Here is a 60,948-nt window from a genome sequence, read left to right as displayed (position 1 = left end):
CACGGTGGAGTCGGTGGCTATATTTGGAGGGGTCTCAGCGCGTCGCGTCGCGCTGCACGGCCTCCTCCCGTCCCGTCCTCCGCCTGCGACGGTGGCGGTGGCGCGCGCCAAGCGGTTGCCCCCTGGGAAAAGGGCGGGTATTTTTGGTCTGTTTGTTTGCAGCCGTTGGATCCGGCCCCTTTCAGATCCTGCGGCGGTATGTGAGACTGAATCTGTGATCTTTTGACCCGTGACGCATGACTCTAGTTGACCACCGTGTGACGCTTTTGCATGGATTTTGCTTCTAGTCAGAATTCGTTTATGTTAAAAAATGTAGAGCTGATGCTTGTCCCTTCGTGTTTGTGCTTTGTTCTTGCTTCTGAATTGAAGTGCAGGTATCATCAAGTAGTTTAAAACGCGGCAGTGCTATGTTGGAAGAAATAACTCTGTACCTCTAACTAATGATGGTGATTTATGAGCTAAGTTTTGTGCAGGTAACATCAATCTATGAGCATATTGTGTGGATTCTTTTAGTCAAGTCTTCACCCTACATAGATCATAGGTACATGAACTTCTGGACTTGAAAAGTAACAAATCAAATCTGTACATGTGCACCCGTAGAAAAATGAATAATTGTCCATTGTGATTGGGCAGAAAAAAAAGAGAGATATCGCATATACAAGATTTTGCATATGGGTATGATTTTTCATGAACTCAAGATGTACATGCCCTCATTTTCGGATAACATTTTCTGAAGTACGGGCATGTTTGGTTGCTAGCCACCATTTGCCACACCTAACCTGTGGTAAGTATGGCAAGCCACAAAAAATGTGAGAAATAAATTTGAAGCCACACTTGATCATGGCAAAGAGAATCTTGCCACACTTTTTATCTATATAACATATGAAGCCCAAAGAATCTTACCAAAGGTTAGGTGTCCAACCAAACACTTGCCAACTTAATCAAACTTACCTAAGTTTAGATGTGGCAAACTGTGGCAGGAACCAAACACCCCTAACAGTTCATCCAACATTTCCTGGGAGTAGATATCCATGTCTGAAATTCTCAATATGCAGTACTGGTTCTAGTGGGCCTTACGACAGACTCCAAGCCCACGACACGTTACGGCCTATTTAAAGCCCATTACCACCGAATTTCCCCACGAACATTCGCATACCTTCTCCTCACCGGTCACTGACACCAGGGCCCAAGGCGCCCACGCTGACCATGCAAGTGCCTGTTCGAATCTAGTCCGTCGTTTGTGCATCGGACAGCCAGCGTCACACGGCAGCACCTGATCTAAATCCCTGATATGCTCTCGCTATCTCGCCCGAGCCTCCGAGAACAACCCCAGCTCCGTTCCCCGCCTCCGCCCACCCGGATCCGGAAAACCCTAACCCTAGAGCTCGCCCGGCCGCCGCCATGGATCCCGACGGCGACCCGGCGTTCCACCGCAGCGAGGCCATCTCCGCCGTCCAGGACGTCGACCAGTACTACGGCGACGACGACGACTTCGACGACCTCTACAACGACGTCAACGTCGGGGACGGCTTCCTCCACGCCTCCCACCAGCCGCCGCCGCCACCACCGCCGACCCAGCAGGCCCCGCCGCCGCAACAGAACCAGCACCAGCCGCAGCAGCAGCTGCCTCCACCGCCCCAGCCGCAGCCGCAGCAGCATCCACCGGCCCACACCCTCCCGCCGCCGCCTTCGCAGGCCCCACCGCCGCCGCAGCAGGTACGCATCCCCGGGGTGCCCGTTCCTGCACCGGGCATACCTCCCGCCCAGCCTAACCTCCCCCCGCCACCTCAGCCGCCGGCCGCGCCCGCGCCGCCGCTGCCTCAGCACCACCAGATTCAGCAAGGCGACGGGATCAACCGCCCTGGAGGAAACTTCGGCGGCGGCCCCATCGTGGTGGGGAACGGCGGCCCCGCTGGCGGGGGCGACGGCCCTGGCGGCACGACGTTGTTCGTGGGGGAGCTCCACTGGTGGACGACGGACGCGGATCTGGAGTCTGAGCTCAGCAAGTACGGGCCGGTTAAGGAGGTGAGGTTCTTCGACGAGAAGGCCAGCGGCAAGTCCAAGGGCTACTGCCAGGTCGACTTCTATGACCCTGGTGCAGCCGCTGCCTGCAAGGAGGGCATGAACGGGCACCTGTTCAATGGCCGTCCATGTGTCGTGGCATTCGCCACACCGAATACCGTGCGGCGGATGGGCGAGGCGCAGGTGAAGAACCAGCAGGCCATGGCTGCACAGACTTCTGCTATGCAGCCGAAGGGTGGCCGAGGGGGCGGTGGTTCTGCAGGGCCACAGGTAGGTGGTAATTATGGCGGTGGCCGTGGAGGAGCTGCTGGACCTGGTGCCGGTGGTGGAGGAGGCGGAGGTGGTGGAAATTGGGGAAGAGGTGGTGGAGGCATGGGGAGTAGAGGTCCTGTTGGTAATATGAGGAACAGGATGGGCCCAGCTGGTGGTGGCCGTGGGATCATGGGGAATGGTGGAATGGTTGCACCGCCACCACCAATGATGCCGCCGGGTGGAATGCTGGGGCAGGGTTTTGATCCTACTGGCTACGGCGCTATGGGAAGAATGGGTGGTGGATTTGGCGGTTTCCCTGGTGGACCAGGAGCTATGCCATTCCCTGGGCTGATGCAGCCATTCCCCCCGGTTGTTGCTCCACATGTTAACCCAGCTTTCTTTGGTCGGGGCGGGATGGGGGCTGGCGGAATGTGGCCTGATCCCAACATGGGTGCTTGGGGTGGGGAGGAACAATCAAGTTATGGAGATGATGCGGCATCTGATCAGCAACATGGGGAAGGGGGGAGCCATGGGAAAGAGAGGCCACCAGAGAGGGAGTGGTCTGGTGCACCAGAGAGGAGGCGTGAGAGGGAGAGGGATGTGCCCCCAGCACAGGAGTGGCCAGAGAGGAGGCACCGGGATGAGCGTGACATGGACCGGGAGAGGAATCATGACTATGACAGAGGTAGAGAAAGAGATCGTGACAGGGAGAGAGATCGAGACCGAGACAGGGAGAGGGACAGAGATAGGGAGAGGGAGAGGGACAGGCATAGGGATGACAGAGATCGCTATGGTGATTATCACAGGCACAGAGATCGTGATTCAGAACGCAATGAGGACTGGGACAGGGGGAGGTCATCTGGGGTACGCAGCAGGTCGAGGGAGGCCGACCACTCCAAGCGTAGGCGGATGACACCTCAGTAATGTAGCTTGGTGAGCTACTAATGTAGAGGCAACAATGATCCAGGGCAGCGTCTTATTTGCACACAAGCATGGTTCAGTAACAACTAGCATCTTCTTAGTGCTTGTGGCTGTGGTGTTCTTGTGTCTCCGGCGATGTGTTGTAGCAAGAATTCGAGATGTAAGTGAAGCTTAATCTGATTCCTTTTTTGTTTCCAACTGTAACCCTCTAATTTTAATTGTACTTTTTGGTAGTCGCATGCTGGTAACACCATGTAAGATGTCTTTTTTGTACCGGGACTTCTCTTGTAACTTGTCATGTACACAAAATTGTTTCTTTTTCCTGTTGTGATCTGTTCTTTTGTAGCTACATGGCATTGTCTAAGGCAACAACTGTACATAGCGTATTTGTCTAGGACAATGGAATGTAAATTTTGTTGCTATAGCTATTGTTCTCTCCTTGTAATCATTTTGATTGTCAATATGTATTTAGGAAAAAAGGAATTTGTAAAGGCTATTTTGTTGTACATTGGGTTTGTAACACATTATTGATTGGAAGCAGGAGCACTACATTTAATATTTACTTGTAGAGAGGATGCTATGATAAATTGACAATTTATTTTGATCTCAGTTGGACTGTGTGGACTGAGCCTGTTCTTGTACAAATATGCACCTTACACGCTAGATAGAGTATCATCTGTATGAATCATTAACATGGTTTTGAAATAAATATGAATTACTCAAGCACCTGTTAAGCTAAGCATAGTAGCATTACAAAGAATGATTCTTGAAAATTGGAGTTCAAAGATATGATTAATGATTTAGTTGAAATATTTGCTATGGTTTTTGTGAACTGTAGGACTATGGCCGCGGAAAACATAGAATTGTAGAACATTCATATTTTGATTGGTTCCATTAGAACACAGAATTGTAGAACATTCATATTTGTTTCTGCCAACATCCTAGCTGCTTTAGAATGTTTGTCTTTACCACTATTGATAATTAATTGATGAATATTTTCGTCCAAGTAGGGGAAACGTTTTTATGCTTCCTTTGGTAATATACTTGGCAGGGAAAACAAATAGCTAGGTAGAATAGGAGAAGCATAGGTACCTTATTCAGTCTGACCAGTAACTTGTCCTTGTGGACTTCTGCTAGTACTGGCAGAGCATGCTATGTTTGTATTTTCGGAAAAAGGGCCTTTGGACATGCTTGAGTGGTATTTTGTTAAAAAAATTACTTACCATTAGTTCATTGCATACGTTCCGTGACTTGAAGCTAAGCTGTATTTTGCTACACTCTACTCCACATGGCTCTTGGTCATCTGCGAATATGTGCTCATGGACTAGTTTGTATTTTTTAATCTGATACATGTCCAATATTTGGTGTTCTTCTGTGCAAAGATGGTAGAACAGTTGTAGTCCCACATTTACTTGAGCTGCTGACCTTTGAAGCTTCTAGATGTAAATGTAAAATTTATATAGTATGCTATCTACCCAGTATTCTGACTGTTTTGCCATTCTGTATCAGGAATAGGGTGCATTAAAGTTTCAGATAATTATAAAAACAATATGGTTAGGGAGGCAATGCCATATTCCTTGTTATGTTTTAGATAATATCTGGAGGGTGCTTGCTATGATCATTTCTTGTATTTCCCATTGGGAGCTCCTTCCATCATGTGAAGCTGCAGTATGTTTGCTTTGATTTGTACCTGGTCTTTAAGTAGTCATACTGCATAATATGCTTTAACACGGCTCTTGCCAGACTGCCCAATGCTATGCGGCACGGCATGTTGTGGTTTCATTTCACGCACTGTTTTGTATTTCTTTTAGCTTTTTAAGGTCGCTCATGCCTTTCTTCTCATTATGCAGGAATGCGTGGTTGGAACCCTGTTGCGCTGTGCGAAGGCCTACTTCCTGGATATTAGTTGCTGCCTCATATTGTATGCAATATTAATGTCTGAGTTTCCTGAAGACTTAATGATCTATTTGTGTAATTCGGGACCAATGCTTTGCATTGTTGTTATTGAAGAACTGAGACTGTATTTCTGTCGTAGCCTTGTAGGATGATCAAATGGTTTATGTTATGGTTGTCCTTCGTTCACCTTCCTCTGCAGCTAGTGGACAAATTATATTGAGTTTTTGACATTCCTGTGGTTCATCCTTCCTCTGAGATAACATAGCTTCTAGTTGCTTCGTGGTTAGATTTTTGAGGTTGGGAAGGTGAGAAACCAGGTGGAAGGATGGTGGTTGTATCTTGCAAGTTATACTCATGATCCCTTTTTTCGTTCATTTCTTTTATATTGTCCGTATTTCCACAAGCACGTGGTTTTAGCAAGATAGTATTTGTGTATTATCTTGCGGTGCGGTAGTCAGGAACTGAGCAATGGGCATAAATTGTTTTTCACTGTGGTATGCCATGTATTAGTTCCTTTTTAACTGGGAGCTGCTCAGGCCGTTGCATCAGCTGCAACAACAATTTCTGTCCGGTGGAGCTTCTGCGCCAGTCCCAGAATAGGTTTTATCTTTAGCAACACGATGCCAAAACTCATCACGGGCATAGAGAATCAGCGAACGGTAAAGAAAGAAAAATAAATAAAGAGAATCAGCGATACGATACGCCGCCAATCCGCTTCCGCTGCCATCGCGAGCCTGCTTGGGTGCGCGGAGGAGTCTCGTCCGGCGCGTTCACCCTTCCTCCTCATCTATTTTTTCTTGCCCCGTTCCCTCCTCTCTTTCTTCTCTGTTGGTCTTCCTTTCCTGGCGGCGACAACAGGAGGGGCGAGGGGCCGCGCCATTCTCCACGTCTTCGCGGGACCCTTTGCCGGCGACCAGGTATGCCTCCCCTTCTCCTCTCTTCCTGCTGCGCGAAACGGATCACCCAAACCCTAATGTAAAGCTATTTTTATTCGGATCTAACCCAGTTACAATATAAGTACCTACTACTAAGTACTAACCTCGATTTTGTTTGCAAAAATTGTCGGGTATACATGCGACGAATTGAAAATTAGTAGTGCAATTGTCCATATTCCCACTTAATAGATGTCTCCAGGTTCCAGAATAAGCAGAGAAAATGTATAATTTCTTGAGTTTTTAAAAGCCTTGGCCCCTTCCATGTCTTGATTCATACATAGGGATGCCACGAAATATGCAAGCTTTGGACTTCTATTGTACAATGTTGCAAATATTTACATGGTACAACTGAATTGCAGAGTAACTTTGAGCAATGGGCACGTCTGTGGATGCTCCAGCGGTTGTGGCTGAGGAGGTACCTTGCATTACTTGGAGCTATTGATCACCTGGATATTTGATAATTCACTTACTGCAGCAAAGGCGTAGGTTCATTGAGAATGTTAAGACCTTAACTTTTCAACATCAAAATACAATTCAAATTTATCAACCCTTCAGTTCAACAGCCGGTCCTTTTTGAGTTTTTTTTTTGTTCACAAACCCGCATATAGTTCAGTTGGGTTTAGCGGAAACCCACCTAAAAATGGCATGGCATACATGTGGGTCCGCAGACAAACTCACCTCCATTCCTACTACTACCTTTTTGCCCTTTAATCTTGCATATTTATGCCTAAATTTCAGAATTAATTAGTTTCTTAGATGTATCACTTGCTTTCCTGTCTGGTTCATGACCTGAGAAATTAAAGGTTAAAACCCTCTTCCATGTCATCAACATAGTTCAAACTTCAAACTCTTGACTTACAGCATATATTTCCTACATGTTTTTTTAAGGAAATGTCCTTACCTCATTGAAATTATGCTATTTGCAAGTTTTGGTTCATCTTACAAAGGTGCTCTACCTGCAGGTCACTGATAACGTGTTGGGTGGCAAGAAAGTTACTGTTGTATTTGTGCTAGGTATGTGCTCTATGCCTCTATATTCACTTGTTGCATTTTCTTATTGCATATCCTACCGTATGGAAGAAAACAAGCTTATAACAGCTATGAAAATATAAATTAGCTAATTAAATATATGGGACACCAAGCTTCTCATGGTGGACCATTTAGAGCATTGAATTCCGGGAGTGATGGAAACTCCCGTCCGACCCGGGTTCAAAGCATGCCACCTTCTTAGGACAAAGCCTGGGTGGAGTCTCCCCCTGTGGTCAAGTTTTTTTCTAAATAAATATATAATTCTACAATCTACATATATCATATATTCACTCAAAGGATATGATTTCACTTTGTATCTGACCAAGAGTTGACACATAGGTGGTCCTGGAAGTGGAAAAGGCACACAGTGTACCAACATTGTGGAACACTTTGGATTCACCCATCTTAGTGCTGGAGATCTTTTGCGTGCAGAGATAAAATCCGGCTCTGAGAATGGGTATCTTCTTTCTCTTTTTTTTTTGTTCTCAAGAAAGATTAGATTAGTCATGTTGACATAATGTTTAACAGAACCATGATTGAGACCATGATAAAGGAGGGAAAAATTGTTCCATCAGAAGTAACTATAAAGCTGCTGCAGGAGGCCATGATAAAAAGTGAAAATGACAAATTTCTGATAGATGGATTTCCAAGGAACGAAGAGAATCGTGCTGCATTCGAGAATGTTGTAAGGCCCTCCTATTTTTGTACCCAGTTCTCATGATAGATCAAGAGATTTTTTCCCATTCTTTTATGTATGTTTAAATGAATTTGCTAGAATATTAATTGTTTCTCATTGTTGCAGACAAAAATTTCTCCAGCATTTGTGCTATTCTTTGATTGTACTGAGGAAGAGATGGAAAAACGTCTTCTGGGGCGCAATCAGGTTTTCTTTGTCATTAATCACCACAGCATTTTTTAAGTAGCAAATTCATTCTTTCTGATATTTCTTATTCTCTATGCAGGGAAGAGTTGATGATAATATTGAAACTATCAGGAAAAGATTCAAAGTTTTTGTTGAATCAAGTTTGCCTGTCATTGAGTATTATAGTTCAAAGGACAAGGTCAAAAAGGTATTAATGCATCTTTGTAAAAAAATTGTTTTTGTAATACAGTAGAAACACAGATAGGAAAAAAGATGCACGCCGACATAAATATACGAGGTTAGGAGGAGGATGTTCAGATGGCTAGATAATCAGATGGAGTAGTGTTCCTTTGTTAACGATCATCATTTATGTTTTTCTCACGTCAATTAATTGCTGGGCCATCTTTTGGAATTTTCACTTTGGTGCCTATGCTAACTTGTTATTTGATCAGATTGATGCTGCAAAACCAATTCCTGAGGTGTTTGAAGACGTCACGGCCATTTTTGCCCCATATGCTCCAAAGGTGACTTATTGGTTTCAGATGTTTGTTTTTTGATCTATTCTTCTGCACACAGCATTTCTGGATGAATCTGACTCCTGTTTGCATGCTGAATGTATGTCTACCAACATTTAGTTAGCCTTTTTTCCATTATGTTAACATATGGCAAGAATACAGTGCGCTTATGTATACTGACAATCTGTTTGATCATCGCATTTTATTCTTGACTTCTTTTCTATCAGGTTTAAATAGAGTGATACAAGGAACGCTGTCGAGGTGATAGAATGTGCCATAACTATATACCCTTGGCCTAAAAATTTTCTTCTGGTTCTTGTTGCCATGAGATACTCATATAATCTTCATTATCTTTTCCAGGCACCGAACAAGTGTGACTACGTATCTATGATTATAAACCTTTTAATATAGAAGAGAAGTTTTAGTTCCTATGAGCTACTCCCTCCGTCCCAAATTACTATTCATTTTGGTTTTTCTAAATATATACTTATGTCTAGATACATAGCAAAAATGATGTATTTAGGAAAGCCAAAACGAATAGTAATATGGGACGGAGGGAGTACCAGCATATCAGTAGGCAATTCATTTTGTTACCAGCAATAAGTAGATCTAACTCCCAGTATTCCTGCTAGAGTAACATTTTACCAATGGCGTTGGTGTCTCCTTTGATATTGTTGTTCTAATCTGTAATTTTAGTATTTTACTGCATGGCAAAATTGATGTCATATTTTTATAAGCAATTGTTTGTGCTTCTGGCCCTTCAGATATACACCATTCTACCCAACTATGTTTAATTACCTTGCCCCCTCCCGGCAGCACATAATTACTCTTCGTAGGCCTATGTATGTGCTGCTTATTTGACTGGGAGCAATAACGTACGACATCATTCTTGCAGTCCTTGTTCAAAATATTGCAGGTTGTATGACAGTATAGGTCGGTAGGAGTATATAACTCTGTACCTTTTCCGTGAGGTCAATACTCAATACAATGTTCTGATTTGTGAAGGTATTTTTCTGAACTCGTGAAATATTGCGAACCATTATGGATGCAGCTTTTTGTCAGAAAAATTGCATAATTACGTAAGAAGCCCAAACCTTAATTTTATAGTGATGAAAATACCTCAAAGCTGTTGAGCCAGCCGTTTGCTCTCGAGTAAAACAGCCAACGGCCACTAGTGGACATCAAAAGATGAAAAATTAGGGTTGTCATAACGATCATACTATCGTATACCCCCTAATGCATGCTATGTACCATTTAAGGAATCAGTGTGCCTGTACAAGAAGCCCAAACCTATAATTAAGCCTATCAGACATGCTATCAACTATATTCTGACAAAGGCTGCAAAGTGGCGGTCACACTCACACCAAGATTATAAGGATGCATCACTTTCTGGTTCGCCTCAAAGCACTAACATCTAGCAATTACTCTCCCTAAACCTATTCCAACACTAATCACTCACTAATCTTGTCCTAATTGACTTCGATGATCATCTTTGGTATTTTGGTGGCTTGGTAGTTTTTTTAGTAAATGTTATCATCTATGGACTCTAGCGCCTACAAATGCCTCGGTGGGGTTGTATCTATAGGCTTAACCACTAAAAACTAGCCGTTTCTCCAACGGCTCAATTTTGTAGTAAACACCGAATGAACTTCTTACAATGCAAGGAGACCTTCAAAAAAATTGGTCTGTTGTTGCATGGAGCAAAAAAGAAGTTTTCCCCCAATAGAAATATGGCTAGATAACCTGTTGTAATTCCTCTACCCCTCTGCTGTCTTTTGTACATAGTTTTTTTATTTTATTTTTAATATATAAACAGTAGGGTCCGCGCTCCTCCTGTTTCATAAAAAATCTTCTTGCAACGCCTCAACGTAACTCTGGTAAAATTCTGGGTAAAATTTCGGCGCGCGCAACTTCTGAGCACCGGACCTTTTGAGTGTGCAGCTTCTGCCACTCCAAAAGTAGTCGTCGTTACACCGTTTGACTTCACGCATTTCACCTTTTTTCTTTTTTTGCGGGTAAACAGAGAGTTTTATTAACTAGACAGAAGGGTTACAATCAATGGTGATCAGGTTCTTGACGCACGCAGGCGCATCCCCCAACCAGACTGGCTAATTGAGCTAATTCATTTGCAACTGAATTTCCCTCTCTCTTTACTTGAGCAGTTTTCCAATAACAGCAGCAACCAATCCGGCCCAGTAAAGGAGAACTGTGCCTCGTCCGGCAACAGCCCATACTTGCGCATCGCCATACGCATTTCACCTTGGCTATCCGGCGTATCCAACTAATTTGTCTCCTCTCTCTATGTGGGAAGTGTAGCTGGCTACAATCAACATGAATTCCGGTTTTCTATGGACTAATTTGTATGATTTATTGGAGCCCTTGGTGCCAAAGAGATTGTTGAATGCTTCTTGTTCCATACATTTATTTACAACTGCTGACTTTTGGAGTTTCTGCAAACGCAATTCATTAGACTGTGTGCTTCCATTTCTTTTTTGTGGTGTACCTTTCAGGTTCTGGTGACTGATTATGAGGCGGCATTGTACTTTCTGCTACTTAATTTCATTTAGATGATCTCTAATGGAGTATGTTTTAAGATCAAACTGCTACACTGCATCCTCTGGTTTCATTTGGGCAATTTTTGCATTTTTAGGTTCAAAAACTAATTACCACTGCACCGATTTTGTAGTTCTATACGCTAGCCTTTTCTGTTTTCCTTTTATAGCCACTCATAGCTCCTTTTTTTCACATTTGAACATGCTCGGCTGCACGGAGATCGCGCTTTCCTTGGATCGGATGATAGCTGTCCCTTTGTTTCTCTTTCTTATCATCAACGTCTAGAACAGAAACAAAAGAAATCTATCCGCTAGTTTGAGACTGGTATGTGAGAGTGAGACTACTATTTGTGTATGCCTCGATGCCCGTATGCTAGGATAAAATACTGGCATGCATCCTGATCCACTGGTTGGTTGTGGACACCAGGGACACAGGACATGTGAGTTCAGCGCCGTAGCGTTCCTGCGCTTCACACTTGCACAATTAGAGCTCTACTGCCCAGTTCGGCAAACTTGCAGGCACTGCAGCTAGCATGTCCCGGTGCCCTCGTCCGTTCTTGTGCTTGTGCTTGTCTACCGGTACGGTCGTGACAGGGGTTTAGCGACCGACCGGCCCACAAGCACAGGTGACCAACGCCCATAGCGACTAATCATGCCACGCGACTACGGGAGTTCGAAGTTTGAACAACACAAATCCATGGCTGTCGAGCGTCAACCCGTCGTACTCGCCGCGGTTCTGTTTCTCCAGCAAGCGTTGGGTGGGTCGCTGGGATACGTGGCGGTGACTAGATCTTGCTTGGAGGGACGCGGTGACATGGCTACCAGTTCTCGACAGCTCTGCTCCCGTACCAGGTTAGGTTCGATGATCCAATCGCCGATCGACACCTCACGAAATGTCGTACCATCAGCACGCCCGTCGCCATCGTACAACGAACCACTCCGCCGGCACGCACGACGCCGCAACCCACCGAATCCGCCCGTCAGATGATGAGCAGGCGCTGGCCGCTGCCGACAGCACGCACGCACGCGCCCGCGCGACACCCGCCACGATTCACGCAGGCGCCGACGCGACGCGACGCGTCGCGGTTGCGGAGCCGCGAGCGATGGGCAGCGGCCGCGCGCGCCCGAGCGGGGAAGGGAGAGCGAACGGGGTGGCGATCTGATCTGCTCTGATTTGACCCCCGACGCTCCCCACCGGTCGAGGGCACGGCTCACGGGCCGCGCCCTTGCCCAGTTGCCGCCCCTTCCTTGGTTGACCGATCGATGGATGCATCGGCTCGGCACCCGCCATTTAAGCCGCGGACCGCGACGTCCAACCGAAACCGGGCGCACGGCGCCGCCGCCGCCGCCGCCCGCGTCGAGGAGGCGCTGGTCCTCCGCGTCCGCGCAACGCTGCCCTGCCCCCGATCACCTGCCCTGCCCGAGCGGCCGGCGCTGCTGGTTGCACTTGCCATCAAGTGGTTGAGCTCGGCGTCGGTGCCAACCGCAACCAGGCGCCGTCCAGCTCCTCCTCCAGTCCTCCTCCTGCTGCTGCTGCTGCTACACGCAATTATTCCCGGGACCGCGCGCGCACTGCCCAGGCCAGGCGTCCTGCCGGCCGGTCACGCGGGGCGGCCACGGGTGGTGGCGAATGATGCCGACTGCTGGCGACTGCACAAGGATGCGCTGCGCGCGTGACGCCAAGAGCCGCCGCGGGGAATCGGATGCCTTGCCGTGGCGTCCGGGCGGACGAGATGTCCCCCACCGCGCGCTCGGAATCATGGCGCGCGCGGCTCGAACCGTCGAATCGCTGGAGCAACGGAGGGCATCGATGCTGGAGAATCTTCAGGGGTCGTTGCTGCTTCGACGGCCCGAATTTATCCACCACCGAATCATGCCACCTTCGACGTGCCAGCAGCCACCACCAACTCCTCCATCTCGGGCTAAGTTACTAACCAACCCCTAACATTGCAGATGAACACCTACCATGATCTTGCCAGAGTGTACAGAAGAAAATCATCCACACGTCTCACGCAGGCGCCGGCCGATCGATGAGAAACACGACATCAACAAGGGAGACGAGGAATCAAGAAGACCCACACATACCAGGAATCAAGAAGCCTTTCGCCATGAAAAGAAGTTTTGCATAGCCATTGAAGAAGAAGCTTAAGCAAAGCTCAGTCTATAGACAGATGAAACACCACCCCCAAAGCTGTAGAGTTAGCCATCTGATGAGTAAAACACCCAGCGGCCACTAGTTGACCCCAAAAAAACAAAGCTAAAATCAAGGTCGTCGTCTTCGTCGTCGTCACGACCATATCATCATATACCCCCAAAGCATGTTATCATGTACCACTAATTAAACTGCAAGAAGAGGAGCGTTAATCAGGTCGGTCGCCAAAACCCACACCTGACTCAAAGCAGCCGGCGCCGGCGCGCAGAACGGCACGAAGCACGTCGCGGCGCGCGCGGCCTGCCGTCGCCGCGTGTCTCCGTCACGGGAGGTTGAGGAACAGGCCGGCGGGGTCCGGATCGGCAAACCCGGCGCTGCCCCAGCACGCGCCGCCCAGGTCGAACGCCGCCGGCCACTCGAACGAGTCCGGCTCCAAGTCCAGCGCCTTCCCCGCGGCCGGGAAGTCGGAGGTGCCGAGCCCCAGCGCCACGTCCGGCTGCAGCAGGTGGGCGAGGGAGTCCTCCTCCTCCGCCGCGGGGACCACGAGCTCGGTGGTGATCTCGCTCGCCGCGTCGGTCGTCGTCGGTGTCGCCGTCGTGGCCGTCGTCTCGTTCGTCGTCGTGGTCGTTGTCTCGTTCGTCGTCGTCTTGGCGGAGTCGGCAGCCGGGGCAGCGACGAGGGTAGGGGCGGCGACAGGGGCGGCGACGGGGTCCTGGGGCGCGACGACGACGACGCGGCGCTTCTTCTTGGAGGGCTTCTTGGGCTTGTTGGCGTTGGCGGCGGCTGCGTAGGACGATGGCGGCGACGATGAGGGCTTCTTGCGGGTGCCGCCGCCGACGGGTACGTTGCGGAGCGTGCCGCCCTTGGTCCAGTAGCGCCGGCAGCCCTTGCAGAAGTGGCGCGGCTGGGAGGTGTTGTAGTTGTTGTAGTAGCAGAACTTGGTATCCCGCGACTCGCACCGCGGGCACGGGTCCCCCTCCGCGGGCGCCGGCACCGCGTACCCCTTGGGCCGGCGGAGGTCGACCCCCGCGAACTGCTGCTGCGCCAGCCGGCGGCCCGGCTCGGCCGCTGCTCCCTGCATGCGCGACGGCGCCGTGGGTGCTCGCCTGCGTTAGAGGAGGAGGGAGTGGGAACTGAACACGCGCGAACGCGAGGGCTGGGGGCGGTTGCCGCCGGGGCTCGCTACCCTTCTTCTCTTATGGTCGCGGTCGCGGTTATGGCGATGGCGACGTGCTCACGCCATCCCTGCGAGTACCAGTAGACCGAGAGGGAACCCACCCCCGCCCCGCTCCACGACGGGGCCCCACGGGGCAGAGAAGCCATGCCGCGTGACGTGAGGGGCGGCGCGCCGTGAAGTTGACGCGACCCCGTGGGCCCGGCGCGTCAGCGTGGGGCGACCGGGGCTATAGACCCGTACAGGAAGGCAGGCAGGCGCGTGGTGTACCGCGAGGGACCCAACGGGCTGCCGCGCCGTACGCGCGCGTGGACTGTTTTGCGCGGCCAAGGCGACAGCCGCCGGCTCGTGGGTGGCCACGGCCAGGCTCGTGGGTGACGGCGCCGCATGACGTGTCGGCGCGCGATCCGTCGCGGCCACCGCCGCGTGGGAGTTACCGTGGGTGGGGTTGGGGTTCGGCGGCACGGAACTATGCGGCGTGTCGGCCACCGCCGGCTCGCTCGGGTGGTCCGGAGCGCGCCACGTCGGGGCAGGGACAGCTAGGTTCCGCGAGGCGCTAGGCTGAGGTGGGGCTGGGAGTACCAGTTCCTGCGGGGCCCACCAGAGAAGACGCCTGCCTGCCTGCCTCCTGCGCTGTGGGACCGGACCACCTGCTCCTGGAAGCCTCTACTCTCTACTACTCTGTTGTGCTGGTGCCTGGTGCCACCAGTGACCGTCGTTTGTTTCGGCGCCTGCCGGGTGACCGATCACAAGTTGGGTGCTGATTTGACCGGATTTGCCGCCGAAGCATCGACGGCGGCGAGGCTCCGTCGGTCGTCATCAGCTGGCCGTTTACCTACGTTTTTGTTAGGAGCAAATTCTCATACGCCATTGCAAATTTAACACATCCCTTGCGTGATTTTGATGGCATGTAAATAGCATACCGGAATTTTCTCTTTTATTAAAGGGAAAATAATCATCAGTGCTCTTCCGTAACTAGCCGTCCGATGCTCGATCGACGGCTGGGATCCTGCAGCACCACCCCTCGCGGCCTCTGGACCATAGTCGCCACACAAGTAACCCCACGCGATCCAATGCTCTCTTTCGAGAAATGCCTTTGTGTTGTCCGTATTCCTGGACGGCTCAATCCTAACTGCCCATCTTGCATTGGTCTGTACGATATCTTGTCTTATTCAATTGTACGAGCTTAAGAAAGGAATCTGACATTGATGTGCCATAGAGTAATATCAGGTACCGGTGCAAAGGATAAAAATACTCCTTTGCATGCATGTGTCCAGATTTTTTTAAAGCAAGTGGCAACTTTTTAACCCCACACCTTGTACCTATCCGCCACCTATTTTGAAAAGTAACCATTGCACATAACATATAATAATATTTACATGAGTTATCCTTTTTAACCCATTTACTGTCCCATTGAAACTCCGTTGAAACTCCATTCATATACAAGGTTACGCACGTACATGGTGTGTGCTGCACGTGCTCTAACCATATTGTTTAGAGTACACCAGCTGTGCCACAAAGCTTTCACCTATGTACACCAAATGTACATTATTTTTTGCACATTTAACTACATTGTAAAACAAATGAAAGCTTTAATCCTTATGGAACATTTGATGGACAGTAGAAGAACACATTTGATGAACAATAAATGAAAATGAACAGCAGACAAATACGATGGACGCATGAACATAAGAATAGAGGTACTGCTACACCGTCATTGCCCCAGATCTCTTGAATCTGTACAGTACAAAGGGAAAAAAGAACACGCAAGATCCAGATCGGAAAAAAAATGAGAAACAAGAAGCGGCAAAAGGCTAGAAAAGAGAGAAAAAAAAACATAAAACAGCAATCGGCCACATTAAAAAGGACAAACCAGCAGTGCCAGCAAAAAAAGAAAAGAAAAAAAAGAAAACTAAGAGCCGCCCCGTGTCGCGGCATGCCTCTGGTCGCCGCACGTGCTTGATGGTTGCGCTCGTCGAGGTCCCCCCGCGCCGGGCAGGTCACCCAGGGCCGCGTGCTGCCATGCGAGGCAGGGGCACCGGTGGCTGCACCCCTCGCGTGATGCGTCGCATGCGATATGGCCTCGCGTTGCGGCGACCGACCTGCGCCATGCCCGACTTGACGCGGCTTGGCTCCGGCACACCCTAGCGGCGGGGGACCTTCGCCATGTCGAACTTTGGCCGTCGCGCCAGGGTGCCCCTGGTGCCGGCCCAGTCCAGGCTTGCCACGACCCTCGCCGCGCCGCTCGCCTCGGCCGGTGACTGGAGCATGGTCCTGCGCGGGCAAAACAACGCGTGGGGAAGGGAGCCAAGGGGCTCGCCGTGGATGCGTGGCCGTGCTGGAGCGTGACGACGGCCGCCCGACCGGGGCGCAAGAATCCGCGGGCACAAGCGCTGGAGCTGCTGCTCGCAAGTCCACGCCTGGATCCTGGCCGCGCCGGCGCCAGGAAGTGTCGCCGCCGTCGTGCGCTGCCGGATCAAGGCCCCTCGCACCCACTGCCGCAGGATCCGATCACTGGTGGTCTCTGCGCCGCTAGGTGCCATCCCGGCAACGCGCTGCTACCGTTGTAGGTGGCACGGGAAGGCGGCGGTGCGGGGAAGTTCCTGAGGCGCTCGCTGCCCCGTCACACCCCGTCCTGCGGCTGCGCGTCAGTCCCCTTTGGCCCCCAAGCCACGTGCGCGACGCCGATGCCGCACCTCATCGGCGACCGGCCTCCCCAGATCCGACGACCCAACACCGCGCCGTGGCGGCCGGCGGCGGCCCGCGCCCCACTGGCTCCGCACCGTGCCGCCCTGGATATGGCAGCGGCGGACACGGCCTGCCCGCGCCCTGCACCACCGCCAGTGCTCCTCGGTCCGGCGATTGTGCGCCTGATATCCAGATCTAAGAGGAGAGAGAGGGATGGAGGAGAGAGCTCTTGTTTTTCAAATGAATTTAAAACAGGGTAGATTGATATTTACTGTGAAGGAGAGAGATTCTGTACATGTTCTATACGACAATCCTGCTCCCGCTCCCCCTCATGCGTACAGATTGAAATGCTAGAAGTACAGGATACGATGTGATATAAAATGGTCACATGGATGAAACATAATCCGTGCCCATCTGAACACGCTGCGCATCTCGAAATTAGGTTGAGATCACAATCCTAAGGTTTGTCCCTGAATGCCCTCCAAGCGTAATCTTTTCTCCTCTCCTTCCCTGCCTGACCCATCACGCGCGTCAGAGACTCTAAAACATGCGACGAATCCCGAGTCCCGAGTCCCGACCAAGCCCCACCCACAGCACAGCGGCCCCCGCCTGCTCTGCCAGGTGCCAGCCGAAGGCCGAACTCACCTATTCGGTTCGGGTACGGGGGCCGCCGTACGCCCCCTTGTTTGTCTCCGGGCCCCGGCGAGCGCACATGGCGTGGCATGGACGGTGGTCTCGGTCGCCGCGTGGGTGGGGCCGACGCGAGGGCGCATCACGCAAGGAATCGCGTCGCCCACGCGCGCAGCGCACACACCCCCTGCCGCCACCCGCTAGCGGCCGGCGCTCCCCCATCCGCCCGTGCCGTGATGCCGCGTCGGCGTCGCCCCTCACCCCGGAGGAATTCGGGTCGGCGTCGCATCGCGTCCACGGCGCCGCCACGCGCACATGGCCCCCAGGCCCCAGCACACACCCCGCCCGCGCCGGCACAGCAGCGGGGCTCGCTTGCCTTGCGCCCTTGCCTTGCCTTTGCCGTCCCGCCAGCCATCCGCGCGCGTCAGCTGGCGGGTCTCGCCGGCCGCCGCGTGTGTGTGCGCGCGGGCCGCCGGCGCACGATCGATGGTGGAGGGCGCGTGGGATCCGCCGAGAACGACCCCGCTCGATCGGATCGCACTGGATTCCGTCCCGTCCACTTCGTCGTGCGGCTGCTGGGTCCGGTCCGGTCCACGTCCATCCACCCACCGATCGATCGGGAATCGGGCCCTCGTCGCGCTCCCTCATCCGCTCCGACGCGCTATCTTTGACATGATGATGAACGTGACGTTCTTCTCACCTCTCACTAATCCTTTGCACGAGTAAAGCTCCAAAGTTCCATCATTCCATGTCACCGCGACACGCTGCCTCGTCGATCGTTGGCATCATCATCATGAGTCCGAGTCCACTCGCGATGGATCCAAGGGCAAATTTTGGGCTGGCTGGTTTATTCGATAGCTTGACGTGCCATGTGCCATCATCGCTTATCATTCGATCGCCTTCATTATTCCATCGCGCGCCAGCCGTGCTCCGCTTGGCGCTGGCGACCGCCATTGTTCGCTCGCCGCCGCATGCCGGCATCGTGGGGAAAGGGGGCCGACGTACGTGGCGCGACGTTCTCCACGGCACGGACGACATGGGTGGCGACAGCGGCTGAGCCCCGAGTCGCCGAATCCGTCCGCCGACGATGCACGCAACCACCCTCCTCCAACGTGACCTGTTCCATTCCATTGGCACGTCGCGGAGCCGGGAACCCTCCGCGGGGACGGAGACGGGGGGCGCCAGTCGGGCCGGGAGACCCCGTCTTGTCCCCGTCGCCGGCGGATTCGTCTAGTCACGGATCAGATCAGGTCCCGGAGCCCCCGTCAAAGCCCATGGCCCATGGGTGGATTCGTTCAGGCTCAGGCTCACGTCGTGGTCAGAGGATCAGATCGGGGGTTTCGGGTGGAGCAGCACCTGTCACCGCGGACGCGCCGCCGCCGCCGGGGTCCTCTAGCCCCTCTACGACTAGGAGGAGTGGGCGCGCACTCGGGGCCGCCAGGGCGTGGAGGATCACGGCAGGATCGGGCTCGGGGACAGGCGCCGCGCTGGGGGGTCTCTCGCACGCGCTCTCCGTCCCCCAGCTTTGCGTCTCCTTTCGCGTCGTACTTTCGATCAAGAAGATCCTCGCGATCATGATGCCAGTATGACCAGGAGGGATCGAGTTCTAGCAGGTCTCTCCACTAATCATACAAGATCTTTTTCGGCCGTGAAAGGAAATTGTCAAGTTCGTGGAGTCCACTCGCCAGGCAGGCATCAGTGCCCACCAGAAAAATGTTAGCTACAGCCTACTGGCAGGCCTGCGAACCACGTTGGCCGCCGAAGGCCGAATTAGCTGATCTCGCGTTAGTGCTGCACACGGCAGACGCCACTCACGTAATTGGCCGCAGAAGAATCCGTAGCAGGGCTGAATGCAAAAATGCTGCAATGGAGGAGCAGGGTGAGAGCATCTCGTGCACGGCAGTGAAGAGCATCTCAAGTCACAGGAGGGTCAGAGGGGACAGAGGCACGCTGCGCACAAGGTTACAACACATTGATGTTTCACTTTGAAGCAGCTGCACAGCGATGACGGAACTGAGCATCAAATTATGTTACAAGAGGGTGGGTCCGTCAGAATGGGGACGAACCGAATGAACTTCTCATATGAATGGAAGCCTACTATGAACAAAAGCAGCTTCACAATCTGCGATGGAAGCTTTCGGGAAGCAAGCAGCCCAAGGCTAGAGCAGCGACGCGATCGAATGAAAGAATGCAGCAGGCAGCAGCATAGTCCTGTGTCTAGACGGTACGGGAAGCGTAGTGTACAGGCTGCATGGAGGCTCCCCTTGTGTGTTAGGGGTGAGCGCAAAAAATGGATCCAATTATCCGGGCTTCTGCAAATGAGCATCCCCAGCGGCTGTTATCTGTCTGATTTATGCCGCTTCGTTGCCTGCGTATGTTCTCTAGCGCCATCCCCTGACCTTAGCTGGTGCCCGATCTCTTGATCACGAGACGCTTGGTTGATGAGATCCTGTGATGCAAAGGATTTTTCGTAAGACTTTTTTCATAAGGAAAGGCAGTGCAGACTGCAACAGTGTTTTGACACTGAGAACAAACATGTCATCGACATGGCTATATCGACAGGAAATGGAAGCTTGATAATATGACTGGAGCATCTTGAGTTTAGCACATTGTAGTATGAATCCTACCTTCGAGGTTGAGTTTGACACGGGAGCAGATCTCTTGGTAGCCCGCTTACCAAGATTGATCTGCACCGAGATGCTAGCTTGGGACAAATCTATACCCGAGTTTTGCAGGGCAAGATTCAACGTAGTAAGCAACCTGTTATAAGGAAAAAGATACAATTTAAACGTTTCACTTAGAAATTAGACAGGTTTCAAGCACTGCAAATACAAAAAACAGCTTGTGAAAATGGAAGCATAAAAAATACAGAAAATCGATTGTTAGTACATACCCTTGGGAATATTGGCTCGACAAGCTGATGGTCCCTTCATCTATTGCCAATTCTGGGTTGTTTAACATTCCGTTGGGTACTGCACTGTCGTCTGATGGTGATGAATTTGTCAATTGCGCTTGTTGCTGGGATGCAACAGTGTCTGCACATGAATAAAACATCTTGCATGAGCTACAGAAATAATTAATAGTTCCATGGAAGGAGTACATGAACTACAGCAGATTGTAAAATGTTAATTGGATCAAGCAAAGCATACTTGTAACATTATTGGGAGTTTCAGCCTGCTTGAAAGGCACACAACCCTTTAGTTCTGCCAGTTCCTGTGCGCCCGGGGCAGTTTCAAATGCACCTGCATTGTTATGGTCCTCAGGCTTTGCAGCAAAAGGGAAACGTGGGGAGGAGCCATTTTTTGTAACTTGTGTTGGATCGGAGGAGACCATATCTCCATTAATCTCGTCCTTGTTCTGCAGCACAAGGATAAGATTCAAACAAGGGGCTCGTTAGAATCTCAGCCTCAGGAGCCTCATTGTGCAGAACATAAAGTTGTGTTGAAGTTTACCTGTGAATTTTTCCAGGAAGATCGAAAGTAGATGTTAGACCATGGCATGATCTTTGCATTTTCTTGGTTCCACTCTGGATGTGAAACCTCGTACTTTTGTACTTTTTCTTGCAAAAACCGTATGTATTCAATAACCTGCATTAAAGCAGTTGTTGATGGATTAGTAAAATATAAGATGGGAACAGATTATGCCCACACAATTGCTGTAATAACTTCGTCTGAAAAGAATAAAATGCTGCGATGTCTTACCTCTAAGAGAAATGATGCTTTGTCTCGCTTTTGATCATTTTGCGGCAAAATTTCTCTAAGTATCTGAAATCTGTAAAACGATTAGGAGTAGAAACGTTAGGTCCAATGCATGACTATGCTAACTGTTTAATGGCATACTAATAAAATCTTCTCAGCAAAAAAAGAAGCCAAAAAAATGAATACCCATTTCGTTTCAAGATACATATTTCTCGAGGAACTCTGGTAGGCAATAGTTGACTTGAACATTGCCATTTAAAAATAGGATAAAGGTTTCCAGGCAATATCCAACTTGACCATTGCCATTTAAAAATAGGGTTAAGGTTTACATCCTGGCACTCCAAGCTTTATGACAGTGCATGTGGAGCTAAAGCTTCACTTGTTCTAGCATCTTCAGGGTAAGCACATGATTTCTTAACACTCAGTGCCACTACGCCCATAAATATTTACATCTCAATCTCAACTGAGATAACGGACCCCAAACTACATCTGCTACACTATTTAAGCCTAGTTCTGCAAACAGAGCAGAGCCATCACTACATCCCAAGACATAACGGATTTTACTATTTCTCAGACAAACTAGCCTAAACGTTGCTTGGGCATACTTCTATCCACATGTGTCAGAATGGAGACTCTACGAGCAAATCAGAGTTGATCCAAGTCATTTGCTCTCAGCGAAAGCTTGACACACACATATGTACTAGTAGTAGTATAAAACGCCAAGGAGACGCGAGCAGGCGAATCAAAGAAACAGTACCGCCAACTATTTCTGAGTGAACTGCGTGAGCTGCATCAACCCACCTGTCATTGATCTTGCTGCGCCTGCGCTGCTCCGTGGCGGAGTGCTTGGAGCGTGGCGTGTTGGGCAGCTGGTCCGTCCCAGCGCTGCCACTGCAGCTTCCACCCTTGGTCTCCACCCTGACAGAGAGTTCTGCAACCAAGAAGGAACCCAAAAAAAATCAGCACGAAAACCCTGTCAAAATCGCCTCTTCCACCACCGGACCTCCCAAACGGAACCAACAACACGAACACGAGTCAGATTTAGCATAATTGAGCTAGCGTTACCTTTGAGCGAGGAGGAGACCTCGCGGCGAGCGGCGAGGCCGTCGTCGTCGTCGAAGCCCGCCCCACCGCTGGATCTGGAGCCGGCGTCCATGAAGCCACCACCCGCCTTCCGCTCCGGTTGCCTCTGCGGCTGCTGCTGTGGCTGCGGCCTGGCGGAGGCGACGGCGACGCAGCGCGCGGCGAAGGGGAGCGACCACGGGTGACCTGCCAAGTCGACAAGCAGACAGAGCGGAAAGCACACGCCTTTAGCTACGCTTTGTGTTTCTCCGGCTTTTGTTCGACGAATGATTGGATTGGAGGGTAGCAAAGAGAAACATTTGTTCAGTTAAAAAAACGAGCCTACCATAACGATAACCTTTTCCAAAGTTTAATGGAGTATCATACTGGATTAACAAACAAAATCATTTCGAGTTTGGAGTTAGGACTTAGAACTGAACACTGAAAGCTACGCGGGAAAAGGTGGCAAAAAATTCACAGCGAGAGTAGTAGCTCAGGATGTTTCTTTTCCACTCTTTTTTGACGTAGAAGGAAGGTCAGGAATAAGGATGTTCATCAGTCATCAGTGTTTGTTTATCCTAGGCTACAAACTGTTGACGTTCCGCATCCGACCGCACTTAGGGCCCGTAAGGCCCACAAAACGTTCTGGCCCGCAATAGGCCCACAAGGCCAACGGATCGGGATCCCGCGCCAACTAGACAGACCTACGAGTCTACGAACTATAGCGTCGCCCACCCTACTAGAAAAGCTCCACGCGACCACGCCTCGTCACGCACGCATCTTCGCGTCCGCGTGCGCGCCGCGCCACGCGACCCACGCCTGCGGCGGCGAGCTGCGCGCGTCGGCGTCAAGCCGTCACCACCAACCGAGAGAGCGGCGAAAAGGAAAACGAGAGAGCGCGCGCGTGCGTAGCGTACCTCGAGGGTCCGGCTGGCCCCAGACCGCGAAGGGCGGCTGCTCCTGCTTGACGGCCGCGCCGGGCTGGTCCGCGGCGGCGGCGGCGGCGGCGCGGCTGATGCTGAACGTGCCGATGCCGCCGGGCAGCGCGTGCTGGCGGAGCTGCTTCTCCGCGGCGGGTCGCGACGGCAGCGGCGGCGGCGACTGCGACGACGGCCTCTCCAGCGGCTGCAGGAAGTCGTGCGTCTTGAGGAAGAAACCTGCACGACGCGCACCGGTTGTGGTTTTAGTTCAGAATTCAGAACAAGGCCGCCGTGGCAGCAGCATCGCGAAGAACAGCAAAACTCGTAATCACCGAGAAACACGGTAAAATTATTCCAGTTCGACGTATAAAAGCATGGCAGAGTTAGTAAAAATTCTAAACGAAAAGGCCCACGGAGATCTGACGGTTGGGGCACCAAAACTGCGAGAACAACATACCGAAGCCCTTTAAAATTTACAGATTGCGAAATTTGAAATAGAGTACAGGCGAATTGGCAGGGGCGCAGAAAAGGTCGTGCACGGCTCTTTGCATCCACCACTGGGCGCCCTCCTCCTCAGCTAGCTACACGTGATCATTTCTTTGTTCCGTTAATCTGTCGTTTTCTACTTTCCTCTAACCACGCTGTCCACGCAAACACAAACTAAAAATCAAAAGGTAATTTCAAGCGATAATTCGTACAGGTATTACTATGTAGCAGATAGCATCTGACTGTTCATGGCCCAGCCTAGCTTTGTACCCGTCGAATTGCCGAATTCGGCAAAATCTTACAAGGATCCGCCGCGCAAACGTCTGAATTCCGATCCATCACCCAGAGAAACAGAGAGATGCTGAATCAGACGAACCTTGATGAGAGGGAGGCGGCGGCTTGGATTCCGGCGGCAGCAGCGGCAGGGCCGAGTCCTTGGCGGCGCTGTAGAGCGAGAGGAAGTCGTGCGTCGCCTTATCCCCTGCATTCGCGAGACCACCACCAACCGTCAGGTGGTCAGGAAATCAGAACGCGGGAGGAGGATCACCGATCCGTCCTCCATGAGAACGAGAACTCGGAGGTCCGAAACCCGGAAAGCAGCTTGAGCAATGGCGTGGATGGAAGAATTTACCTTGCAGCCCCATAACCACGCATTACACCTCGGCTCCGCGCGCCTTCGTCTAGCTCGAGCCCGCTTGGACGCGTAGGAGAGGGAGGTGGGAGAAGGCGCGCGCGCAAGAGAGGGAGATCTCTGCTGCAGCTGCGATGCGAGGCTCCTCCGGCCTTCCTTGCCTTCTCTCTCTGTGGTGACCTCTCCTTTCCCTCCTGTGCCGCGGGATGCTTTATACGGGGCAGGGCGGGACAGGCACCCAACACAACAGCGGAGCGAGCGAGCTTTCCCTCTCCGTGACGACGGCGTTACCGGACCGCGACGGCCGTTAGAGGCGCGCGGCGGGGCTGAGGGGTACGGGTACCGGCCGGGGGAGGCTCTGGTGGGGGGGATCCAGCACGTGCCGGGCGTGGGTTGACCGCGGCGTTGACGTGAAGCACAGTAACTTTTCCTCTCTTTTTTTACTGTAGGGAGCCGCTACGCTAATCCCCAGGCCCCCGGTTGTTTTTTAAAGAGATTGAAATCATCCGCGGTCGCTAGCGGTAGTGGGGCGTGATCACGACTATCCTTATCAGGATTTAGACGCTCGGGTTCGCCGGAGCATGTGACGCCGGACGGCGACACGACGCGATGCCAGGGACGAACGGTTTCGAGTCACTCCTGGAGGCTGGAGCCGCACCTGCACGGCACAAACCCCCGCGATCTCAGGGCTCTTGGTCGTGCATGGAGCTTCGTGTGTCACTGCAAGAAGAACAGTGGCGGATGCGCGGCGTCGGGAGGTCGGAGGAGGAGCACTGGAGCAGATGGCGAGAGGGTGATTGGGTCACGTGACGGTTGGGTGAGGAGGCGGGGCCCCCGCCCGGCGGCACATGAGGCCGAAGATTGCGGGCATCCCGTGGATAGAGATCGGAGGAAGGGGGAGGGGGCTGGGCTGGTGCGGTGGTCGCCGGCCGGGGCCGGGCCGGTCATGTGCCCCCGCCAGATTCCGCAGGGCCACTCCTTTCCCCCTTTGTCTAACAGCGACCTCAATAATGCTGGCTGCTACCACCACCTTGTGGGCTTGGCACCCGTGCCTTTCGCCCGGAAACCCCCACCACTTGCCTTGTTTCGTTCGCTTGCTGTCATAAGCAACGTGACACCGGCATTTCATCATCACCAGTCCCAAAACAGTGAACACCATCATCCGTGGGTTAAGAGCTTACAGTAAAAGATTCTTACTGTTTCGAGTGTAAACAGCATGTTAACCAGGGGTAAAAGGTGGTCCTGGATCGAGAGACGGAGCGGATCCGATCGAACCCGACCGAGACGTCGGGAAGCGTGTGCTCCCGCCGAGGAGGGCGCGCCTTCACGTGACCGGCGCAAGCGGCTCTTCGCCGCCGCTGCTCCTGAGCCACGCGTGCGTCATGACTCATGACCCAGGAGGATTCACCAGTGCACCGCCGGGTCCCGGCAACGCCGAGTCGCGCCGGCAGTTGCCTGCGCCGGCAGAACGCCGACCGCCGCGGCGCATGTGTTTACTCTTTTATAGAACCATGCGGCGCCACGAGCTGGAGCGCAGGTCGTCTTGTTCGGATCAGGAGGCGTGCACCTCGTGAAACTACCGGCCGCCACCAGATTAAATTAGGGCTATGCTTTGTACGGCTGATGTGCGCCACCGTGTAAACTTTCTTTTGTGTCGATCGGTTGATCCTATGTGAAGCTTCATTATGACGGAGAGTTTGTCAGAGAACTCGAATCTTTTTTTCCTTAAAAAATACACAAATTCTCCGTCGGCTGTCGTGGACTCCTGTTTAAAACGTGAAGTTTGGAGCAGAGCAAATTTAAAAATTTGCACGCCCTGCGTGCGTCTGTTTTCCACACCAGTTGATCGGTAATCGGTTGACGATGGCCCATATGTGCACTGAATTAATCGTCAAAAGCGGAGAAATAAAGTTAATCGGCACGAAAGAAACATGCGCTCGCTTGACTTGTGTGCTGGTGCCGTGCGGAGCCGGAGCTCCCTTTCGAAGCTTTAGTGAAATGCTGATACGTGTCGAGCCAGTGTGCCAGCAGCTTTATATACTCGAGTGACTGGAGGATTTCTTTCCCAACTTGCTCGTGCAGGGACCAAAAACAACTAGCTTCGTGCGTCGTGCGTTGCGCGCGCGATCAACCGGAGCCGGGCAAGTCGATCGAGTAGAGTCTAGCAACGTTCCACTTGGGTTTACGTGATCATGCCCTCTATGTGATCCATTCATCCACAGGGCTGGGCAGCGACGTTCAATTTTCATTTCGTTCGTGTACGAGCCCATGTAAACCTCGTAGCTGGTCGCCGTGCACGATGCAAGCAGCATCCCATCGAGATCCGTTTCCACGGAAGTAATAAACCATTGAATTCCGCCGCATGTGCGGCCACGTACGACGAGGGTACGAGCCGTCACCTCGTCCAATTACTCCCCTCCCCCTCCGCGGCGCCGAGGTGACGGGGGACAAGGCCCCGTGCGGGTGCGCAGAGCAGCCATGGCCCCCCTCCCTCCGGCGGCCCGGCTCCAACTCCAAGCGCGACGCCACAGGCCGCACGCGCGCAGGCGCACTGCACCCTGCCTCGCGTCGCGTGCGCGGCCGGCGGGGCCCGTGCATGCCTCCCTGCCCGCGCCGCAGCCTTTTGCAGTTGCAAGGGGGCAGGCCGTAGGCCGACGACCCACGTGCGGCGCCTGGCACCCCCGCACGTGCCGACCCGCAGTGTCGGGACCGGCCGGCCAGAGGCGCGCGTGGCGTGCTCGCGCCGGGGCCCGGGCACGCACGGACGGACACGCCCGCGCCGTGAGCGAGCGTACGAGGCGGTGCGTCCGCGTCCGGCTTTTCTGTGCTAGACTGCTGGTGGCCTTGCCGATCGAGATCGCAGCCAGGGCGGAGACCTCTCCAGCTGCGCCCGTATGGCGATCAGGATCAACAAGCCTTTTTTCTCTCGCGATGAGATGCGCACCGAACCGATCCACACTGACATGTGCCTCGCCAACTCGATACGGGTTCTTTCCAAAGGCTAGGCCATTCTTTGCCAAGCTAGGGACGGGTCGGCAGATGCCTGGCGCGACGCCTTTACTCGTCACCCTCTGAGCTTGTGGCCGACAGGTGACACCCATACGCCGCGGTGGTTGGAGGCGAAAGCGCGACCGGCCAGCAGGCGAGATACGCACATGCGCGCATACGTATATGGCCTCCCGGTGTACCGAGAGAGAAAAAAAAAGACAGTGACTACGCTACGCCAGGTCGCGGGTGGCGGTGCTTTGTTTAGTGCGGGGCTATGCGAAGTAGCGTGGCACGGCGGACGCTAACCAGCTAGAAACCGTAAACAAGTGCCGGGCCACTCGTGTTTCCTTCACAAACGGCACTGTTCTATTCTCCATGTATGTATATGCCAATCATTAGTCTCTCGTGAAACAAATTGCCGCAAGAATTACTACAGATGTGTAGTTTTGTAATAAATTTACCGAATGTACATATAGTTTTGTTAATTTTTAGGGCGCTGCTAGTGTCCAGACGTCCAACATCCGGGCGTAACATCGGACATTGGAATGCTACTATTAAATTAAAAAAAAACTTTCACTGAAACATTTGCTTAATGTTGCAAAGTAACATTGATTTCTTTTTCGCAAGCTGTCATTTCAGCAATCAGCTCCTCCTCCCTGATCGGACATACCTGCCTTGCGTCTATCCAAAAAACGAGTTCATAACTCAAAATCCCATATGCCATGGTCCCCCTAACAGCAAAATTAGGCTAATAAACTTTTTGCAACATCTCTGAACCAACAAGCGAAACATCACAATTTAACTACTGCAACATCTCAAAAGCAAATATTCAACATGAAAAATCAATCTACGAAAATCTCAGTCTATCAGTCGCACATGCGTGAAACATTAAAAATCATTACATGTAACATTTTCTTATAACATTAGCAACATTGCAGATCTACTTGATAGACGATGCAACATCAAAGGTTAATTAGCGAAACATCTCAGATAAGCTACTGCAACATTGAAAAGTCCCGTGCAGATCCAGAGACCTCATCCATGAAGGAGACTCATATCCATCACAAAGAAGCCCCCCGTCAGCGAGGCTGCCCCAACATCTCAAACCATCCAATGCATCGGAAAAACCGAACATGAAACTGAACATCTCAAAACCAATATTGCAACATCAAAGACCATCTAGTGCAACATCAACAAACACTAATCCCAACATCTTAAAAATACCAACTGTAACATCATAAAATTTCAGTGCGTCGTGGCTTACTGGTGCCTCTAAACATGAAGTCTTCTTCCTCAAGAGCACAATAGAATGCTCTCATGGAGTCATGGTGCATACATCCATCTTTCCCTTCCATGGACCTCCTCCCGGTAGGCACATGAGTAGGAGCAAGCGCATGGCTCGGCCACTGGCATGGGAGCAAGCGACTCAGCGTCCTGCGACCATGTCATCAAACGACGCGAATGGGAATAGCTCGTGACCCATGTCGGCGGTGGCGGCGCCTAGTGGGAGCTCGGTGGACGCACTGCTTTGGCCTTTGGGGGTGCGGGGGATGACCCCTGTAATCTCACTAGCATCTAGCGTGTGTGTGGACTGGATGCCTGGATGAGAAAGGGAGTAGCTTCTCATGGAAGGAACCAGAGGAGAGGAAAGTGAAACGATAAGAATGAATGCGTGGAGGCAACGTGTGGTGAAGAAGTATAATATGTTTTTTCTGTGTGGACCGGCGTCCGATATTTTCACCATGCACCGGACAGCCGAGATGTAGCATTACCCTGATTTTTATCCAATTACTCAAATAAATCAACAAAGTAAATAACTGATGATGACAGAAATAAACCCTGCTTCCGTTAATTAGAAACGATGAAAATGTCAGTGTGAATATACTTTTTTAGCTGTGTAGGAGTACATCGCCTGACCATTGTACATCTCCAATACACTAGGTAGTCCAAAGTTTACAGAGCAGCCCTCTATAGGCAGTCACCACTTCACCAGGCGTCCATGCCAGGCTTTCACTTAACAAATCGATAGCTCTTCTGACAACAGTATCCCCGTGTCAGAGAAAGTGCCTGGCGCCAATCATTTCCGCAGAGATCTAAGCATGTTTTTAAAACTAGCTTTACAAGTAATCCACATCCCGTATGCACGGCACAACAGCCTGTAGGGCTTTGTTTGCATCACCGGCCATGTTACGCTAAACCCCTTTCTCTCTATTTTGTATATTCTCATGCATGCATGCACGCTCCCTCGCTTTGGATCCGTCCCCTCCTCCATCATGTTCGCGGCATCCCCCCATGTTCTCCCTATTTTTCTTTACCAAATCAATCATTAAAGACATTAACAATTTAACAATGCTGTTTGGAATGCATTACTTTATATCACGTCCAAACTTTTGTCCACACCGCCAAGCTGTCGAATGTAAAAACTCGAGCAATTTGTGCACAAAACCTTGTTTGATCTAACCAATTAATTCCCCGCTCAGAAAAGATTCAGCCAATTAAGGGAGATAATACAGCACAAAACATATGCGATAAATTGAATTATTTACTTCATGCAAAATTTGAGCCAAATTAAGCAGAAACTTTATTAAGTAGGACTGCGGAACTGACCCACGAAATGAAGTCGACACGGAGAACATAAGAAAGAACTAAAAGCAAGGGATTGGTTTGTGTTTCCTTGATGGACAGGATGAAGTTAATTATTAGTCACGCTAATGGCAATCATGGAGTCACATGACCCCTTCCCCACCTACCTACTCGCATTGTTCTTGTTCATCCTCCTTCCTTACTCTAAAGAGGAATGAAGCACTCGAGTACGGGAACACGCCACAGCGTACGTCCCATGCGCGCCCTCCCTCCGCCCAAAGCCGGACATGCCAGCTCCATGGGATAAACAAAAGAGCTCTTAAGAAAAAAAACACTCGCCGACTTACGTGGCAGCTAGCTCCGTCCTTTTGCGGGGAGTAATTAAATAGAATTAAACTAAGTAAATAAACTATAGTTAATGAATTTGAGGTGGATTAGATTAGTGGAGTGACCGAGGTAGCCGACACAATGACAGTCTGACAGAGAGGAAGATTCCGGGCGATGGATGATGAAAAGGCCCGCGGGATCGGAGTAATAATTTAAGCGGGCCGGATTAAAGATTGGGTTCACCACTTGATGGACATTCCCCCTGCGCTGCAGGGTCTCCAGTTCTCCCCCTCCCCCTTTCTTTAAAGAATCGGCTTAGGGATCCGTAAATTAATCTGCCCGCAGCTACAAAGTCATAACCCTGCTGCCCCCACACCTCAACCTGCTGTTGCTTGGGCGCCAGGATTTGGATTAACTAGCCGTGATGCTGATGCCCCCCCACTTAATCCCCCGTGCTTGCGCGCCATGTGACCCCTTAATTAAGCATCAGCGCCCCCGATGAGGGACGCGTGGTGCGCGGTGGGCCGGGTGGGGTGGGGTGGGTGGGCGCATGCGGTTGGCGCCGCGCCACCGGATCACGTGAGGGCGAGGGGGAGGAGCCGAGGAGGGGAGGGGAGCACGTCGTCGTCGGCTCGTCGCCGTCCGGCCCCTGGGCGGATCACGTGGCCAGCGCACCCCGGCGGTGGCCGGTGGGTCCCGAGCACCCCTGCGCGCGCGGGGACAAAAGAGGCGGCCAGGAAAAGGGCTTCTGCTCCTTTTTCTGGGATGCGGGCCTCTGTGTTTTGGCTCGTCAAATTCTTTTTTCGTGCGTAAGGACCCCGTTTGGTGCTTTTGACTTCCCGAAATTCCTTGAATGTTTAGATATTAATTAAAAATATTAAGTATAGATTAATTACAAAATCAATTTTGAGACTAATTTACGAGATGAATCTATTAAATCTAATTAGTCTATGATTTGACAATATGTTGCTATAGTAAACATGTGCTAATGATAGATTAATTAGATTTAATAGATTCGTCTCGCGAATCAACCTCCATTTGTGTAATTAGTTTTATAATTAGCTAATGTTTAGTCCTTCTAACTAATATCCGAATATTCGATATGACATGAATTTTAGTCCGGACTAAAGAACCAAACCTCCGATCTTTTTTTTTCAATTGTGTGAGAAGTGACACCGACGCGTACAACAGTATCGGTATCGGGCTGTGATCCAAAATTACGTTACGAAATGCGTAAGCACGCTTACGTGTACTCAAAGGTAGTTAGTACATGCGTGCATGTGACCTTCCAGACAAGCTGTGGAGCAGACGCACATTCAGAAAAAATGGACGAAAAACTGCCTGAAGAAACGTTCTTGGGCGTTCGGGGGATCAAGTGTGGCGGGCACGTCGCTGTGGCCCCCCCGGACCCCGGTGCCGTCGCCGTCGAGGTCACGCGAGGGAGGCGTCGACGTCGGAGCGGCTCCGGTCACGTGCGGCCAGCACGACCCTACCAGCTGAGCCTCTCCTTTTCTCTCCGTCCACCCTCACCGTCCCACGTCTCGACGACTCGACCGACCCCACCGCGCCGCGCCCTCCCCCGTCGCCTCGTGAGCCGTGACAGGTGGCCTCCTGTGCCCGCGTGCGGTTGGCTCCTCTCCGCCCCGCCTCGGCCGGTCGCCCCCGCTTGTCGCCGAGCGCGTGAGGTGGAGACTGGAGACGCCGGAGAGCTAGCGGAGCGTTCCGATCCGAACGCCGTCAGGTGGGTGCGGGACGGCGCGGCGTTAGGCGGGCGACGACGCCGTCCGGGCGGCGCGGCGCCGCGCACGTGGCCCACCCGCTCGAATCCTCGCGGCGTTTGCGCCCATCCTCGGCGGTCGCGCCCACCTGCTCGTCGTTGCAACGCATCCGTTTTGGAGACAGGTTGACGTCAACTTTTAGTCCGATGCTCTTGCACTTTTTTCCGCCAGCCAGAGGCGAGGCGAGGCGAGGCACCGCAGGGGTGGTCTTCAAGCCCGCCAAAGGCTGCTGGTATTTCGACACGGGTGATCTCCGTCTCCGGCACGGCATGAACCTCGTCCCCGCGCGCTGCCTCCCAGCTCGTTAGAACGAGGACAAGAGGGGAAAAAAAAAGGAATCAAGACGGCCCGTGTCATCCCGTCCCACTCGCCGTCTCCGCTCCTCTTTGCGCAAGTCCCATTTCGGCATGCGTGGACGGCTGCTGAGCCGGGGCCGGAGGGCACCACCGCGCGCGCACACACCGGCTGCCTTGATCGAAGATTAAGGAGTGTTTGGCTTCCGTGTCACATCGAATATTTGGAGACTAATTAGAAGAACTAAATGTAAGTTAATTATAAAACTAATTACACAGATGGAGACTAAACGGCAAGACGAATCTATTAAATCTAATATTCGTCTTACTGTTTAGCCTTCATCTGTGCAATGAGTTTTGTAAATAGTTTATATTTAATATTTCTAATTAATCTAAACATTCGATGTGATAGGGCTTAGCCCCACCCCTAACCGGCTGCCGTGACCAGAGAGCTCACTGCCGAGCTCTGCATGCAGCTGCGGCAGCAGCGACAGCGCGGTGCCTCTGCCTGTGGGGTTCCGCTTGGATTCGATGGGTCTGCGGACCGCTGTTCCGCTCGTGGTTTGCAGAGATCATGCTCACTGTTCAGACTTCAGACCCTTTTTTAGCACTTGCAGTTGCAGTACCGTAGCGTGTACAATTGCAATGCGAATCCAGGAAGGATTTCACCCGTGTCGTCTCGACCCCGTTGTTGCCCGACGACGGAGATCCTTCCTTGGGATCCTGCAGCGCTCCGTATCCATGATTAGTCGATGCACATGTCAACACTCACCGGTGCAGCTGTGACCGGTCTTGAAGTGAACCCTGCCGCTGCCTGGATTCTGAAACCGCAATTGTCAAGCGCGGATCCGTAATCCTGCGCTCCTCCATTCCATGAGTGGTACGTGCATTTTGGACTTTTTTTGTTGATGTGTTTTCAGTAATGGATCAAAGAAGGAGAACCAATAATCATCACTCATATCAGGCTTGATATGCCGGCATCAGTCGTGAGACAGCCGGGTATGGTCAGGAAAAGAGATGCGCGTGGGTGGAAGAAGGGTACGCTGGTGGTGTGGTATCCGCCACGGCAAGATCTTCCTGGTTGGTCCAGCGAGGGAACCCCTGATGCGACGTGCACGCGGCAGCTCGCCTGGACCAGCTCCTCCTCAGTCCTCCCCTTCTCCTTCAGGTAGAGCCAGGTACACCGGACGGCGGACGCGAGTACGCGACGCTACCGACCTGCCGTCTGCCGTGCCCGTGCGTGGTGGCTTGCGACTTGCGAGAATGCACGGGACAAGGATAAAAAAGAGGTCCAGCTAATAGTGCAGGGGAACCAAAAATTGTGATATGGCCTCTTGTAGACTTGCAGTGAATGTGTGCGTGAGCCGGTGAGTCGTATGTTGTCGGTGTTTCTCTCTCTGTTTTTTTTTTTGAGAAAAACATGTTGTCGGTGTTTCTCCGTTGATCGTTATGGTATGATGGGCCAATAAAATGGATGGCGCTTGAGAGTAGCGCGTTGATGGCCCAGCCCAACTACGCTTGGGCTAAATGAAAACCCCTATGCAAGTAACGGACACCCCCATACACCTTCCATACAAAATCACATGGAAGAAAAGGCACCCATAGACCGTAATGGCATAATTCTCCAATCATCAGTTTCCATCTCTCTCGCTTCCACTTATCACTTATCAGGTCCTCCACGGATGTGGCAGCGAAGGACAAAAGTTTGGTGTAATGGCTCTCAAGGCAATTCAAGAACTCCTGTGCCACACAAGAAGACCATATAATATGAGGGAGTTGACTTCTTTTACGATGGCGTAGGGGGTGAATTTATGGCTTTTTTAAAGTTAAATTTTAAATATATTCAAAATTTCAAAAAAAATACACTCACAAATTGTATTATGTTTCAATAGAATATCATGTTATGAATAACATTCCATACGTGCGGATCCATATTATTTTTGAAAATCGTGTTACATATGGATCGCTGGAGGTGATATATCTATATAGAGTGACATGGATAAGTTTTTTTTTCGGAACACACAGCACATACGCAGATGTTTGCATACACGCACAGACACTCGTCCCTACGAATATATGAACGCAACCCTACCCCTACGAGCATATCCGAAAAACTGAGCTCGCAAATCCTCAAGATTAATAGAGTCACCACTGATGCCTTGTTGTCGACGAGCACATCGCCTTCCACTCGATGAAAATGTTGTTGCACGATTTTTATAAAATTGGCCAACTAGGTTCAGAAAATGCCCGTTTTCATAAATCATTCGACCATATGTCAAAAAGTCTCGCTCAGTTTTCACAAACGTTGAGGGCTTGAGGGGGGTTTTCAGTAGATGATTATCGAATGATGAACATTCATCAGAAGACAGTAAAACGTGACATCTCAAGAATATTGATTTATTAGAGCAGGCGTTTGCTTTAGCGTGGTGGTAAATGGTAATATTACGCAACAAATTTTTTTGTACCATCTTGGCCCGCACGAAGGTACATGCAACCGCAGCCCGCAGGCATCCTCTCAAAGCACGCAGCAACCGCCGGCGAGCCGGCAACCGCCGCGATATGAGCGCGTCCGTACATATCCGCCGCCATGCCCGCACCTCCTCCGCAACTTCCACTTTCCCTTGCCCAGCCATCCTGATCAATCTGTTTCGCCATGGCCACTCCGTTACAGCCTGCCGCGTCTCGTTCTTCTCCTCGCCCTCCTCCGCCGCCGCTGCCGCTACCGCCGCCGCCGCCTCACCACGACACGACGCTCACCCTGGCGCTCGCGTTGCCGCCTCCCGCGTTAGCCTGCGCGCTCTCTCCGAGGCCGCTGCAGGCGCGGAGGCCGCGGACGGACGGCGCTGCCTCCTCCTCCTCGTTCGCCAGGGTGCGGTCCTCGCCCACGGGGGACACGCTGCCGTGCACCGAGTGCGGCAAGCGGTTCGCGTCGTGGAAGGCGCTGTTCGGCCACATGCGGTGCCACCCGGAGCGGCAGTGGCGCGGGATCACGCCGCCGCCGCACTTCCGGCACGGCCACCACCAGCAGCAGCACGCCGTGGGCGCGCCGCCCCTCGCCGTGGCGGCGGCGGCCGCGGGCCAGCAGTTCACCGTGCAGGAGCGCGAGATCGCCGCGAGCCTGCTCATGCTCGCCGGCGCACGTACTCCCGGCGTCGGCAAGGGCAAGAAGGGCGTCCTCGCCTCGTCTAGCGCGAAGAAGAAGAGCTACAGCACGCCGGCTTCTTCGCCGACCGCCGCCGCGCCGCCCAAGTGCGACGACCACAAGTGCAGCGTCTGCGCTCGCGAGTTCGCCACCGGGCAGGCTCTCGGCGGGCACAAGCGGTGCCACTGGGAGAAGGCATGCGCAGAGGTGATGGCGGTTGCAACACCTAGCAGCTGCAGCCCGTTGCTGGCAACGTCAGAGGTGGCTGCGGCGGTGGTGGCCACCACGCTGGACCTCAACCTGCCGCCGCCGGGGACGATGCCGGCATTGCCATGGAAGAGCGATGAAGACGGCAGCTTGAACGCGGCGCTGGATTTGAAGCTTGGGTACTAGAGTTAGCGTTGGACTACTTGGTAGGTTTGATATATATGTAAATGTAATCTAGCTATGTGCATGTGTATAATGTTGGTAGCTTCGTTTGAATCTTCAATTCTCTGGCCGTGCTAATTCAGAAAGGAAGTTTTTCTGATCTATCTGAATTGGCGGCTTGCTTAATCTGAAGTCTGTAGTGTATGTACTAACTGTAAGTCTGTATATGTTTAGCTGATGTGATAATATAATGTGTTAAATAACATGTGTTTTGTTCAGTGTGTCTAAGTAACATTTGTTTTGATTAACCGTGTTTGTAGCGACAGTTGTGTCATTGTTCAATGTAGTTGAGTTTGTATGTTCAGTTGGAGTTGATTGTGGCAACTCTAGTCTTTCTTATATGGATATAACCTGCCAACTGAAATTACCTGGTGTTATCTGCAGGCCTGCAGTTCCGTATCTAGAATTAATTAGATTATGTTAGTTTTCTGTTAGCTATGGCTAATAACAAGGAAGATGCTTGAGTCGGCGACATCACATATATCATGGTAACGCTGGACCTTAAGTTAGACAAAAGTATATATAGCAGTAGCATAGCTTTGGTTACGAATAGTAATTTGAGACGGAAAGAGTACACGATAAGTGCGTATGTGCATGGAGCTTAAAAATGGGCGCATCGAAGACCCGAGCAGCTTTTTGCTCAGCTTGTGCAGATGACTGGATGGAATCTAAATAACAGGGCCATACTCGGCTTTGCTTCTTTGGACTTTCATGCATGGTGCCGTTGGCCTATGGGACATGTTGATGGCCAGCCCAACTCGACTACACTCCTGAATAGCTTAAGGAGATAACTGATCAAGATTGTAATATCTGCTGTGACGAATGAAACTTTGGTATTCGCTTAAAAAAATCGACTTGAGCCCAAACCTAGGGAACCACAAAAATTATGCACTTTCCGTTCCATAACAGCCATGAAGTGCTGGAACACAAATGCTCGAAGTAGCGTAGCAAGGGTTTGGCATTGATCCAGAAATGCAGCTCCAGAAATCAGAAGGATCACAAATCACTTTCACTTTTTGAAAGATTTGCCGTAGCAGATTTACCTTTCGTACCGTTTCTATGCAAACCCACGCAACACTATATCTCTACAGCTAAAAAAACCAAAAAGGAGAAAAAATGTCTTCTACTTTTTTTTTACTCCGCCGATGGGTATGCCTCGCTCCACCGCGCCCTCCCCTGCACCCCGCTTTTTTCGCCCGCCCCTGCACCCCGTCATCTCGCTCGCCCTCGCTCCTTTTTTTTTTTCTGGGGAACCCTACGCGCCACCGCCGCCCCCGTCATCCATCTCGCCACCCCATTACGCCGCCGCCACCCCCGTCATCTCGCCGCCTCCTTCCCAATCCCCATCCTCGTTGCCCTCCGCCTCCTCCTTCCCTCTCGACGTCCTCCTTCTCTCCTGCCGGTCAACTCCCGTGCCGTCCACCGCCTCCGCCGGCGTCGTCCTGTTCCTCGGCGCAGCCACCTCCTCCGTCCGCTGCCCGGCCACGGCTCCTCCGTCCGCCACCACGTCGGGAACACCAGTGCGCCCCCTGCCCGGCTGCCCCTTGTAGGATCTAGGATACTGACTAGAGGGGGGTGAATAGGCGGTTTCAACTAAAATCACAATACTAAAGAAATTTAATTAGTAACACAAGAGGAAAACTATTTTTAGCTATTCAATAATTAGATGAGGGATTGCAACCTAGGGTGACAAGGTTCAATTCAATCTCTAGGAATGTACTTGCTCAAGATAAATTGCAATAATGAAATTGAGCAAAGAGAAGACCGAACACAAGAGACGAATTTTTCCCGTGGTGTCGATGACTTGCCGGTCACCCCTAATCCACGTTGAGGTGGATTCAATGCTTCAACCGCTCCTCTATCAAGACATTGCTTGAAGTTTGAGTTGGCTTGAATCAAAGAACCTCTCCAAACCTTGATTCCACTAATGTTGCTCTTTAGGACTCCGGCGAGGTGAGCACAAACCCCTCACAAGAATAGCCGGGGCTCCTTCACAATCTTCCTTGAAGGGCTCAACGGCTTCACAGCCTCCAAGCCGTCTAGGAGGCGGCAACCTCCAAGAGTAACAAGCCAATGACGCTTGCTTGAAGACTCCCTAGTGCCACAAAGCTCAAACTCTTGATGCAATGCATTAGGATGCTCTCAATCTCACAAGAATGCAATCTCCAAGCAAAGTGAGTGAGTGAGAGGTGGAAGAAGGCTCAAGAATGTCAACAAGGCTTTCCAAAGTACCAGGAGAGCTCACCCATGCCCAGGGGTGAAGTATATATAGCTCTTCTTCCAAAAGCTAGCCGTTGGGTTCAAAACTCGTGAAAACTGGGGACTCGTGGATCGTCCGCCTCACAGGGGCCGGACCATCTGCTGTTCAAGTCCAACGGCTACTTCAGCATTTAATGGGTGTCAGATTGTACCGTTACAGAGGTGGCGGACTGTTCGCCCTTATAGGGTTGGACCGTCCGCGTTATACTTTTTCAGCACGGTCAGTTCGAACTTCTAAACTACCGACGGTCCGCTCAAACACCTGCGGACAGTCCGCCTTTAAGCAAAAGCCCCTAAGCCCGAAAACATGACTTTGTCTAAGTTAGGCTGACCGTCCGCTTCTAAGGCGCGGACCGTCCGCCTTTATACAGTCAACACTCTTCTACAACATCTTTTTCTTCTCATCGTTTTCACTTTCTTAAACTATGTTAGTCCATATGCATGCAATGCAATTGTTTGAGCAAAGTGGTACTTCGTTGCCTTGAGCTTTCCAAGGAACAAACCATCCAAGCTATCACCATAGCATCCTTTGAAGATCAATTCAATTCCGGGACTAATCTATACTTATATTCTCAATGAAATTGTTAGTCCACCAAGATCGTCATTAATTACCAAAACACAAGTTAGGAGCCTAGATGCTTTCATCCCTCCACGCCAGCGCTGCCTCCGGCTCTTCCACGCTGCGCTCCCTCTGCAGCTCCACACTGGCTCGAGGGACCAGCAGAGAGGTTGTTGCTGGTGCCATCCAAGCACGAGGGACCAGCTTGCATAAGGAGACTGCAGTCCTGGAGTATCGTTATCCTCGTGTGGAGTCGATGGTGGCTTGATCTACATCTACACCAGGTAAGGGATCGATTTGATTTTGTAAGCTTATCCAAGTCAATCCAATTTGCCATGCCTTAATCGAACCCCATGGTCATTCATACATAGATGCTTGATTAGAGTTTCTTTATGCAGATTATTATTTCCTCAGGGCTGGCGGTTAGAGAACTGCAGCGCTCCTGCATTCAGGTACCTTGTCCTCTATTCATCTCCATCATCAATTAGGCTTCACTGGATCATCAATTTATGAGGTGAATTTATTTTTTTTACTTTGCTGATTGATCCCCAATTCCATCTCGACCTATGACCTTAGTGCAGACTACCATCACCATCATCTTGCAATTCATGATTACTCAATTAGCCAACAAACTGTTGTGCAGCAGATGCCATATCTAGGGATTCAAAATTCAGACTTTATTTATAGCACATAATTTGTAGCCAATGCAACCAGTTCACTATACGTGATGATCTGATGTTGTGTATTCATGTACGACGCCGAGTTTCTCCCAGCAGCAGAAGCACAACAGCAGGAAAGTTCCTGAGCAAGGTCAGATGCATTCTGGGAAGCAGCAACGTGGTCCTTTTGTTTTGGATGTGCTTGCAGAAAAGGAAAGAAAGGAACAGAGGGATTTGCCAAAGGAGTTCCCTAATAAAATCAGTGTAATCATTATACAGGTAAATTCCTGCGTCCATGTGCATGTTGTGAAGCTATAAGTACTTACCAAAAAATTAAAATTATTTTTGTGAAGCTAATTTTCATTTTCCTATATACAGTTCAAAAAGGACCAAACTTGCTGGGAGAAGGCAACCATGTGCATGTTGTTTCTGTTTTAAGCATTGCCCAGGTCAGTTCTTTTCCTATATTAATACCTTTTTTGATTGGTGTTCTGACCAAGGTACATGCCCATGTGATGCTATTTTCATTTTTTTTTTGCAGGTGCTCTGTAATTTGTATCTGTCCTCACAACTAGATGTAAGGTATACATCGTGCAAGATTATACTTTGCAAATGCTCTATGGTTTGTAACTTTATTTACTTTGCTTACCAGTGGTGGTATACATCTAATAATTATTTTCATTTGATTATCCTTGTGTCAGTTTAAAGTCAATCGGCCTCACCAAACGAGCTCGTAGGAATCAGGTAGTAGCATCTCTTCCCCTACCCTAACTTTTTCTTTCTGGATAAACATCATTAGTTGGGCGGATTAGTTCTTGTTATTAGCTGGATCTACTAGAAACCGCTTTGTAGTGCCCCTTTTGTTTTTGTCCAGTGTTTCCCCATATTTCATATTGTTTTGTCGGTGGACATATAAGGGTAGATATAGGTCTCTGAATATAGTTTAGGTATGAAGCCAGACATTACACGTGAATATACAGGTCTCTTCATATATAAGGGTAGGACTGGATGTCTTTTACTTGGTTAATTCAGAACCAAAGAGCATGCATGTGATTTTCTCCATGCCAATATTTCCACTATTTTAGAAAGAATGACCAGCTAATGTTCTTTCATAAAGAAATTTGAGTGCTGTTTCATTTGCATGGGAACTATTTCATAAAGAAATCAAAAGCTTTGTGGCACGAGAACTACTTCACATATTGAAGCTTTATCTTTCTGTAGCAGAACTGAAATAAATTTGAAAGTTCATCTACATACATCTGATATACCTTTTAGTAGAGCTATCAGAAGTGTTTATGAAGTTTCAGGTAACAATTACTTATTCACGGTGAGTACCTGCTTATACTTGTTTGTTTTTCTCTGTACTTTTTTTTATGCATTTCATAGTTGAACGTTGCATGTTTAATTTTCTAAATATCATTTCCTCATTCTTTTTTTCTAAATATCGGTTGAGTATCAACTTATATGAGCTTTGTCATATAAGTATCTCACCTTTTCATTGTCGTCACAAATGTAATTGGCCTGATTGTTGTACTGCTGCTAAACTATATTTAGGGTTGGATGCCTGAATGGACCCAGTTGGTGCAGCCATTGTAAGTCAAGATAAGTTTGATATGTCGTTCATTAATATAGTTTCAACAAAAAATATAATAGTTAGCCTCATTTGTTCTATGGTAATACTATGCTCGCTGCCTGTTTGATGAATTGTGCCACTGTGTATTCAACGATTTTTGCAAAAGGCCTAAAATTAGTAATATGTCAGTGGTCAAATTGATTTAGTGACCTGCAGTTGTCTACACCGCCGGTCATGGTCGTGACTGTATCCCTTTAGCCTCTTCAATGGCTTCGTCCAGTCCAACGACTCAGATAGGATCGCTATGGTGAAATCATGTGCGTGTCGCCATGACTGTGGTGTTCTGCCGCATCAGTTCTTTAGGGTACCACAAAAGACTTCAGTAGTGAGTTCATGCATGTGAAATTGTTCAATTTTGATTAAGGATAGTATATTTAAAATCGTTATGCAGGAGTGCGCCCGTAAATCGCTGTTGCAATACTATCCCAAAATATGATCAATGTTGGTTTTGGACTTTCCTGTCTCTTTTGTTTACCATTCAATTTTTGGAGCAGTGCATCTAATATGAGTACATCTTTATGTAGTGTACCTAACTTTATTTAATTTAGTAACCATGTTCTTGGATTTAATATGAGGACTAAGGAGAAAGATTAGTTATGACCTAAAGTAAAAAGGAATTCAGTTTCAAAACGAATTCCATATAAACACATGTTTTTATTGCAATTCATCTCATCTTTCTTCATCTAATCTTTCTTGACATGGGACAAATTGTGCTTGCAGGTAAGAAATGCTTGTAGCTTTGCTTCCCGTTAATCAATTGAATACTTTTGATTTCACATAAATGATGTTGTCCAGATTTAGTAGCGAGAGGAATAACAGAATTATTTGGGCTTACTTTTATTTTATTATTTTGTTGAATGCTCCGTGTATTGTAATATAAATGTTTTGTTGCTCGTAACAACGCACGAGCACGATCCATAGTATGAAAATAAGATTGCAAGTGATCGATCCGTTCGGAGCTTCTGGCTTTCTTTGTGCGGTTCATTGTCATCATACTCTCGCCCATCGGAAAGGACCCAAAGAAGGTAAGAAGAAAACATCAAAATGTAGGAGTAGCATGCAGAGAGTGAGAGAGTTAAGACGGCTGGTAGCTACTGTCAGCAACTTGACATGATGAAACCCGTGAATCACATCAAACTAAATGTGCCGTGCAAGCGCAAGCTCGTGGCAATAGGCTCGACAGGACTGGAGGTTTAGCACCGATCCCCCATCTTGTATGCGTGGTGCAAGCAGTTGGTTACTTTTTTTTATCGAGAGGACTCGATGCCACTGTTTTAATCTTTACCCTATCCTTGCTCCAATTACAAATACTAAGTGATATATTCTGAGGTTGTTCTAAGCCGACCATTCTAAACTTTGGTTTTATGTGTATGACCAAGGCTGCTAATGGTTTGTCTCAAACTGATTTTAGTGGTTTGGTTTTCTTAATTAGTCCGTAGACAATGGGGTGAGATATATAATGATTGAGTTTGGTTTGATTTAACGATTGCATGGTTTAGTTCGGTTAGAATTGGTTTAATTAATTCAAAATATTCAATAATAAGAAAATTAGTAAGGCTATATGTGTGACCTAGCGTCAAAAGCCGGACATTAAAATTTAAATCTCACGTTCACACCTTAAAATTTTAATCAATTTAACTAAGATTTGTTGGAGATATCTCAGAATGACAGTCAGCAACTTTGTGTAGATTCGCATGCCTAGATCAACACCTAGACCCCACGTCGAAAGCCGGACCCTAAAACTAAAGCCTCGCGTTCGCACCTTAAAATTTTGGCGAATTTTACTGAAATTTGTTGGAGATGTGTTAGAATGACAGTTAGCTATTTCGTGCAGATCCGCGTGCCTAGATCTACATATGGATCCCACGTCGAAAGCCACATCTTAAAACTAAAACCTCACGTTCACACCTTAAAATTTTAGCGAATTTTACTAAAATTTGTTGGAGATATTTCGGAATGATAGTCAGCTACTTCATGCAAATTTGTACTACTATATCTACATGTGGACCCACATCAAAAGCTAACCATATGATATACTATCTCCGTCCTAGAATATAGCTACTTTTAGCATTCAATTTTTTGTCCCATAATATAGCTACTTTTGAATTCCCAAGTGGCTTATTTAGCATAAGAGGTATAAAATGCCCTCCATGCATGCAAATCAATTATGGCATGCAGATCCACATGCAAGTCTGCCACCAATTAAATAGGAAAATTATATCCGTATGCAAGTCTGCCACCAATTAAATAGGAAAAGTATAATTATTCTAATAAGGGGAAATATAGACTTTTAATCAACATTCTTAATTTGTTTGAAAAACTCTAAAAAACTCTAAAAGTAGAACCGAAGAGTATATAGAAAATTAGTTTTAAGTGGCTTAAAACCGGTTTGAGACATGTGGTTTGATTGGATTTGAGGCTATTAGATCAGTCTCAATGCATGATTTCATCGCGCTGTTACCAAGAGTGCCATGTCAGCTTTTCAATAAAATGAAACTGTCGCTCTCAGTGCATATAGTTTCATTGCACGGTTTCATAGATAGCCTGCATCATTTAATTCTTGCATTGTGTTATGATCAAATGTGTTGTGCCATGAAACCATAACATGCTCAGGGCAAATTTTATCAGGTTTCATGAACTTGGTAACTGTGCCAAGTGGGTTTCATAGGGATAAAACTCTCTTCTCCTCTCTCCTTATAATGAGCTTGCCAAGTCAGCAGTTTTGATGATGTGGCATGAGATTTAGTGACCATGAAACCCCGTGACACTGCCATTGAGACTGGCCTTATACCAATGAGTTGGTTTGGTTTAGATATAGTCCCTCCGTTTTCATTTCTTAGAGCATCTCCAGTAGTTTTCCAATAAATATTTTCCAATAACCGGTTAATAAGGATCTTCCAATACCACTTTCATCGTTATTGGGAGAGTTGTTTTTGCAGTCTCCCAATAATCTCATCCCAATCCAAGTACCGTATTGGGAGAGTCACAACTACTGCTTTATTTAGGGAGAGTTGGGATGAATTATTGGGTTATCCCAATAATTATTGAGAAAAAGGGAAGGTAAAAAAAGACGGTTGAAGTACTATTTTTTTATCAATTCTCTGAATTGGGGAAAGGAGGCCGGTGGAGATGCCCCTTAGGCGCATCACGGTTTTTTCTCTTTTCTCTACGCATCACGGTTTTTCTCTTTTCTCGTTATGTAGAGCGCGCACCCTCTCGGAACCTGTCGTCCTCCGCAGCCTCGGTACTTTGAAAAATTAAGGGGACGTTTGGATCCCCAGGCTAAACTTTAGCCCCTGTCACATCGAATGTTTGACACTAATTAGGAGTATTAAATATAAGCTAATTACAAAACCAATTTCACAACCCCTAGGCTAAATCGTGAGACGAATCCATTAAGCCTAATTAGTCCATGATTCGACAATATGGTGCTACAGTAAACATTCGCTAATGATGGATTAATTAGGCTTAATGGATTCATCTCACGATTTAGTCTAGGGGTTCTGCAATTAGTTTTGTAATTAGCTCATGTTTAGTCCTCCTAATTAGCATCCGAATATCCGATGTGACACGGACTAAACTTTAGCTCCAGGATCCAAACACCACTAAGGCCCTGTTTGGCATGGCTCCAGCTCTGGATGGAGCTGCTCCGCTCCAGAACTCCAGGTGGAGTCAGCTCCACTCCAGAACTCCAGGTGGAGTCAGCTCCACTCCAGAACTCCAGAATAAAATGGGGTGTTTGGCTAGATGGGTGCTCTCAGCTCCAAAAAAATTAATTTTCAGTGTGGATTGCCATTGTTACCCCCCAATTTAGGTCCCACTTGTTATTCTCTCCATCCCCATCTTCTTCTTCCTCAGAAAGGCTGCCCGGCAACCACGACACACCGTTCCCTCCTCTTTTTTTCCTTGCCCCGGCGCTCCCGTCGCCTCGCAGGAGCAAGCAAGCAGCTCACCTGCAGCCTTGATCTCCCTGCTCTGCCATCGAATCCAACAACCAGGGCACCAGCTACTCCAATCAGTCTCCTCTTCCTCTCTAATCTCTATCTCTCACACGTCAACCACCAGCAGCACAAATCCATGGAGGCCAAGACATTTCCGGTCCTCTGCTCCTCGCTTGCTCGGGCAGAGCAAGCAGATCAGCGCCCCATCCCCTTCTCTGATTCCCTTGCGCGGTGTAGTGAGGCAGCGGACGGCCGGCGGCGTGAGGGAGGCGCGGCCGCCCGCCGGCGGAGGCGCGCCCGACAGGGCCATGGCGCGGCTGCCTGCCAGACGTGAGGGAGGGGCCGGCGGCCTGGTCCGGCAGTGGAGGGAGGCAGCAGCCGGCCGACGGCGTGAGGGCGGCACGGCCGCCCGCCGACGGAGGTGTGCCCGACGGGGCCGTGGCGCGGCCGCCCACCGGATGTGAGGGAGGGGCCGGCGTCCTGCTCCGGCGGTGGAGGGAGGCGCGGCCGCCTGCCGGCGGAGGTGCGCCTGACAGGGCCACGGCGCGGGCGCCCGGCAGGGGAGCAGGCGCGCCCGACAAGCGAGAGGCAGGGCGAGGCGACTGGCGGCGCTGGCCGAGGGAGGCGCGCGTCCACGCGAGTAGCAACGGCGGCGGGAGGGAGTCATGACATGGGGGCTCGGAGAAAAGAAAACGAACCGTTTTTTCTGTAACGAGTGGCATTGGTGGGTAATTACCCACCAACTCCACGAGGAGGTTCAAAAGAGAGAGTTTTGGAGCAGCAAAAGAGGTGCTCCAAAACTCCACCCCCATTTGCACTACAGCTCCATGGAGTTGGCAGCTCCATGAAGTTTTGGAGTTGGAGTGTTTGGCTATTTTTTTTGCTGGAGTCGCTGGAGTTGTGGAGTGGAGCCGTGCCAAACAGGACCTAAGTCACGCTAGATGAATCGGACCCACAGGAGCCCAAAACAGCCAATTACTTCGGGAACAAAGCGCCACCTGTAGACAATTACTTCTTCAATCAATGCTAGCGCATGCTCCCTCTCCTTCCTTGGTCTCTGGAATACACAATCATGCGCCTAAGGCCCTCCACAACGTGAGCCATGAAGATTGGAGCATCACTCTCTACGTTGCAGCGTGTGATGCCTGCGCTAAAAATTTCTGGAGCGATGAATGTACAGGCCCCGGTGCCTGTTGATTAAAAAAAAGGGAATAGTGGAATCTTGGTTGATGGATGAATGGAGCCCACATGCAGATTCTTTATTTCAATATATGTGACCGACGAGTGATGCTTACATCTGCAACTAAGGGGCTGTTTGGTTCCGTTTACTTATTTTTAGCACGTGTCACATCGAATGTTTATATACTAATTAGAAGTATTAAACAAAGACTATTTACAAAACCCATTACATAAGTGGAGGCTAAACGGCGAGATGAATCTATTAAGCCTAATTAATCCATCATAGCAAATATTTACTGTAGCAACACATTGTCAAATTATGGACTAATTAGGCTTAATAGATTCGTCTCGCCGTTTAGCCTCCTCTTATGTAGTGGGTTTTGTAAATAGTCTACGTTTAATACTTCTAATTAGTATCTAAACATCGATGTGATGGGTGCTTAAAAATAAGCAGGTAAACCAAACCAGGCCTAAAAGCAGTTCTAGCTTCTCTCGCACTGGTGAATAGTTTTGAGCTTCACTCACGTTGCGGAGCGGGCCTAAGGTCAGGCCCATCGCTCCAGCCTGGCCAGTAGCCTCAACGTCCACGTGTGCTGAAAGGCTCCATGTCATAGGCAATGGTGGTTTCGCAGACGGACAGTGCAGCCTGCAGAGGTAGCAGATACCCCATCTGACAAAAGGCACAAGCACCCACTGAGCCTCGCGTTGGGAGCCAAATTCACAGAGTGAATTTGTTTCTATCGTCACGGAGTGACTCAGGCACCTAGAAGTGGCCAGCGTTGGGCAGGTCAGTAGCTTCGAGTTTTCGTCGTCTACGTGTACTGCAACTTTAACCGAAGCCTACAATATTGGTTGGGCCTGCTCTAAGAAATGAAAACGGAGGGAGTACAAGGGTAGTGGGTTTGTGTGGTTTAAAATTAACATTATTTTATATATGGGTGCGTTTAGTTTTGAGGTATTTTTTTAGACTACTAGGTAGTTTTGCCATATCATTTTTTCAATGAAACGAAACTGTTATTCTAAGTGCATAATTTCACTGCACAATTTTATAGATAGTTGCAACATTTAATTTTTGCGTGGATGTATGATCAAATGTGTGTTGCGATGAAACTATAACATTCTCAATGCAAGTTTTATTGGGTTCATGGGACTAGGTAATTGTACCATATGGATTTCATGGGATAAATTTTCCATCTCCTCTCTCCTCCTTGGTCAAGTTAGCAAAATTGCTAATGTCTGTGGATGAGACTGGCCGTAGCAGCCTGACGTCGTGCTTTCCAACCGAAAGTTTGCTGTTTGCTTGCCGACGGTTGCCGTTTCTTGCGTGGTTGCCTTGTGATGTTGTTCCCTAGAAAGAAAGTTTTGGTTCCACACGCTCGGGCTGCTCGTCGTGTTCGCGTGCCTTTCGGCGTAAAAATGCAAGAAAGCCAGGTTCAGATACAGAGGACGTCTGTTGTCTGGTTGCACAACGCCCAGAAGGTTAGTAATTTGGAACATACTCCTATCTTCTGATCTGAAAGATGCCACCAATACTGTAGCGTCCATCATCAACTGGCAGTCTGGCACGATGGCCAGGATCTAGCCAAAATGAATGCCACCGATCATGTCATTCCTCAGAAGCCATGTACACAGATCTCTCTTTCCATGGACTTGCACCGAGTCACCAAACTGTTCTTCCCCAACTTCGTTGCAAATTAACAGCTCTACAGATTTAGGTCAAATCTTGATCCACTGGTCCGAGGCAAGCCCTAAAAATAGCTGCATCTCCGGATAAGCTCTTGCACACGAGGTTTTACTAGAGAAAAGATCAAACCTTCCAGCTAAGCCAGCTCCAAAAATGCACGGGAGCCTATTCTCGGCCATGGCTAAAAGGGGTGCCGCTGCCGTCGCCAGCTGTGCAACTGCCCCCGCGAGAGATCAGCGAGGGCGGCCGGCCGGCAGCGGGGCTATAAGAGGGCGCCGGCCGCGGGCGCCTCGCCTCTCTTTTTAACCACGGCTATGAGTTTGGCGCGTCCCCTGGGGTGGACGGCGAGTTGAGCCTGTGACTGGGGACAGCGCCGGCCAATCTCGGCCGTCGGCTCGGCGGAGGTGAGGCCTCGGTCGGCCGCTCGTGGGTCTCCTTCGCCCCCCGCCGGAACAAGCTGCTCCTCCCTCATCGCCGCCACCCCCGCGCGGCCCGGCCGGCCTGAACGGTGAGTTCCGATCCCCCACTGGTGCCAAGTGCGGTGCTGTTTTGATTGGGGTGGAGGGGTGCATTGCATTATGGCTGGCTAGTGCAGATTCAGCTGTGACTTTTAATCTCCTCTTGCCCCCGCCCATTTGAGACGCGTTTCTGAATATACACCACAAATCCCCCCAAAAAATTGGTTTTGGAGGATGCGAAGGAGTTTATTTTGTTGGTGAATTGTGAGTAGTGCGGATGGAGCTGTGCTTTTTTAGCTATTTCCTGGGAAAATTTTTGGGGCCTTTTATGATGGAATGAGCAGGATTGTTGAACATTGCCGTTGCATTAAAAATTTGATGGAAGCTGCAGACAGCGTGTAACTTTTTAACAAAATTGCATATATGTGATTGTTATGCCTACAGTTACCAAGGAAATGCTATAAAGTTCATTACTCGACTATCTCTTGCGTGTAAGTTGAACACATGTATTTATACAAATTGAATCATGTGGCATGGTTTGAATTCTGGATTGTAGCACTCCAAAAAGTTGATATACCCAGTTTCGGTTTTTTGTACTTCTGACTATTTGTGTTGGAATTCCGCTTAAGCAATAGCATGCACTGTATAATGTAGAACGTGCCAAGTTCATCTCTCTTCAGATTATGTGATCAGAACATACTCAATGATATCCTCATGTTTGAAGTAAGAAAACACAAGGCACTGAATTTGAAATTCCGTAGTGAACCTTCAGTATGAATAAAATTAGAATTTACCTATCCTTTCATTTAGCTGGCAGAGCTGTAACCCTGTAACAATAGTATGTGGAGGTCAACGTTGCCAAAATTATGCCATTTCTAGAGCTGGGTTTACATTTACTTTCATGTGATTATTATGTGCTATGGCCTTGATTGAGCACATGTGCACCTTGTTAATTTCCTCCCAAATTGGTTGATCCTGTCCTTTTCTTATGCAATTCACTGAGCTTTTGCTATTTATATATTGTTTTGCAGGATCTATGCCAGTTATTTGTGTAATGAGTAGCACTCAGTATTAGCTGTCACAGCAGCTTAATGTGTACTTGGACATGCTAAGCCATCAGTAATTAGAAAATTTCCGACTGGCATAAGTTGGAGAACTTAGTTTCTCTCCCTTTTGTTGCCAGCTCAACTAGTGCTTGCCAGGGTACACGAGAGGAGGTAGCTATTACCGACAGTTTCTTCATAGCATTATATGCCTTGGAACACTGACAGTCCTGTTAAGACACACATGGCTGTTGCAGTTCTGGATCACAGCTTGAGCACTGATTACCCCTCAAAGAACATAAGTGAGGGGAGACCCCTTAGCTGGAAGCGTGTGTTTGTTCAAACCGACAATGGTTCTGTTCTGGGCATTGAACTAGAGCCAGGAGAAAATGCACACACTGTAAAAAAGAAGATGCAGATAGCCCTTAATGTATCCACTGAGGAAAGCTCACTGACATTTGGTGATCAAGTTTTGAACAATGACCTCAGCTATGTTCGGAATGACTCACCATTGCTGCTCACCAGAAATCATATGCATAGAAGCTACTCCACACCTTGCCTCTCTCCCAAAGGAAAAGGAGGTCAGCAGTGCGATCGAAGTAAAGTTATTGAAATCCTGGGATGCTCAAGCCCTTCTGCTGCAATGAAGCAGTTGGTTAAGGATATCATCAAGGGAATTACCAATGGTGTTGACCCAGTAGCTGTTAGTGGTGGCATGGGAGGTGCCTACTACTTTGGGGATATCTTGGGCCAACGTGTTGCAATTGTTAAACCAACTGATGAGGAACCTTTTGCTCCAAATAATCCTAAAGGTTTTGTGGGGAAGACTCTTGGGCAGCCAGGCCTCAAAAGATCGGTACGGGTTGGTGAGACAGGGTTCCGAGAGGTCGCTGCATACCTCCTTGATCACAAGAGTTTCGCAAATGTTCCTCTTACTATGTTAGTCAAAGTTACCCACAGTGTGTTTCATGTGAATGAAGATGTTAACTGCAACAATAAGACTAGCAAGAATATATCACAGGCTCATAGCAAGATTGCCTCGTTGCAGCAGTTCATTCCACATGACTATGATGCTAGTGACCATGGAACCTCGACCTTTCCTGTTTCTTGCATTCACAGGATTGGCATACTTGATATCAGAATATTCAACACAGATAGACATGGTGGAAATCTTCTGGTCAGGAAGCTTGGCAATGAATCTGGTCGATTTGAAGCGCATGCAGAACTCATTCCTATTGATCATGGTCTCTGTCTTCCAGAAAGTCTGGAAGATCCTTACTTTGAGTGGATTCACTGGCCACATGCATCTATTCCTTTCTCCGAGGAAGAACTTGAGTACATCAGAAATCTGGACCCTGTAAAGGATGCTGAAATGCTTCGCATGGAGCTGCCCATGATTCATGAGGCGAGTCTTAGGGTGCTGGTCCTCTCGACAACATTTCTGAAGGAAGCTGCAGCTTATGGCCTCTGCTTGTCGGAGATAGGGGACATGATGAGCAGGCAGTTCACTGGGAAAGAAGAGGAGCCAAGTGCACTTGAAGTTCTGTGTATGGAAGCAAGGAACTGGGTTAAGGAAAGAGAATTACTTCTACCAGAAGCTGACTTTGAAGAAGAAGATGACGACGATGATGATTGTGACACAGACTTCACCCAGTTCGATCTTGACTCAGGAGATGATGCAGCTACATGCGGAGCATCTTTTTTCAACAAGTATGGGTCTATTGGGGTAAGTTGCAGGAACCCACTTTCAAAATTAACCGAGGGCAATGAGGACAACGAAGAGGAAGATAGAAATGAGGTGAGCCAGGATGATGTCGATGCTTGCACCAGTCCAGTTCCTAAATGTACTCATTCCACCTCAAAATTGCCAGTCTCTCTGAAGGGGCTTTGCTTTAGTGGAAACAGCAAGCGCCGCAACGGTGTTCCAAAGAATAGGGTGAGTGCTAAAACTGACTATTATAGTGGCTATCATAGTGAGTATCAGTCTGCAGGTTGGAGTGCCAAAGAGATGCTGCCTCCCAGCTCAAGTTTTGTGAAGCTGTCAGACTTGAGTGCCATTGAATGGAGTGCATTTCTTGAAAAGTTCCAGGAGTTGCTCCCAAGCATGTTCCATGACAGGAAGCAAACTTCAGCCCACGGCCCATGGTTGACGCAGAGGCTGGGCACCTCTTGCCAGTTTTGATGACAACAGAGGTATGCTTTGAAGGTAACGTAGGCCATACCTGGGGTATGCACCAGCCAGTGTGTTTGATCATGGTGTCAGCTACCGGTCGTCTAGTACCGGCCTACTGGTAGGTGTATTGAGAATAAGGCCGTGTCAGATATTTTTGTTTCCAGCAGAATACTGTGGCGTCTGTGCATAGGTTTAACTTATGGGTGGTTCATTGTTATTTCTGTATGTATGTCCGGTGATATTGGGCATGATATGTGTTGTTATGAGGGAGTGTGATGGCATTCTCAGTTCTTGGCTATTGTCATCGTAAATAATGTGGACAGTTATCATGAGAAAGCATTTAGATAATACTGTGTACATACATATATCTCGTCTCTATCTTGCTTTGTTTTCTGTGGGTTGTGCAGGCACATTGACTGAAGAAATGATGATGAACTTGCATTGATAGATATCGACAAAATACATAAGTACTCATTCCCGTGTTTTTTTTTCCGGATGATCTGATCTGAGGAGAACCTCATTTGTTTGTTTGTATTCTTGTTGCGCTGCAACTGCGGCATCTTGTAACCTCGGTCCGCAGCTCTGTTTCCACCTATAGCTTCAGAAACATATTTCATCTTGTTTCTTTATAAAAGCAATGCAGTTTCTTCAATTGTACTCAGCAGTACCATTGTATTGCCTGATGTATCTTACGGCATCTCTTGGAAAGTGTCTACCCCTAATATTTTGCATTTTGCTGTAGTAGTGCCGTGTCCACAACACCCTCAAGGTTCTGTATGTACGTTTTTTTTTCCGTTCTGCAATTTTTATTCCTTTTCGTTTTCTGCACCTCGATTCTGTTTGTTTTTTGTTGCAAAATCTGGTAACATGTTATCATCATGCTGCTCCATTTGAGTCCTTTTCCTCCTTTGTGTTACTCACTAGCTTCAGTTTGTTATCATTTTTACAGGACACGTTCAGATGGCTATTGTTTTCACTTTTCAGGTAGCTGCAGTGGTAAAGCAAATCGTCTGATCGGTAATGTAAGAATGTTCCATCATCTCCTACTGCTGTTAGACAATGCCCACGTATGCTCATCAAATGGGTTGGGGACTTAAAAGAGTCCTTCGATAACGTGACCTGAGAATCGGGCGGGGTGCCGCTTGCAGGAAAATCCCGCCAATTCTAGCACCCCTTCTCCCCTCCGCACCCCTCCCCCCCCCCTCCCCCCCGCTCGTCCCTCCGCATGTCTCGGCTCGGTACCCCTCCACGACCCGCCACCCGGCCGATTCGCGCTCCACCACCGGCCCCTCCGTGCCCCACCACCGACCCCTCCTGGCAAGTCTGCGCCCCACTGCTAGCCCCTCTGTGCCCCGCTGATGGCCCCTCCCGGCCACTCAGCGCGACGCCACCGGCCGCTGGCCCCTCCCGACCAGTCCGTGGCCTGCCACCTGCCCCTCCGCGCCTTGCTGCTCTCCCGGCCACCGGGACTTGAAGCCCGCCGACCCCTCAGCATCGACCGGCGGCAGCACCCCCGGAGGTCGACGCTAAACAGAGCTCCACCCGCCGGCCTATCCCTCCCAGCTCCGGCCATCTTTTCCACATCATCGCTGGCCGAACCTCACACACACTCTCCTCTACCCCCTCCACCTTCTGTTGGCGCCAGCCATGGCCCCTCCGGCCGGGGATTTAAGAATCCCCGCCCGTCAGTGCCGCCGGCCGCCGAGCACCACCCCCGCCGTTGAGCTCCCAGTCCCGGCCACCTCTTCCACCACTGACAGCCAAAACGGAACCCTATGGATAGTGCCATAAATGATGCTGATTTTGAAAGCTATGTTGATGATAATGATAGTCAGGATGGCACAAGTATTACTCATGATGGGAGTGCTTCAGCAGATGACAGTGATATGGGTGCTTTGCGGATTTCATGCCACGACTTTGGTAGCATGATTGCTCATGTAGTTGCTTTTGTTATTTTGGATGTACGAGAGATTGTAATAGGCTCTAGTGACGACAATTGATGCCTTAATTAAAAATTAATAAACTTGTAATGTCAAAAATTAATGCAGTTATTGCATTCTATGCTTTTTTTAGCAACTAAACAAGGTATTATCACCTTCAGGGGCATACATGTCATTACACACTTAGCACAGATAATCTCCTAACAGAAAATCAGGTTGCCAAACACTCTGCTTCTCTTACCAGCAGATTCTGTGGACAACAGCTTTTTAGGATAGCTAGATTTTCAGAGAATTGCTACTCAGAAAAGCTGAAACAAACATGCCTTGAGTCTTGTCCAATTGTCCCGCAAGCGCATATCGCTTCAGCACTTCTGCTGTTCGTGCCGCAGGAGCCGGCTGGGGAATCTTCCAGATCTCCTTTGATTGAAGAGGTAGGGCGACAAGCTTGCGCTAGGGTTTTGGGCTGCAATGGAAGGTGGCCGCCGGCGATGGCGTCGGGAGCAGGGCAAGCCGAATGCGCTGCCGACGGGAGGGGAGAACTCATCTATAAATTTTTGAAAGGGTCTTTTTGCAAAAATATTAGATCGCGATACAAATTAGGGGTCGTTTTGCAAATATCCATGGTGTCGTCTTGCCGGCTGGTGAGGCCGCGGTGCCACCGGCGAATGTCGGAACCCACGTCACCGTACATCTGATGCCACCACCAGTCTACAGAATGCACCAAAACCGTCAGCCTCGCTCGCGCCGCTGCCTCCGATGCCGCGCACGTAGCCGTCGACCGAGCCATCAGCTCCACGGCAACACCATCACCGGACCACCTTCCTCTCCTCTGCTCCACCTCCTAAGTCTATACATGTGCGTGGCGATGCATATGAACAACAAAAAAATAAATAAATAAAAATTACCAAGAAAAATACTCGTTGAGCTGAGCAGCCTGAATTTACATTTGAATATTTGATTGAAAAAATTCTTAACAAAAAAACCTTATTATTACACAAAGCTGTCACAGCCTAGTTTAGTAGGAAATGATTCCTCTGCACTACTTCAGAGTGATTCGGTGTCACTAGTGCATGGGCCATGATCGCACATGGGCTCATTCGTTAGTGGCACAAGTCACCATGGAATACTTTACTTTAGAGGAGGCTCATCCGCTGCACTTTTAATGTGCAAAGAGAAAAAAAATAAAATTATTACATCATAACTTAGCATACTCTACATATTTCACACACACTTCAAAGCGTTACCAAATCAAAAAAAAAAGTGTAAAAATTTTGGAGCGCCGCCGCCGAGCGGCTACGCGGCGACGTTGGTGATGCCCCAGGAGCGCTCGGCGAGGCGGACGCACTCCGGGAAGCGGAAGCAGTCGACGAGGTGGTCGATTGCCATGCCGGCGGCCTGCATGAAGGAGTAGACGATGACGGGGCCCACGAGTCGGAACCCCCGGCGGACGAGGTCCTTGCTCACCGCCTCCGACTTGGGCGTCCGGAACGGGATGTACTTGTGGTGCCTGTACTTGCCCACCACCGGCCGGTGGTTCACGTGGCCCCACATGTACCCGCTGAACGACCCGAATTCCTTGGCCACCTGCACGAACGCATACCAATTTTGTCTCTCATGCATCGATCGCTTCGAGCTTATTTTGCAAATTTTCAACTTTTTTTGAAAGAAATTCAGGGAGAAGATATTTTGCAATTTTTTCTTCAGGTCCATGGACTCGCCTTCTGAATGCACTTGGCGTTCTCGACGATGCACCGGACACGGCACTCGGCGAGCTTGAGCTCCTTGTTGCCGCTTATCTCGGCGACGGCGTCCTCGTCCATCTTGGCCACCGTGCTGGGGTCGAAGTCGGCGAACACCTCCCTGGTGCAGTCATGGGCATTTTGATGAAACTGGCATGAACAGAGAGACTGCAAACTGGGAGCAGGAATGTTCAGAGGAACACACACCTGTACATGTCTCGCCTCTTGAGTATCTCCGTCCAGTTGTGGTCGATGAGCATCCCGGACAGCGACAGCAGCTCGAAGAGGCGGCTGCGAATCACCACGGAGATGAGCAGGATGAAGCACCGAAATCTGGATGGAGTGCAGAAATGGTAACTGTGGCAGGTAAATTCAGGAAGAAATGTGGTGGTAAGTACTTGTCGCTGTACACAGGGACGCCCCAGCACTCGTCGTGGAACTGAACGTATGCCTCATCTGCACAATGGGTTAATTTTCAGTCAGACAGTTTTTCCTTTTTGTTTTGTTTATATCCTTCCATTTTTTCATATGTTCCTGAGTAGTCTATTTTGCACAACAAACTACACCGAACCGGGGACAAGTCCCTTTCTTATGCATTTGTCAGCTGATCTTTATTCTCCTTTCTCTCTATCTCACCAGCAAGTGACCACTGAAACTTGGTCAAATCAGACTATCACTGGTCAGCGAAGTCGACTTCGCCAACTCTTAAAGAACAAGTTTGTCCCATTGTCTATCCAAACCTCCTTTTTCGTTCAGATAAATTTCCTGATGACCAATCTTTTTATATTCACTAGTTGGTAAAAATTTACTTTTTAACTACTGTTTCTTTGCGTCATTCAGTTATCCGAAGACATACGCGTTTCTCCTGTACACGAAGAAACCATGTTTCAAAAGGTGAAAAGCTTACGATCATTATTCGAAACTGTTCCTCCAGTAGAAACATCATGCTAGTGCATGTGAAACAAATACATGAAGATCAGCGAATTTCATACCAGTGTTCTTGGTGATCCAGCTGCACCTATGCATGCTCCCCGGCTCACTGCAATCGAAATCCTCCTCACCCCCTTCAACGTCATGGTCACTGGCCTTGTCGTCGTCCTCTCTCCTCATCTCCAGAGACACCATCACATCGCCCCAGGGGCTGAAGGTGCCGCCATAGAGGAGCGGCACCTTGGGCTCCCAGCTGGAGTTGGAGCTGCTGAGCGAGGAGTCGTTGGAGTTCTGCGACAGCGACAGCGACGACAACGTCAGGTTGGAGCTGCTCCTCTGGATTCCCAGAGGGTAGATCCTCTGCATGTACTTGCTAGTCGCATTGTTCATGGCCTGCTGGAGCTTCCTGTCGAGGTTCTTGATATGGCTGCTAGGGCTCTTCTCGAAGGCATGGTGCTGCCGGCTGTTTGCGGTGGTGAGCATCGTGCTGCCACGAGGCAGGAGGCAGGCTGGTGTTTTTTGGAGGCAAACTACGAAGATGGTTTGAAACGAGTTGCGAGGTTTGGTATGTGTGGCTGTGGATCTATTATAAAGTGTTGAGGGTTAAGGTGATGCGTCCTGAGCATGTTTGGTAGCATGTGGGCTTCAAGGTAGCTGCCTGAAAGCTTCCACTTGATGTTATTGAAAATGTGTGATGGTTTTTATAGTTTAGTGAGTGGAAATTGCTGGTGGTTTCTGCTTGGGGGCGCGTGCAGCATGGTCACTGAGTTTCCATAATTCCTTGCCTCATTTCTTCCTGATTCTCAGTTTTCAGTAATTATCTTTTCGGCAACTCAAAGGGGATAATTCGGTATTTTCTTTGACAAGAAAGAACCTAGTTTAATGTAGGTGTAATATGCAAATTCATGATATTTGTGACAGATTTGCTGATTCTTAAGTGATATCCATCTTGTACGGTTTATTCCATTCTGCTCTTTCTAATTGATTCAGAAACGGTAATTGGATGGTCATTTGGCATGTCTTTTTTTTTTGGGAAATGTTCATTTGACATGTTAGTACAAATATATTTTCTACTTTAGGATATGTGTAGATCTGTCTTTTTGGATGGCAAATTTTCTTGGCACAGTCTCTCTTGTCACAACAGTCATTATTTTTCCGACTGGCCATGATAACTACAGCACCTGGCTATTAGTAGTAACTCACAACTGGCTACTACATTGATAACTTTGAAAAACAACTAGCTATATTGATGACTTCATTTCTTCTCCCAGACTAGGCAAACCATCTAGACGATTCAGAGATCATATGTGGCTTTCATAAAAAAAAAGAGATCATATGTGGCTATCCTCATTCAGCTTTTCTTTTTCAGTATTGCCTTTCTGGTAGTAATACTTGGCTGGGAAATCCTGAGCTAACTGCATCCTTTTGCAACAGCTGGTAACTTGTTATTTTAGCCACTAAAAACTGCTGGTGGTTCAAACATAGACGACATGGTACGTTTGCAGTTCCAGTTTACATGGCTAATTTCATCCTGGTTTTCTTTATCATCGATCGGCTTTTAGATTGGTTTCATTGACCTAACAGAAACCGCCAGCTTCCATTGATCAGCATTTTGTTAGTTTAATCCTAGAAAATGCTGACAGTTTGAAATCACTGCAGGGCACATTTGTTTACTTGAACTTCAAATTTCACATACTCAGTTTTGTGGTCAGTTTTATCCAAGTTATCTTCATCATATGACCACTGTACCTTTTGGCAGTTTCCAGAAGATTGGCTAACTTCACCAGCCAGCTAAAGACGGTGGTGATTCCAACACAACAAAACGTGTCCTCACTCACTGCATGCTTGGCTAGTTTCATCCCTCCCTTCTCTGTCACTGGTACCTATTAAGTTTGGTAGTTTCATAACTCTCATAGGTTAACTTCAAACGCTTTTGGGCTAAACAGTATTGCTTAAACCTGACTTCACAGTAGCTCATTTATGCTGTTCTGCGTGAAATATGCGGCCAATTTCATCTCTCTAATCTCTGTCACAATAGCCTTTCTATAAGTTTTCAATGTTTTTCAACAGGGCAACAGATCCGTCGGCGTTGGGACTTTGTTGATCAAAATGCACCACAAAAGAAAGATGTAAAGGTACTATATGTTATTTTTGAGCTGTGATAGGTACACGCATTATGCTGGACGCTTTGGCTACATGGCTATCTTTATCCTGCTTTTCTTTATCACTACTGGCAAGTAGCAGTCATGGTTGCTCTGCTGCTTCTTCCCAGGCAAATCTGCATTCCAGGGCCGAAATTCATATTGTCCCTTGCATTTACATTAAAGGTCCATTTTGTAAATACCCTCCTGTTGAACTTCTAGCTAATGAAATTTGTCTCATCAGATCATTATCATGTGTACCTAAAGAAAAATTTTCCCCTGAAACAGGTGCAGCATTTGATATGTACTTAGTGGGTGGTTGTCTGAATTGGGTGGAGAATAAAGAATTAACATATTAAAGCCATATATATAATTCAATGGCGAGTATTTTGAAAAGAGAAGAAATAAATATCATAGGAGAAAAACCTTTCCTGCTCATTAAACAAATGGCATGGTGGTACTCGAGTTGCACCTAGTTTATGCATGTTTCATGTGTTCTCAATACCTAACTACGTGCACAACCATAAGACCTAATAATTTGAACAAATGAGAACTAGTGCCTGTGCTTTATGGAAAGACTTAAACACAGCTAACCTTCAACAACGGGTGAAGGCTATGAGCCGACACGACCCGACCGAGGGGCAAATTAAGTACACTCTTAAGCTTTCTTTTCTTTGTTCCATTTTTTCCTTTTCCTTTTGTTTTAAGAGAGCGCTCTTCTTTCATTTAGTTGCAAGGTCACTAGGGTTACAAGTGACCCCTTGTCCATTTGGACAAGGAAGTGCCATCTTTCTGTTCATATTTCATATATAACCAAGCTCGGAAGATGCTCAATGTGCGTGCATTTCTCAAATGGCCTAGCTGGTGGAACAAACCTTTCCATCAAACTTTAAAAAATTGGAAGCTAAGCTTGTGAGATGGCATCCAAGATTTGAAGCCTATTTGAAGTCCTAGTTGCACCGGTAGGCAGTCGAGCTGCAAGCATCACTTCCGAGTTCTGAAGAGATCAAATGGTGTTAGGATCGAATAAAATTCTTCAGACTTCAGAGCTCAGAAAACACAATGTATTGCAGATGGTTAGTACGGGTAGGATGAGCTTGTCCAGCCAACCAAATGGCATAAGAAAAAAAGGAACCCGATAAGTGCACTCGCTGGCTTGAATTTGTAGGAATTTTTTTTTTGACAATTGGAGTTGTTAAACTGGCAGTACAGCCCTAACAGCAAGTATTAATGCCGTAGTCCTTGGTGTGGTCTAGTCGTCTAGATCATTTCCCCTCCTTTTTGATAAGGCGAAGGCTGATCAGTCCGTGTCAGGCTCGGCATTGTTTAGTGTTAGTGAAGCTGAGCTTCACTTGCCTGCTCACCTAACGCTACAAATGCATCAGAGCTTTGAGACTTGGGGCTACCAAATCACCGTAGACATTTGGAGAAATAGTATACTTATTGTATGAATGGGACATTTGGACTTGGAGAAGAAATTTGCCGCTTATCTGCATGACTTGTCCCTCACAGTTCGTGCACAGCTTTCAAACTTTGAATCATCGCCCATCGATGTTTGAATTTTCACAACATGGTTTTAAAAAATAAACCTTCAATGATATAATTCCAGTTTATTCATAGCCTACCTGCGCTCGCTGAAGGAATCTAGCTATTTTATGGAAAAATCGAAAAAAAACTATTTTGAAGGAAAAAAAGATTGGAACTCTGACTCGCGCTTAAGAAGCGGGGAGTGCCCGGGTTCAAACCAGAGGAGGCAGGTTCTCAAAATGACAAGCCATGCCAACCGAGCAAGCACTTAGTGTGTTGGTCACCCCAAACCAAACTCAATTAACAGGCTGTTTCTCGGGGTCAACTTCACCAGGTCATCTGTGGATTCTAGTCCTGGATCCACCTTGAATTGGTTTATTGAATCATTGACCTGAAAAATAGGCGTTTGGCCATATGTTCCTATACATCAAATAATTGATAATGGTTTCTTGATAGTTTGCTGATAATAAAATGCTGACGGTTTAACTGTTTAAGCATAGTAGGCCTTGCATTTCTTTTCATGGGACTTCAACACTGCACCTATATAGTTTGTTTTTTTAATGTAATGCATGACTAATTCTATCCCAATGTAACTTGTTAGCAGTGATAGCTCTCAAGAGTATTCTCAAGTGATATATCATTTCAAGGACCAAAAAGTTTGGGCCTCAATTGGAAGGGGAGAAGTTTCTTTGATGTCCTAGAAGAATCAAACTGCTTACAGTTAAATTCTTTATGCTTTTAAGATGGCTACTAGACAGCATTGGTAGTTGAAACTTAGGACTCCATAGCAGACATGTAGTTTTGGATTTCAGTGAGATTCTAGGTCGTTCGTTGATGTACATGGCCAATTTCATCCCTCTTATCCCTGTCATTACAATCTTTAGACTGGTAGTTCAAAAGCACCAAAATAAATAACACTCAGCGTTGGTACTTGCTTCAGAAGGAAATACCAGTGGTTTGAACTTGCCTTGCATAAATTTCCCCAGCTTTTCTTCATCAGTTAAGAAAAAAGTGTTCTTTTATAAGGAGAAAACTAAAGGAGAGAAACATTATACAAGTGAATCTAGCCATTCTACAATCGCTGAAAAATATTTCTTTGCTCTATATATGGATAACCA

The 60,948-nt window shown here is 49.0% G+C and overlaps 7 protein-coding genes and 1 long non-coding RNA gene across 10 annotated transcripts; 4 read left to right on the top strand and 4 right to left on the bottom strand.

Moving 5' to 3' along the window:
• The first annotated feature begins 1,306 nt into the window (after positions 1 to 1,306).
• LOC117859612 (uncharacterized) lies at positions 1,307 to 5,321 on the top strand. The gene is made up of 2 exons (XM_034742753.2): positions 1,307 to 3,355; positions 5,046 to 5,321. The coding sequence occupies exon 1, from the start codon at positions 1,402 to 1,404 to the stop codon at positions 3,196 to 3,198; it is 1,797 nt and encodes a 598-aa protein (XP_034598644.1). The 5' UTR covers positions 1,307 to 1,401; the 3' UTR covers positions 3,199 to 3,355; positions 5,046 to 5,321.
• Positions 5,322 to 5,707: 386 nt separating this feature from the next.
• On the top strand, positions 5,708 to 9,199 carry LOC117859615 (UMP-CMP kinase 4). 2 transcript variants are annotated; one of them, XM_034742756.2, is made up of 10 exons: positions 5,712 to 6,008; positions 6,386 to 6,441; positions 6,989 to 7,040; positions 7,395 to 7,512; positions 7,584 to 7,740; positions 7,858 to 7,938; positions 8,018 to 8,125; positions 8,370 to 8,441; positions 8,660 to 8,693; positions 8,793 to 9,199. In XM_034742756.2, the coding sequence occupies exons 2-9, from the start codon at positions 6,400 to 6,402 to the stop codon at positions 8,663 to 8,665; spliced, it is 636 nt and encodes a 211-aa protein (XP_034598647.1). In that variant the 5' UTR covers positions 5,712 to 6,008; positions 6,386 to 6,399; the 3' UTR covers positions 8,666 to 8,693; positions 8,793 to 9,199. The 2 variants fall into 2 exon arrangements, with proteins under 2 accessions (XP_034598646.1, XP_034598647.1); XM_034742755.2 differs by lacking the exons at positions 8,660 to 8,693; positions 8,793 to 9,199 and having other exon boundaries at positions 5,708 to 6,008; positions 8,370 to 8,653.
• Positions 9,200 to 13,085: 3,886 nt separating this feature from the next.
• Positions 13,086 to 14,368, bottom strand: LOC117859613 (dof zinc finger protein MNB1A). Its single transcript, XM_034742754.2, has one exon. The coding sequence runs from the start codon at positions 14,215 to 14,217 to the stop codon at positions 13,459 to 13,461; it is 759 nt and encodes a 252-aa protein (XP_034598645.1). The 5' UTR covers positions 14,218 to 14,368; the 3' UTR covers positions 13,086 to 13,458.
• A 5,219-nt stretch (positions 14,369 to 19,587) lies between these two features.
• Positions 19,588 to 24,626, bottom strand: LOC117861638 (transcription factor BIM1). Its single transcript, XM_034745209.2, has 11 exons — positions 24,426 to 24,626; positions 24,171 to 24,275; positions 23,306 to 23,545; positions 22,392 to 22,595; positions 22,128 to 22,257; positions 21,330 to 21,399; positions 21,081 to 21,215; positions 20,778 to 20,985; positions 20,522 to 20,663; positions 20,256 to 20,388; positions 19,588 to 20,077 (listed from the first exon to the last, which is right to left on the bottom strand). The coding sequence occupies exons 1-11, from the start codon at positions 24,436 to 24,438 to the stop codon at positions 19,967 to 19,969; spliced, it is 1,491 nt and encodes a 496-aa protein (XP_034601100.1). The 5' UTR covers positions 24,439 to 24,626; the 3' UTR covers positions 19,588 to 19,966.
• Positions 24,627 to 28,241: 3,615 nt separating this feature from the next.
• On the bottom strand, positions 28,242 to 29,039 carry LOC117861334 (uncharacterized). The gene is made up of 2 exons (XR_004641755.2): positions 28,678 to 29,039; positions 28,242 to 28,552 (listed from the first exon to the last, which is right to left on the bottom strand). It is a non-coding gene; the product is annotated as an uncharacterized lncRNA (long non-coding RNA).
• Positions 29,040 to 34,825: 5,786 nt separating this feature from the next.
• LOC117861910 (zinc finger protein ZAT2) lies at positions 34,826 to 35,929 on the top strand. The gene has a single exon (XM_034745430.2). The coding sequence runs from the start codon at positions 35,048 to 35,050 to the stop codon at positions 35,927 to 35,929; it is 882 nt and encodes a 293-aa protein (XP_034601321.1). The 5' UTR covers positions 34,826 to 35,047.
• An 11,606-nt stretch (positions 35,930 to 47,535) lies between these two features.
• LOC117861357 (phosphatidylinositol 4-kinase gamma 5) lies at positions 47,536 to 51,918 on the top strand. 2 transcript variants are annotated; one of them, XM_034744894.2, is made up of 2 exons: positions 47,536 to 47,674; positions 49,369 to 51,918. In XM_034744894.2, exon 2 carries the CDS (start codon positions 49,589 to 49,591, stop codon positions 51,560 to 51,562), a length of 1,974 nt encoding a protein of 657 aa, XP_034600785.1. In that variant the 5' UTR covers positions 47,536 to 47,674; positions 49,369 to 49,588; the 3' UTR covers positions 51,563 to 51,918. The 2 variants fall into 2 exon arrangements, with proteins under 2 accessions (XP_034600785.1, XP_034600784.1); XM_034744893.2 differs by lacking the exon at positions 47,536 to 47,674 and adding an exon at positions 47,690 to 48,387.
• A 2,501-nt stretch (positions 51,919 to 54,419) lies between these two features.
• On the bottom strand, positions 54,420 to 56,734 carry LOC117859686 (uncharacterized). Its single transcript, XM_034742852.2, has 5 exons — positions 56,225 to 56,734; positions 55,631 to 55,688; positions 55,440 to 55,523; positions 55,212 to 55,353; positions 54,420 to 55,077 (listed from the first exon to the last, which is right to left on the bottom strand). Exons 1-5 carry the CDS (start codon positions 56,643 to 56,645, stop codon positions 54,787 to 54,789), a joined length of 996 nt encoding a protein of 331 aa, XP_034598743.1. The 5' UTR covers positions 56,646 to 56,734; the 3' UTR covers positions 54,420 to 54,786.
• Positions 56,735 to 60,948: the final 4,214 nt, after the last annotated feature.

Source organism: Setaria viridis, chromosome 6 (genome assembly GCF_005286985.2).
Source record: "Setaria viridis chromosome 6, Setaria_viridis_v4.0, whole genome shotgun sequence".
NCBI lineage: Eukaryota > Viridiplantae > Streptophyta > Magnoliopsida > Poales > Poaceae > Setaria > Setaria viridis.
The sequence above is the reverse complement of the archived record's forward strand: the minus strand, read 5'-3'. Positions and strand labels throughout refer to the sequence as shown.

Excerpts from the sequence above, each read along its gene's own strand:
- LOC117859612 (XM_034742753.2), top strand. The coding sequence starts at position 1,402 with ATGGATCCCGACGGCGACCCGGCGTTCCACCGCAGCGAGGCCATCTCC.
- LOC117859615 (XM_034742755.2), top strand. The coding sequence starts at position 6,400 with ATGGGCACGTCTGTGGATGCTCCAGCGGTTGTGGCTGAGGAG. Across the intron at positions 6,442-6,988 it reads CAGCGGTTGTGGCTGAGGAG|GTCACTGATAACGTGTTGGG; the intron begins GTACCTTGCATT and ends CTCTACCTGCAG. Across the intron at positions 7,741-7,857 it reads GTGCTGCATTCGAGAATGTT|ACAAAAATTTCTCCAGCATT; the intron begins GTAAGGCCCTCC and ends TCATTGTTGCAG.
- LOC117859613 (XM_034742754.2), bottom strand. The coding sequence starts at position 14,217 with ATGCAGGGAGCAGCGGCCGAGCCGGGCCGCCGGCTGGCGCAGCAGCAG.
- LOC117861638 (XM_034745209.2), bottom strand. Across the intron at positions 23,546-24,170 it reads GCCGCCTCCCTCTCATCAAG|GTTTCTTCCTCAAGACGCAC; the intron begins GTTCGTCTGATT and ends CGCGTCGTGCAG. Across the intron at positions 20,078-20,255 it reads TGTCAAACTCAACCTCGAAG|GATCTCATCAACCAAGCGTC; the intron begins GTAGGATTCATA and ends TTTGCATCACAG.
- LOC117861910 (XM_034745430.2), top strand. The coding sequence starts at position 35,048 with ATGGCCACTCCGTTACAGCCTGCCGCGTCTCGTTCTTCTCCTCGCCCT.
- LOC117861357 (XM_034744894.2), top strand. The coding sequence starts at position 49,589 with ATGCCTTGGAACACTGACAGTCCTGTTAAGACACACATGGCTGTTGCA.
- LOC117859686 (XM_034742852.2), bottom strand. The coding sequence starts at position 56,645 with ATGCTCACCACCGCAAACAGCCGGCAGCACCATGCCTTCGAGAAGAGC. Across the intron at positions 55,689-56,224 it reads CTGGATCACCAAGAACACTG|ATGAGGCATACGTTCAGTTC; the intron begins GTATGAAATTCG and ends CCCATTGTGCAG. Across the intron at positions 55,354-55,439 it reads AAGAGGCGAGACATGTACAG|GGAGGTGTTCGCCGACTTCG; the intron begins GTGTGTGTTCCT and ends TGACTGCACCAG.